Below are 72,089 nucleotides of genomic sequence, written 5' to 3'. Positions count from 1 at the left end.
ACAATTCCAGTGGGTCAGAAGTGTACATACATTAAGTTGACTGGGTCTTTAAACAGCTTGGAAAATTCCAGAAATTATGTTGTGGCTTTAGAAGCTTCTGATAAGCTAATTGACATAATTTGAGTCAATTGGAGGTGTACCTGTGGATGTATTTCAAGGCCTACCTTCAAACTCAGTGCCTCTTTGCTTGACAACATGGGAAAATCAAAAGAAATCAGCCAAGACCTCAGAAAAAAATTATACACCTCCACAAGTCTGGTTCATCCTTGGAAGCAATTTCCAAATGCATGAAGGTACCACGTTCATCTGTACAAACAATAGTACGCAAGTATAAACACCATCAAATCAAATCAAATCTAATTTTATTTGTCACATACACATGGTTAGCAGATGTTAATGCGAGTGTAGCGAAATGCTTGTGCTTCTAGTTCCAACAATGCAGTGATAACCAACAAGTAATCTAACTAACAATTCCAAAACTACTGTCTTATACACAGTGTAAGGGGATAAGGAATATGTACATAAGGATATATGAATGAGTGATGGTACAGAGCAGCATACAGTAGATGGTATCGAGTACAGTATTTACACATATGAGACGAGTGTGTAGACAAAGTAAACAAAGTGACATAGTTAAAGTGGCTAGTGATACATGTATTACATAAGGATGCAGTCGATGATGTAGAGTACAGTATATACGTATGCATATGAGATGAATAATGTAGGGTAAGTAACATTATATAAGGTAGCATTGTTTAAAGTGGCTAGTGATATATTTACATCAATTCCCATTATTAAAGTGGCTGGAGTTGGGTCAATGTCAGTGTGTTGGCAGCAGCCACTCAATGTTAGTGGTGGCTGTTTAACAGTCTGATGGCCTTGAGATAGAAGCTGTTTTTCAGTCTCTCGGTCCCAGCTTTGATGCACCTGTACTGACCTCGCCTTCTGGATGATAGCGGGGTGAACAGGCAGCGGTTCGGGTGGTTGATGTCCTTGATGATCTTTATGGCCTTCCTGTAACATCGGGTGGTGTAGGTGTCCTGGAGGGCAGGTAGTTTGCCCCCGGTGATGCGTTGTGCAGTCCTCACTACCCTCTGGAGAGCCTTACGGTTGAGGCGGAGCAGTTGCCGTACCAGGCGGTGATACAGCCCGCCAGGATGCTCTCGATTGTGCATCTGTAGAAGTTTGTGAGTGCTTTTGGTGACAAGCCGAATTTCTTCAGCCTCCTGAGGTTGAAGAGGCGCTGCTGTGCCTTCTTCACGACGCTGTCAGTGTGAGTGGACCAATTCAGTTTGTCTGTGATGTGTATGCCGAGGAACTTAAAACTTGCTACCCTCTCCACTACTGTTCCATCGATGTGGATAGGGGGGTGTTCCCTCTGCTGTTTCCTGAAGTCCACAATCATCTCCTTAGTTTTGTTGACGTTGAGTGTGAGGTTATTTTCCTGACACCACACTCCGAGGGTGGGTCAGGAAAATGGGACCATGGGACCACGCAGCCGTCATACCGATCAGGAAGGAGAGTTCTGTCTCCTAGAGAGTTCTGTCTCCTAGAGATGAACTTACTTTGGAGTGAAAAGTGCAAATCATTCCCAGTACAATAGCAAAGGACCTTGTGAAGATGCTGGAGGAAACATGTATCTATATCCACAGTAGAACGAGTCCTATATTGACAGAACCTGAAAGGCCTCTCACAAGGAAGAATCCACTGCTCCAAACAGCCATAAAAACGCCAGACTACAGGTTGCAACTGCACATGGGGACAAAGATCGTACTTTTTGGAGAAATGCCCTCTGGTCTGATGAAACAAAAATAGAACCGTTTGGCCATAATGACCATCGTTATGTTTGGAGGAAAAAGGGGGAGGCTTGCAAGCCAAAGAACACCATCCCAACCGTGAAGCATGGGGTTGGCAGCATCATGTTGTGGGGGTGCTTTGCTGCAGGAGGGACTGGTGCACTTCACACAAAAGATGGCATCATGAGGTACGAAAATTACGTGGATATATTGAACAACATCTCAAGCCATCAGTCAGGAAGTTAAAGCTTGGTCGCAAATGGGTCTTCCAAATGGACAATGACCCCGAGCATACTTCCAAAGTTGTGGAAAAATGGCTTAAGGACAACAAAGTCAAGGTATTGGAGTGGCCATCACAAAACCCTGACCTCAATCCTATAAAAAATGTGTGGGCAGAACTGAAAAAGTGTGTGCGAGCAAGGAGACCTACAAACCTGACTCAGTTACACCAGCTCTGTCAGGAGGAATGAGCCAAAATTCACCCAACTTATTGTGGGAAGCTTGTGGAGGCAACCCGAAACATTTGACCCAAGTTAAACAATTTAAATAAAGGCAATGCTACCAAATACTAATTGAGTGTATGTCAACTTCTGACCCACTGGGAATGTGATGAAAGAAATAAAAGCTTAAATAAATAATTCTCTCTACACATATTTCACATTTTTAAATTAAAGTGGTGATCCGAACTGACTTAAAACAGTGAATTCTTACTGGGATTAAATGTCAGGAATTGTGAAAAACTGAGTTTAAATGTATTTGTCTAAGGTGTATGTAAACTTCCGACTCTATGTTTAAGAGCAATTTTCCCTCTAATTCTTCTCAGCACTGACCAAATTTCAGGAATTTACTATGAACACTGAGGAAATCAGTGGTCAAGTCGGCTATTGTGGCTATTTGATCATAATGTAGACCTACCAGAGTGGCCTACCATCAAATGCATCACCTAACATTTTAACCTTTCTTGCGCAGGCATTCTGCTAGCGATCCACCTCGACAACATCCTGTGAAATTGCAGGGCGCGAAATTCAAATGACAGAAATAGAAATATTTAACATTCATGAAAATACAAGTGCCAAACATCAAAATTCTTGTTAATCCAGTCACTGGCTTTATGGCGAAAGCACACCATGCGATTATCTGAGGACAGCACCCCGCATACAAAAGCATGAAAAACATTTTTCAACCAGGCAGGTGTGCCACAAATTAGCGATATAATAAATGCCTTACCTTTGAAGATCTTCTTCTGTTGGCAATCCAAAAGGTCCCAGCTACATCACAAATGGTATTTTTGTTCGATAATGTCCTTCTTTATATCTCCAAAAACTCAGTTTAACTAGCGTGCTTCATTGTATAATCCGCCGGTTTCCCTCCTTCAAAATGCATACAAAATGAATCCCAAACATTACCAATAAACTTCTCCAAACAAGTCAAACAACGTTTATAATCAAACCTCAGTTACCCTAATACAAAAATAAACTATAGAATTTAAGACGGAGAATTGTTATTGTCTTTACCGGTGTCACGTTCTTTCAAAATCGAACCCAGAAGCAGACCAGGACAAGGAGAGTAGGAAGAAGGTGAGTATTTATTTACAAGTGAATGTGAATGGGTAGATATATCCAGGTGGCGTAGCGGGCATCGGTGGTGAGTTGATGGGAGTAAATAGGTGGATCCAATGGGGTAGCGGAATCCTCCGACGACCAGGCGGGAATGGGGTAAATGATCCGGGTGAGTAACTGAAGACAAAACAAACGGAGGTAAGTTTAAGGCAAGCAATACGTAAAAAACAACAAAACAAATTCTATCCAACTTGAGGCTGATACTATGGCACAACATACTGTTCATGGCTAACGATCCGGCAGGGAATGGATGTCAGGTCAGAGCTTTTGAAGGGGAGAGGTGATGATCAGGACAGGTGTGCAGATTACTGATGGGATACAGGTGCGGGTGAACATCGATCTCCCAACAAGCTAATTCGCCCGGCAACCAGACAGGGTGCGTTCCAGGACACCGGAAACACACTCCAGGACAGAAACACAGGCAAACACAGACTCAGGAAGCGGGATTCGTGACAGTACCCCCCCTCCGACGAACGCCACCGGGCGGACTACCTGGAGCGCCAGGGTGGAGGCGGTAGAAGTCACGAAGCAGGTCGTCATCAAGGATCTGACGCCGAGGAATCCAACTCCTCTCCTCTGGACCATATCCTTCCCAATCCACAAGATATTGGAAACCTCGACCCCGCCGTCTGGAATCCATTATGCGGCGCACCGTGTAGGCAGGACCACCTCCGATCATCCAAGGAGGAGGAGGACGAGGAGGAGGGGGCAACAGAGGACTGAGGAGAACCGGCTTGAGGCAGGAGACATGAAAGGTGGGGTGTACTCGAAGCGTTGCCGGCAATTTGAGTCGGACCACAACAGGGTTGATGATTCTCTCCACCACAAACGGACCAATGAACTTTGGTGACAGTTTCCTCGACTCAGTCCGTAGAGGAAGATCCCGTGTAGCCAACCAAACCTTATCTCCGATGGTATAAGCGGGAGCAGGAATACGGCAACGATTCACCTGGATCTGATACCGGTCAGAAACTCTAAGGAGGACCTTCCTGGCCCGATGCCAGGTCTGGTGGCAATGACGAATGTGGGCCTGGACAGAAGGAACCGAAAGATCCCTCTCCTGAGAAGGAAACAAGGGAGGTTGGTATCCGTACAGGCATTGGAAGGGGGACATCCCAGTGGCAGATGAAGGAAGGGTATTATGGGCATACTCGACCCAGGGTAATTGAGATGACCAAGAGGTGGGATCAGAGGAGACAAGAAAACGCAGTGTGGACTCCATCTTCTGGTTGGCTCTCTCCGCCTGACCATTAGATTGTGGGTGAAATCCAGAAGTGAGACTGACTGTAGCTCCAATGGCCAAACAGAAGGATCTCCAGACAGCAGAGGTAAACTGAGGACCACGGTCAGAAACAATGTCACTGGGCAATCCGTGGACCCTGAAAACCTCCCTAACCAGGATCTCGGACGTCTCCGTGGCAGATGGAAGCTTGGAGAGAGGGACAAAATGAGCAAACTTGCTGAATCTGTCCACAATGGTCAGAATGACCGTGTTCCCAACAGAAGGGGGCAATCCCGTGACAAAATCCAGGGCCGGATGCGACCAAGGTCGCCGAGGAATAGGTAGGGGGTGAAGAAGCCCAGAGCTGGGCCGATTGGTACTTTTGTTCTGAGCACAAACAGGACATGCGGCAACAAACCTCCGGGTATCTTCTCCCATGGCAGGCCACCAAAATCGTCTGCGCACTAGCGCCATAGTCCGAGCAACGCCAGGGTGACAAGCTATCTTGCTGGCATGGGACCACTGAAAAACAGCAGAACGGACCGACTCAGGCACGAACAACCGACCGGGTGGACCGTTACCGGGGCCGGGCTGCGTCCGAAGGGCCGCCATCACATCCTCCTCAATCTTCCATGTAACGGCTCCCACGACAAGGTTCTGGGGAAGAATCGTCTCAGTCTTGGCCCCACTCTCATCCGTCTTGGAGAACATCCGGGACTAGGCGTCCGCTTTGCCGTTCTTCGACCCAGGTCGGAACGTCAGGGAAAAATTGAAGCGTCCAAAAAACAAAGCCCACCTGGCCTGACGGGAGTTGAGACGTTTAGCCGATTGCACGTAAGCCAGATTCTTGTGGTCAGTCCAGACCACAAACGGTTGCTCCGCTCCCTCCAACCAGTGACGCCACTCCTCCAAGGCAAGCTTCACAGCGAGAAGCTCCCGGTTACCCACATCGTAGTTTCTCTCAGCTGGTGAAAGACGACAAGAGTAGAAGGCGCAGGGATGGAGTTTACCGTCAGTGGAGCTACGCTGGGACAGGATGGCGCCCACCCCCACATCAGACGCGTCCACCTCAATAACAAACTGACGGGAAGTGTCAGGTTGAGAGAGAATCGGTGCGTTGGTGAATCGGCTCTTCAAGTTCAGAAATGCTCGGTCTGCCTCAGGAGTCCAACAGGAAATTCTGGTGCAAGACGTCAGAGCAGTTAAAGGGGCGGCCACCCGGCTGTGATCACGGATAAACCTCCGATAGAAGTTCGCAAATCCCAGGAATCTCTGGAGCTGCAATCTCGTACCGGGCCGGGCCCAATCCCAAACCGCCCGAACCTTCTCTTGGTCCATCTTGATCTCACTGCAGACTCACTGACCCGACTGGGGACAGCATGAGAACAGGCAGTCCTGAGGCAGTTAGCATGGCACTCAATGCTCCAACTCGTTACCTTACCAGTCACCCAATCGAACGAAGGATTGTGTTCTCTTAGCCAGGGGTATCCAAGAACCAGAGGAACATGGGGGGGAAGGCAAAATGAAAAAAGAAATAACCTCTGAATGATTCCCCGACAACAACATCTTAACCGGTTCAGTCCTCATCGTGATCCGTGCCAGACTACTGCCGTTCAGAGTGGTTGCTTCAATGGCTTCCGGTAATTGCTCCTTGGAAAGCCCCAGCTGTTCCACTAAGTCGGCATCAATGAAGCTGTCATCGGCACCTGAATCGATGAAAGCGTTAATCGCTAAACTCTGATTCTTATTTATGAGGGTAGCAGGAAAACTAGGTCTGACAGGGCTCTTGAGAGGTTGAAACTGGCTCGCTAACAAACCTCCCAAACTTAACGAGCCGAGCAGTTTAACGGGCGCAGAGGACAAACGGAGATGTAATGTCCCGAGCTACCATAGTAGAGGCAGCTGTTGGTCTCACGTCTACGTTGGCGCTCGTCCTTAGTTAACCTGTGCCGCCCCACTTGCATAGGTTCAGGATCTGGCGGCAGGACTCCTCCACTAATCCCGTGTGAAGGGAAAATGATCAACCCGTTCTGGTCCACTTCCTGACCCGAATGGTAACCGAGTCTCAGATTGATTAGATGGACCCCACTGCTTCTCCCTCCTTCTCTCTCGGACTCTATTATCTACCCGAATAGCTAAGGTGACCAAACTATCTAAGTCACTAGGCTCTGGATAGGAGATCAGCTCGTCCTTGAGTTGCTCCGACAACCCCTGGTAAAAAGCCGCTTGTAGTGACTCCTCATTCCAACCACTCTCCACAGACAACATCCTGAACTCGATCATAAAGTCTGCCACACTGCGAGCTCCTTGGCAAAGAGTGAACAAACGTTTAGCTGCGTCCTTACCTCGGACTGGATGGTCAAAAAGCTTTCTCATCTCTCCCGTGAACTCCTGGTATGAAGCCATGCAGGTCTCCTGTCGTTCCCAAACGGCTGAAGCCCATTCCAGAGCTCTTCCACGCAGCAGTTCAATAACAAAGGCTATCCTAGCCTTGTCAGTGGCGTAGGAATGGGGCTGCAGATCAAACACTAACCCACACTGCATAAGAAAAGAACGGCATCTTCCCAAATCCCCTTCATATTTATCAGACGTCGGTACCTTGGGTTCACGGAAGGAAACCGCACCAGACACGGCAGGTGAGATGGGTGAAACAGGTGGTGAATGAATCGCCGGCAAACTGAGCTGATCCTGGATTTGTGTCAAGCTGGCAGATAAGTTCTGGATTGAACCCGCTATCTCCTGTAGCGCCGTCTTGTGTTGTCCCAATGTCTTCCCCTGCTGGGTAATGGCATGGCAAACGGAGTCCAGGTCCGCTGGGTTCATCCTTGGCCGGATCGTTCTGTCACGTTCTTTCAGAATCGAACCCAGAAGCAGACCAGGACAAGGAGAGTTGGAAGAAGGTGAGTATTTATTTACAAGTGAATGTGAATGGGTAGATATATCCAGGTGGCGTAGCGGGCAGCGGTGGTGAGTTGATGGGAGTAAATAGGTGGATCCAATGGGGTAGCGGAATCCTCCGACGACCAGGCGGGAATGGGGTAAATGATCCGGGTGAGTAACTGAAGACAGAACAAACGGAGGTAAGCTTAAGGCAAGCAATACGTAAAAAACAACAAAACAAATTCTATCCAACTTGAGGCTGATACTATGGCACAACATACTGTTCATGGCTAACGATCCGGCAGGGAATGGATGTCAGGTCAGAGCTTTTGAAGGGGAGAGGTGATGGTCAGGACAGGTGTGCAGATTACTGATGGGATACAGGTGCGGGTGTACATCGATCTCCCAACAAGCTAATTCGACCGGCAACCAGACAGGTTGCGTTCCAGGACACAGGAAACACACTCCAGGACAGAAACACAGGCAAACAGAGGCTCAGGAAGCGGGATTCGTGACAACCGGAGATAAACAACAAAGAACGCGCTCTCATCCATGCACATGAAAACACTACAGCCAAAATGGGAGCCACTACAAATTCTAGCTCATTTTTCCAAAACCAAGACTGCAACTCTTTCTAAACACTGTTGACATATATTGGAAGTCCTAGGAACTGCAATCTGGTAGGTTTTCATCTCATAATAAACATGACAGACATTGGAAACAGTGGTAGGCTATACATTGTTTTTGGCGGGGGGATGGTTTGTCCTCGGGTTTTTGCCTGCCATATCAGTTCATATCAGTGTTTTCTATCCAAATCTACCAATTATATGCATATCCTACTTTGGGCATGCTTTTCATCCAGACGTCAAAATACTGCCCCCTAGCCCAAAGAGGTTTTACCAGAGAAATAGCTGTTCTATCATTCAGCCTACAATAGCTGCCAATGTGTGGTGTTCAATGTAGGCCTACATTACATGAGACTTGATAGAGTTAACTAACAGGGAAAACTCTAGAAAGTTGAGTGAAGTTCAATCTCGTGACAGTATTTATTCTGTACGGCAGGCTAGGGGCTATTGCGCTCATGCACACGCACAGTTAAAGGGGAACATGGTTTTTGAGTGTTTGAGTGGGGGATAGAAAAAACTGAAATGACAGAGTGCCAGATTATTCAAGCTTGCAAGCTCTTCAATAAACCAGATGAGTCACTCTGAGTGTTGAGTTGCCTGATCAGAAATGATACTGACAAGTTGCCTGATCAGAAATGATACTGACAAGTTGCCTGATCTGAAATGATACTGACAAGTTGCCTTATCAGAAATGATACTGACAAGTTGCCTGATCAGAAATGATACTGACAAGTTGCCTGATCAGAAATGATACTGACAAGTTGCCAAATGTATCAGATGACAAATTGTTAGGTTTTTGTTCAAGGAAAGAGTTCTGCTTGTGAAGGGCAGCGAAAATCCATTTCAATTTAATCTGCAACTTTCTCTTTTTTCAGCACGTAAACATAACAGAGGAAGACGCCAGTAAAAGAGCCAACTCACATGACAACTCCCTTCTCTCTCCTTGTCCCCATCGCGCCCTACAGACCAGGTGAGGAACAGCTACCAGCTGTGTAACAACGGCACCCTGCGGGTGATGTATGCCAATGGGATGGGCATCAGCTTCCACACTGAGCCCCACATCCTGGCCGGATCGGTCAGTCCTACTATTGGCCGTAGGAACATCACACTACCCACAGACAACGGACTCAACTCCATTGAGTGGCGGCTCCGCAAGGAACAGACCAAAGGGAAGGTCACTGTGTTTGGCAGGAAGCTGAGGGTGAGCTGAGATGACCTCGCTGTCATTTAATCATTAGCGATGACATCACATACTCTACAGTATGTGTATAGATGACATCAGTTACTTTGTGTAAAGATGACATCACTTACTCTGTGTGTAGAGATGACATCACTGACTCTGGCTACAGAGATGACATCACTGACTGGCTACAGAGATGACATCACTGAGTCTGGCTACAGAGATGACATCACTGAGTCTGGCTACAGAGATGACATCTCTGACTATGGCTACAGAGATGACATCACTGACTCTGGCTACAGAGATGACATCACTGAGTCTGGCTACAGAGATGACATCACTGATTCTGGCTACAGAGATGACATCACTGAGTCTGGCTACAGAGATGACATCACTGACTCTGGCTACAGAGATGACATCACTGAGTCTGGCTACAGAGATGACATCACTGACTGCCTACAGAGATGACATCACTGACTCTGGCTACAGAGATTACATACATAAGGGCACTCTTCGACATTTGCAGTATGATTGATGAGGATCTCCATATTGCAAATGTACGGTCCCTTACTAGACGTCCGCGAATGCTTTTAAAATAGGCTGACGGCCTCGGTCCGTGCACCATGGCCAGATCTTCCGAGAAGCTCCTGAATGAAGTCTCTCGGACATTTGGTTTCCGTTTTATTTATTTTTTCATTTTGGTCATTTTTCCACTGTTCGGTAATATTCCACCAGATGGCGAGTGGCTGCTTATCGCAAATGGACAAAACATCACCAGTGACATGGCCATTTCTCCTAGACGGAAAAGACTTTGAAGATGAAACTCTGTGAGCACAGGTTTGTCCAATTGGGCTGTTAGCCCAGAAACAAGATGGCGTCGAGGCCTCAACACTTTTTGAGTTAAGGCCCATTTTCTGGGATTAAAGGTCAAAAACGGTCATAGAGTGCTAATTTGACCGCTAATTTGACAGCTTCACGTCAAAGTATGTGAACCTACAGTGTCAGGGGAAAAAAACAGCCATTTATCTATCGTAATTTACAAGAAATCATACAATGTCAATTCAGCTTCCTGTGCCAACCGGAAGTGCCTTAAATTGGGGTCATAGGGGCTGTTTTAAAGGGTTAAAAATGTAATATCTTTCTAAAACAGCATATGTGTGATTAGGCAATGCTCATGAACTGTAAATCAGTCATTTCTCCCATCAGATGTCCAAGAAAAACTCTCTCTCACACACACACACACACACACACACACACACACACACACACACACACACACACACACACACACACACACACACACACACACACACACACACACACACACACACACACAGCAAGGATGGAGTAACACAACAAGCGATGGAGAGGAACCACTTTCACTGCCCAGCCATCCCAAGTTCAATGGGCCAGTCAATTGGGCATTTCTGCAGTATACTAGAGCATGCCAAATTCGTGATGGTAAATGCCCATTGGAAACACATTGCAAACAGACAGTACATTTGCAATAAGTTTAAACAGTGATAAACCATCACCAAATTGACACTCTGAAATCAACACCAACGAGCGATGGAGAGAAACCACTATCACTGCCCTGCCATCCCGAGTTCAACAGGCCAGTCAATTGGGTATTTTTGCAGTATATTAGAGCATGTCAAATTCATGATGGTAAATGCCCATTGTAAGACATTGTAAATGGACAGCCGTACACCTGGTAAATGGTTTTTAATAACTTTAGGGGGTGCAATGGGTCCATGGCCAAGAAAGGAGCAACCCACCCGTGCCCAACCAATAGAGGGCACCCCTGGTGATTTTGGACGTTTTTCCAAAAATCGTTTAAAAAACGACAAAGTCCCACTTCTCTCTCATAAAACATGACAAATAGACCTTCTATGTTGATTCAGGGCTTAACATAGTGATATATATCATTTGGTCAGTATAAATGCCATTTGGACATGGTTCACTGACTTTTGAGTTCGGAAACTGACTTCCTATGATCATATATGGCAAATGGACATAACATCCTGATTTGGCACTTCCAATACTTATATATGGCATTTGGACATTCCTTATGCCATTTGGCCATGGTTCACTGACATTTGACCTCCTATGATAGTGTATTACAAATGGACAAAACATATAACTCAATAAAATAAGATAAAGGTATGTTCATATGGTTGTTATATATGTATTATTGACAAAAAAAATCTAAAAGATTTCGAAAAACGGTCCAGAAAGCACTTTTTTAGAAGAAGTTGTACTTTTTGAAAAAAAAATAATAATAATTTACCCTTGGGTCTTGGCTTTATGTTCATTTGCAATATGAAAATTTACGGTGGAGCACGCTCTCACTCTTTGGGATTTTTGCTGTATGACACTTGGCATTTGCCATAAGCTTTGAATGAACTGCGGTCCATTTGAGTGGTATTTGCAATCATGTATGTGTTTCGTCTAAAGGCAATATATATATATTATGGCAATATGTTGCCATTCATTTTTGTCCATTTCATGGGGGCTTTCCCTTTCATAACTATCTATCTTCCTCCAGGCACATGGTCGTAACCTCCTCTCCATCGACTTCGACCGCAACACTCGGACAGAGAAGATCTACGACGACCACCGCAAGTTCACGCTCCGCATCATGTACGACACGCAGGGCCGTCCCGCCATGTGGTTGCCTAGCAGCAGCCTAGCGGTGGTGAATGTGTCATACTCAACCACGGGTCAGCTGGTGGGGCTGCAGAGGGGCAGTATGAGCGAGAGGACAGAGTTTGACCCTCAGGGACGTATTCTGTCACGGTCATTCATAGATGGCAAGGTGTGGAGCTATAGTTATCTGGATAAGGTGAGGACATAGCACTGTCTGGTACTTTTACTGGTACTGGTACTGTTACCGGTACTGTTACTTTTACTGATACTGTTACTGTTACAGGTACTGGTATTGGTACTTTTATTGATACTGTTACTGGTACAGGTACTGTTACTGTTATTGGTAATTTTACTGATACTGTTACTGGTACTGTTATTGGTACTTTTACTGATACTGTTACTGGTACTGATACTGTTATTGGTACTTTTACTGATACTGTTACTGGTACTGGTACTGGTACTTTTACTGATACTGTTACTGGTACTGTTACTGGTACTGTTACTGTTATTGGTACTTTTACTGATACTGTTACTGGTACTATTATTGGTACTTTTACTGATACTGTTACTGTTACTGGTACTGATACTGTTATTGGTACTTTTACTGATACTGTTACTGGTACTGTTACTGGTACTGTTGTTATCATCTGTGTGGAGCTACAGCCACCTGGATAGGGTGAGTGCATCATAGCACCTGTGGCAGGGATAGTAAAAACAGGCTGGTTGAGAGAAGTGAAAAGTTCATAAAATGATGTTATTGGTGATGATGATGATGACTTATGTTCCCTCTCCCTCCTTCTCTCCCTCATTCGCTTTCTCCTCTGTCCCTCCTTCGCTCTCTCCAGTCCATGGTCCTTCTCCTGCAGAGCCAGAGACAGTACATATTTGAGTTTGATGCCTCGGGGCGAGTCACGGCCGTCACCATGCCTAGTGTAGCTCGCCACACCATGTCCACCCACGTCTCTATCGGTTACATCCGCAACACCTACAACCCTCCGGAGAGCAACGCCTCCATCATCCACGACTTCAGCGAAGACGGCCGCCCCCAGGCCACCCACTACCTCGGCACCGGCCGACGTGTCCTCTACAAGTACGGCAAGCTGGTCAAGCTAGCTGAGATCCTCTACGACAGCACCGTGGTGACGTTCGGTTATGACGAGACAGCTGGGGTGCTGAAGATGGTGAACTTACAGAGCGGTGGGTTCTCCTGTACGATACGTTACCGTAAGATGGGTCCGTTGATTGACAAGCAGATCTACCGGTTCAGTGAGGAGGGGATGGTGAATGCTAGGTTTGACTACACTTACCATGACAACAGCTTCCGTATCGCTAGTATGAAGCCAGTCATCAGTGAGACTCCTCTGCCTGTGGACCTCTACCGCTATGACGAGATCTCTGGAAAGGTGGGTAGAAAACTATACTACTAACCCTAATTCTAGTTCCAACCACAACCCTAACCCTAGCTTCAACCCCAACCCTCAACACTAACCCTAAACCTAGCTTCATGTCCACATCCTGGTTCAACCCTAACCCTTAACCCTAGCCCTCAACTCCAGCCACAATCCAAACTAACCATAGCTCCACGCACAACTGTAAACCTAGCTCCAGCCACAATCCTAAACCTAGCTCCAGCCACAACCCTAACCCTAGCCCTCAACCCTAGCTCCAGCCACAACCCTAACCCTATCTCCAGCCACAACCCTAGCTCCAGCCACAACCCTAACCATAGTTCCAGCTCCAGCAACAACCCTAACCCTAGCTCCAGCTCCAACCACAACCCTATCCCTAACCCTAGCTCCAGCCACAACCCTAACCCTAGCTCCAGCTCTAGCCACAACCCTAAACATAGCTCCAGCTCCAGCTCCAGCCACAACCCGAACCCTAAACCCTAGCTCCAGCAACAACTCAAACCCAAACCTAACTCCAGCCACAACCCAAACCCTAAACCCTAGCTCCAGCAACAACTCAAACCCAAACCTAACTCCAGCCACAACCCAAACCCTAAACCCTAGCTCCAGCAACAACTCAAACCCAAACCTAACTCCAGCCACAACCCAAACCCTAAACCCTAGCTCCAGCAACAACTCAAACCCAAACCTAACTCCAGCCACAACCCAAACCCTAAACCCTAGCTCCAGCAACAACTCAAACCCAAACCTAACTCCAGCCACAACCCAAGCCCTAAACCCTAGCTCCAGCAACAACTCAAACCCAAACCTAACTCCAGCCACAACCCAAAACCTAAACCCTAGCTCCAGCCACAACCCAAACCCTAAACCCTAGCTCCAGCAACAACTCAAACCCAAATCTAACTCCAGCCACAACCCAAACCCTAAACCCTAGCTCCAGCAACAACTCAAACCCTAAACCCTAGCTCCAGCAACAACTCAAACCCAAACCTATCTCCAGCCACAACCCAAACCCTAAACCCTAGCTCCAGCAACAACTCAAACCCTAAACCCTAACTCCAGCAACAACTCAAACCCTAAACCCTAGCTCCAGCAACAACTCAAACCCTAAACCCTAGCTCCAGCAACAACTCAAACCCTAAACCCTAGCTCCAGCAACAACTCAAACCCTAAACCCTAGCTCCAGCAACAACCCAATCCAACCCATTGCAGGATGTCAGTTACAGTTGATAGACTAAGCATAAATCATCTATACTGGACTATCTAGTTCAAGTGGGACCTAGACCCTCTGTACAATATTTGACTTAACTCTTGACTATTGTCTTGACTACAGGTTGAACACTTTGGGAAGTTTGGTGTGATCTACTATGACATCAACCAGATCATAACCACAGCTGTGATGACCCTCAGCAAGCACTTCGACACCCACGGGCGCATCAAGGAGGTGCAGTACGAGATCTTCAGGTCCCTGATGTACTGGATGACGGTGCAGTACGACAGTATGGGACGGGTGGTGAAGCGAGAGCTGAAGATTGGACCATACGCCAACACAACACAGTATCGCTATGAGTATGACGGGGACGGACAGCTCAGCGGGGTGAAGGTAGGAGATCTGACTTGTCCAGTGTGATACTAGTCCTGCAGTAGTTGAGCACCAAATCACAATCCTAGAAGATTACTATAGACCCCTTCCTGAAACATTGGTCTTCATTAAATATTGATTTTCTTTGCAAATACAGAGAATGTTTTTCCTTTTCACTTTAAACTTCAGTTTTAGATTCTCCTACGTTCAATTAGCTGATTTAAGCTGTCAAAAGCTTTGACTATCATTAAATGTGAAGACTGTATATTATCAAATCAATTCTCTGTGTGTAATTTAATTACGCGATTAAACTAATCATGTAACTTTAATTAACTAGGAAGTCGGGACACCACAGGAAAAAATTGTTTATAGAGTGTGAATTTCCAGAATATAACTCTTCAGATATTTTCATATATTATCAATTACAGTCACTTATTAATGTATTATTACCTCATCAGTCATATTCTGAATATCACAAACCTTAGCCTAGATCATGAATCAGCGACATACAAATTGGCTTAATTATTTATTTCTTTAATCTTAATCAATCACAGAATTACATAAACACACACACATTGGTTACTGACATGATAGAAAAGTTCCTAGTGGGCTAAGCCGATATGATGGCTTGGTAGACAAAGGGAAGGGGTGCGTTCCCCAGGAGTCCCAAGGTATTTTTCGTGGTTGTAGTTGTTATAATGGATACTTCTGAGTACCATTCGGAAATGTTCTTAGAATGGATCTGGTTACCAGACTAAAGTATTTAAACAGCTGCAGCCTGAATAATTGTTCTTTAGTTTGTAGATTAGCCATTTCATATTAGCCATTTCAACATCTAGCGACAGCTCCGTATTTTCTGGTCTAATGTACATTTTGTTGGAAGTGGATTTTATACTAGAGTAGAAAATGGGGCATTTCCATGACGCAGATGTAAATGTCTGTACTCACGGGGTGTGGCCACTGACTAGTTAAAACTTCATATCTAAACAAGTATCTCATTTAGAAGGCCATCACATTACATCTTCTCACAAATAGTTTCATATTTAATCATATACGTTCCACAACATGTAGATGTACATCTGATATATACATTGTGAAAGCTCTTAAAGTTACAATGTTTCCGTTATAACATCTTTAATGATATTACCACACAGTAAAGGTTGGACATGATCATCGTTTAAATACCCACAAACCATTCCAAATGGTTGGAATACAGAAATATTGTTACATTAGAATACGTTTTGAGGTTACCGTACTGCTTTCTCTGTAGTAACAAAGTGATTCTCAACTTTCATCTTGGCAGAGTGGGGAAAGGAGTTTCTGTATTTACAACCGTCATAAAACAGCAGACTTCCCGCTCTCCCCCTCTACGAGAGAAAGCAGTACGGTAACCGTACAGTGAGAGGACCCACTGTAACCTGATCCTTCAGATTGTCACAGGAGAGTCATGACAAAGCCCTTGGTTCCTATAAGGAGCATAGGCAGTTGATTTGTCTACTCACCATTGGTATGAAAGAGATGACTTCAGGTTTGATTTTAAAGAGATGATTTCGGCCTCCCGAGTGGCGCATTGGTCTAAGGCACTGTATCGCAGTGTTAGCTGTGCCACTAGAGATCATGCGACCGAGAGACCCATTGGGCAGCGCACAATTGGCACAGCGTCATCTGGGTTAGGGGAGGGTTTGGCAAGCAGGGACGTTCTTGTCCCTTCGCGCACTAGTGACTCCTATGACGGGCAGGGCGCAATGCACGCTGACACGGTAGCAAGGTGTACGATGATTCCTCCGACACATTGGTGCAGCTGGCCAGCCGGGTTAACTTCTTTGGGGTAGGGGGCAGTATTGGGTAGCTTGGATGAAAAACGTGCCCAAATTAAGCTGCCTGCTACTCAGCCTTAAAAGATAAATAGACATATGATTAGTGAATTTGGATAGAAAACACTCTGAAGTTTCTAAAACTGTTTGAATGATGTCTGTGAGTATAACAGAACTGATATGGCAGGCAAAAACCTGAGAATAATCCAACCAGGAAGTGGGAAATCTGAGGTTTGTAGTTTTTCAACTCAGCCCCCATTGAAGATACATTGGGATATTAGTTATGTTTCACTTCCCAAGGCTTCCACTAGATGTCAACGGTATTTACAAACTGTTTTGAGGATTCTACTCTAAAGGAGGGGCTCATAAGAGCTCTTTGAGTGAGTGGTCTGGCAGAGTGCCACAGCCTCGGTCTGGTGCGCTTACGTGAAAGATAGTAACATTCCACTTAATTTGTACAGACAAAGGAATTGTCCAGTTGGAACATTAGTTTTATGTTAAAAACATCCTAAAGATTGATTCCATACTTAGTTTGGCATGTTTCTATGGCCTGTAACGGAACTTTTAAAAATTTTCGTCCGACGTTCAGCGCGACCTGAACGCGCTTTTGGATTTGTTTACCAAACACCCTAACAAAAGAAGATATTTGGACATAACTGATGGACATTATCGAACAAATCAAACATTTATGGCGGAACTGGGATTCCTGGGAGTGCATTCTGATGAAGATCATCAACGGTAAGTGAATATTTAAAATGCTATTTCTGAGTAATGTTAACTACCCAATATGGCGGGTATCTTTTTGGCTTTTTGTCTAAAGGCTGTTCTCAGATTATTGCATGGTTTGCTTTCTCCGTAAAGTTTTTTAAAAATCTGGAACAGTGGTTGCATTACGGACAAGTTTATCTAAAGTTCCATGTATAATAGTCGTATATTTATAGATGTTTATTATGAATATTTCTGTAATTTGATGTGGCTCTCTGCACAATCACCGCATGTTTTAAAACTACTGAATGTAACGCGCCAAAGTAAACTCAGATTTTTTTATAAACTTTATCAAACAAAACATACATGTATTGTGTAACATGAAGTCATGTGAGTGTCATCAATGGTTAGTGATGAATTTTATCTCTATTTCTGCTTTTTGTGACTCCTCTCTTTGGCTGGAAAAATGTGTTTTACTGTGGCTTGGTGGTGACATAACATAATCGTTTGTGGTGCTTTTGCTGTAAATCCTTTTTGAAATCAGACACTGGCTGGATTAACGAGAATTGTATCTTTAAAATGGTGTAAAATACTTGTATGCTTGAGGAATTTTAATTATTAGTTGTTTTGAATTTGGCGCCCTGCACTTTCACTGGCTGTTGCAGGGGGGGTTCCACTAGTGGAACGGGGTTGCCCAGTTTTAGACAGGTTAAGCGGGCATTGTGTCTAGAAGCAGTGTGGCTTGGCTGGGTTTGTGTTTCGGGGGACGCACGGCTCTCGACCTTTGCCTCTCCTGAGTCCGTACGGGAGTTGCAGCGATGGGACAAGACTGTAACTACCAATTGGATACCACAAAATTGGGGAGGAAAAGGGTATACATTTTTTTAATAGAAAATATACAAAAAAAATAAAGAGATGACTTCAGGTTTGGTATTAAAGAGATGACTTCAGGTGTGTCAAAGTTCTTTTCATTCTCTATGCCTCCAGGTGAACGACTGGTCCACGTGGCGCTACAGCTACGACCTGAACGGTAACCTGCACCTCCTCAACCCCGGGAACAGCGCCCGTCTCACGCCGCTCCGCTACGACCTCCGAGACCGCATCACACGCCTGGGTGACGTTCAGTACCGTCTGGATGAGGACGGCTTCCTGAGCCAGCGAGGCTCGGATGTCTTTGACTACAACTCCAAGGGCCAGCTCCTTAGAGCATATAACAAGCTACCGGGAGGCTGGAGCGTCCAGTACCGCTATGACGGACTGGGCAGGAGAGTGTCCACTCGGACCAGTCTGGGACAACACCTCCAGTTCTTCTACGCTGATCTGAACCACCCGGCAAGAGTCACACATATATTCAACCACTCCAGCTCAGATATTGCTTCACTGTACTATGACTTGCAGGTAGGCTACCAGATTATTAGAGAAACGTGTGTTCATCAACGGGCTACATGTGCTAACTACTGTTCATTGTGATTGTCTTATGACCTTGTTATCGTTGTCATATAACCAAGTTGTTGTGGTTGTCATATAACCAAGTTGTTGTGATGCTATCATTACAGAGTATATTGCATAACTATTATCACACATTAATGGTGATGTCACCATCTGTGACTTATTGTGATATAGCCTAACAGAGTCAGGGACACTATCATTACTTTAATCTCATAACTATTATCACCCAGTTATGGTGATGTGTCTGTCTGTGCGTTATGGTGAAGTGACTGTCTGTAAGTTATGGTGAAGTGACTGTCTGTGAGTTATGGTGAAGTGACTGTCTGTGAGTTATGGTGAAGTGACTGTCTGTAAGTTATGGTGAAGTGACTGTCTGTGAGTTATGGTGAAGTGACTGTCTGTAAGTTATGGTGAAGTGACTGTCTGTGAGTTATGGTGAAGTGACTGTCTGTGAGTTATGGTGAAGTGACTGTCTGTGAGTTATGGTGAAGTGACTGTCTGTGAGTTATGGTGACGTGACTGTCTGAGTTATGGTGACGTGACTGTCTGTGAGTTATGGTGAAGTGACTGTCTGTGAGTTATGGTGAAGTGACTGTCTGTGAGTTATGGTGAAGTGACTGTCTGTGAGTTATGGTGACGTGACTGTCTGAGTTATGGTGACGTGACTGTCTGTGAGTTATGGTGAAGTGACTGTCTGTGAGTTATGGTGAAGTGACTGTCTGTGAGTTATGGTGACGTGACTGTCTGTGAGTTATGATGTAAAGCCCGTACTGCTTCCCTCAGGGTCATCTGTTTGCTATGGAGGTGAGTAGTGGAGAGGAGTATTACATCGCCTCAGACAACACCGGAACACCACTGGCTGTCTTCAGCAGCAACGGACAGATGATCAAACAGGTAATCATGATGACAGTAATAATAATACTATTAATGATTGTTAAATATCTCAAGGCCCATCATCCGCATTTTAATAAGATAAGCCAAGATAAGATAAGTTAGTACTTGATGTCCAGAGAGGTCAATTTTATTATTCAAATAAAAAATACAAAAATGGACAAATAAACCAACTTTGTCTTTCCTAATTTCTCCAGAGGGGATAAAGTTTTAGTGAATTGAAGTGAAACATGTGTCTGTGTTTGTTGTGACCTCCAGGTCCAGTACACAGCGTACGGGGAGGTGTACCTGGACTCTAACCCAGAGTTCCAGCTGGTGGTTGGGTTCCATGGGGGTCTCTATGACACCCTGACCAAGCTGGTCCACTTCACCCAGAGGGACTATGACGTCCTGGCAGGCCGCTGGACCTCACCAGACTATGCCAGCTGGCCCAAGATCGGCAAGGACCCTGCACCCTTCAACCTGTATATGTTCAAGAACAACAACCCCCTCAGCGACGTGTTGGACATCAAGAACTACGTCACAGGTAGAGCGTCTTTGGATCCTTGAAAAGAGCTTTATAAAACCCATGCATTATTGTTACTGAAGGTAAAGGAGAGAGCTGAGTGGGGGGCGTTGTGTTATCATTGTTAATGGGTAGTTCTCTTTCTTTATTTTTCATTTTCATTCATTCTGTTGTCTTTGCTCCCCAGACGTGAAGAGTTGGTTGGTGATGTTTGGTTTCCAGCTCAGTAACATCATTCCAGGGTTCCCCCGTCACACCCTCTACTTCGTAGAGCCTCCCTACGAGCTGCAGGCCAGCCAGGACTGTGAAAATGGACAGGTGAGAAGGCCTGGGACAGCCTACAGCTCCATTGCACCATATTGATTAAATTGAGCCAAATGCGGCCTGCTATTATAGATAAACAGTCCTCTCTCTTTCTCTCAGAGTCGGATGCCAATTAGATGCGACACTGAATACAGAATCAGTAATATGAACCTTCAATGATTACAGTGAAATCTGGACATGAATAGATGAGAGTAGCTGTAAACCAGACAGTATAAGTGTTTCCTCATCTGCATTCTTCTGGTTGACCAGTGACCTTTAACCTCTCTCCTACCCCTATCTCTCCTGTAGCTGATAACGGGGGTGCAGCAGGCAGCGGAGCGCCACAACAAGGCCTTCATGGCCCTGGAGGGACGGCTCCTTAACAAGGACCTCCGCGACCGCCGCGACAAGCCCGGACACTGGTTTGGCACATCAACGCCCATCATCGGCCGGGGAGTGATGCTAGCATTGAAGGAAGGACGTGTGGTGGCGGCAGTTAGCTCCATGGCAACTGACGACAGCCGAAAGCTGTCCCTGGTCCTCAACGGCGCCACCTACCTGGACGGAACGCACTACACGCAGGATGGATGTGACTGTCACTACTTCGTTAAAGTCGGTTCGGCCGATAATGATCTACTGATGCTGGGGCTGACCAGTGGACGCATGGCGCTGGAGAGCGGGATCAACGTGACTGTGAGCGGGAGGTCGCGGCGTGGCGCCACAGTGGAGTTTGCGGTGCCGTCGTTAGCCCTCAGCGTGCGGTATGGGCTAGCGCTGGACGTGGTGGACGAGGAGAGGGTGAGGCTGCTGGAACTAGCCCGGCAGAGGGCCCTGGCTGGGGCCTGGCTGAGGGAGCAGCAGAGGGCCAAGGATGGGAAGGAGGGGAGCCGGCTGTGGACGGAGGGAGAGAAGCAACAGCTGCTGACCGCGGGGAGGGTACAGGGGTACGACGGGTATTATGTTCTACCTGTGGAACAGTACCCAGAACTGGCTGACAGCAGCACCAACATCCAGTTCCTGAGACAGAACGAGATGGGCAAGAGGTAACAGCCCACCTGGACTGGGATGGAGGACTGGCTGACTCTCTCTCTCTCTCTCTCTCTCACTGACTCTCCTCCTCCCCTTCTCCTCCTCCTCCCTTTCATTCCCTCGTCCTAGTTACTAGTTCCTTCCTCTCTTCGCACCCACTCCTCCCTGCCTTCTCCTTCTTTCCCCTCCAACCCCGCAGAAAATTTAAAAAACAAATGGGGTTTCTCACTGAACGCTGCAGGGACTTTTGAAAAGAAGAATATACTAGAAAACTTTTTTTTTTTTACTTTTTCTGCCAAGGGCAAAAAAATCTAACATTTAGACAGAAGTTTATTTTATTTTTTATTTTTTGTTGATGTTGAAAACAGACTGTGGAGAAAGGCACTCATGAACCTTGAAAAACAAACTGTTGCTTAATAACTAAGATTCCCCTTTTAAAAAAATAAATCAATATTTTCACCCATATTTTTAGGGTCACTATGAGGGCGTAATGACAGACTCTGAACTGATGGTGGCGCTGTGTTGTGCTGGGTGCTCTGATAAGGGCCTGCCTCTGAAATGAACTTGTAGAGTAAAGGGACCAATAGGGATACAGAGCCACCACAGGGCCCAGCCAATCACAACACTGATCGGAAGAGAAAATCACCAACGACATCAAGCACTGCAGCATAGGGACGTAAAATGGAGTAAAACGATGAGTCATCTCACTGTCTCAGGCCTCCCATTCTCCACCACAGAACTGTTCTTAGCTACTGCAGCAACATATCCTAGCTACCAACACTCACACCACTGAGATCCTTTAAAAGACTTCAAACTAAAGAAAACAAAAACATTTTAGACACACATAAATTGGAGAATTTTTTTGTTGTATATTTGCGGATATCATAAATAGTATCACAAGGTTTTATTTTGAAATTGGTGAGATTATCATACTACTGTAATAGCTCCACATGTGTAAGACTATTACACAACAGTACAGAGTATTACAGTTCAGAGTATTATACTACAGATCAGACTACTACAATACTGCTCAGAATACTACACAACAGTTCAGAGTATTACACTACAGTTCAGGCTACTATACTACAGTTCAGACTAATAAACTATAATTCAGACTACTATACTACAGCTCAGACTACAAAACTACAGATCAGACTAATATACTACAGATCAGACAACGACACTACAGTTCAGACTTTACTACAGCTCAGACTACCACAGTACAGATCAGACTACTACACTACAGTTCAGACTACACTAATACAGTTCAGACTAATGTACTACAGTTCAAACAACTATACTACAGTACAGATCAGACTACTATACTACATTTCAGACTACTATACTACAGTTCAGACTACTAATCTACAGTTCAGACTAATATACTAAAGTTCAGACTACTACACAAAAGTTCAGACTACCTCAGTTCAGAATACTACACTACATTTCAGACTACGAATCTACAGTTCAGACTAATATACTACAGTTCAAACTAATGCACTACAGGTCAGACTACCCCAGTTCAGACTACTACACTACATTTCATCCTACTATACTGCAGATCAGACTAATATATACTACAGTTCAGACTACTACACTACAGTTCAGAATACTATACTGCAGTTCAGACTAATACACTACAGTTCAGACTACTATACTACAGTTCAGACTAATAAACTATAATTCAGACTACTATACTACAGCTCAGACTACAAAACTACAGATCAGACTAATATACTACAGATCAGACAACGACACTACAGTTCAGACTTTACTACAGCTCAGACTACCACAGTACAGATCAGACTACTACACTACATATCAGACTACTACACTACAGTTCAGACTACTCTAATACAGTTCAGACTAATGTACTACAGTTCAAACAACTATACTACAGTACAGATCAGACTACTATACTACATTTCAGACTACTATACTACAGTTCAGACTACTAATCTACAGTTCAGACTAATATACTAAAAGTTCAGACTACTACACAAAAGTTCAGACTACCTCAGTTCAGAATACTACACTACATTTCAGACTACGAATCTACAGTTCAGACTAATATACTACAGTCCAGACTAATACACTACAGGTCAGACTACCCCAGTTCAGACTACTACACTACATTTCATCCTACTATACTGCAGATCAGACTAATATATACTACAGTTCAGACTACTATACTACAGTTCAGACTACTATACTACAGTTCAGACTACTATACTACAGTTCAGAATACTTTACTACAGTTCAGACTACTACAGTACAGATCAGACTACTACACATCAGACTACTACACTACAGTTCAGACTACTCTAATACAGTTCAGACTAATGTACTACAGTTCAAACTACTATACTACAGTACAGACTACTACAGTACAGATCAGACTACTACACTACTGTTCAGACTACTCTAATACAGTTCAGACTAATGTACTACAGTTAAAATTACTATACTACAGTACAGACTACTACAGTACAGATCAGACTACTACACTACTGTTCAGACTACTATACTACAGTTCAGACTGCTATACTACAGTTCAGACTACTAGACTAAAGTTCAGACTACTATACTACAGTTCAGTCTATAGTACAGTTCAGACTACTACGCTACAGTTCAGACTACTATACTAAAGTTCAGACTACTACACAACAGTTCAGAACACTTTACTACAGTTCAGACTACTGTACTACAGTTCAGACAACTACACTACAGTTCAGACTACTATACTACAGTTCAGACTACTACACTACATTTCGGAGTACTACACAACAGGTCAGACTACTATACTGAAGTTCCTACTCATACACTACAGTTCAGACTAATATACTACAGTTCAAAATACTATACTACAATTCAGACTACTATACTGCAGCTCAGACTACTATACTGCAGCTCAGACTACTAAACAATAGTTCAGACTACTAAACGACAGTTCAGTCTACTAAACTACAGTTCAGACTACTATACTACAGTTCAGACTACTATTCTACAGTTCAGACTACTACACTACAGTTCAGACTACTACACTACAGTTCAGACTACTATACTACAGTTCAGATTACTATACTACAGTTCAGACTACTATACTACAGTTCAGACAACTACACTACAGTTCAGATTATACTACAGTTCAGACTACTACACTACAGTTCAGATTATACTACAGTTCAGACTACTACACTACAGTTCAGACTACTATACTACAGTTCAGATTATACTACAGTTCAGACTACTACACTACAGTTCAGACTACTACACTACAGTTCAGACTACTACACTACAGTTCAGATTATACTACAGTTCAGACTACTATACTATAGTTCAGACAACTACACTACAGTTCAGATTATACTACAGTTCAGACTACTATACTACAGTTCAGACAACTACACTACAGTTCAGATTATACTACAGTTCAGACTACTATACTACAGTTCAGACAACTACACTACAGTTCAGATTATACTACAGTTCAGACTACTATACTACAGTTCAGACTAATATACTACAGTTCAAAATACTATACTACAATTCAGACTACTATACTGCAGCTCAGACTACTATACTGCAGCTCAGACTACTAAACAATAGTTCAGACTACTAAACGACAGTTCAGTCTACTAAACTACAGCTCAGACTACTACACTACAGTTCAGACTATTATACTACAGTTCAGACTACTACACTACAGTTCAGACTACTATACTACAGTTCAGACTGCTATACTACAGTTCAGACTACTATACTACAGTTCAGACTGTTATACTACAGTTCAGACTATTACAGTACAGTTCAGACTACTATACCACAGTTCAGGCTACTATACTACAGTTCAGACTACTATACTACAGTTCAGGGTGTTACGTATAGTAACGGTAGAAGCAGTAGTTGTGTATGTTTCAGTCGCAGTAGAATCGTGAAACTTGCACCAAGGCACTTCTGTACAGAAACTAAAAACACCTACCGTACACTAAGTCCAGAATACATACGGAACTAGTATTATCAAACCTATTTATTTTATTTTATTATTTTTACATGTATTTATTATTTGTAGTACTAAATGACAATCATGAAGGGAGTCACTAGTTTTATCTATGAGGACATTACGTTTATTTTATTTGCTCAATTTGTTTTTTTTGTTTGTTATATTAATTAAAACATTTGCTCCCAGAGCAAATAATAGTCACACTCCAAAATAATATTTTATGTAATAAAATGGTTTAAAAAATGTTTTTTCCTTTAAATAAAGTCATTCAACTGTGAAACTTGTTTTTTTAAATATATCTGGATGTACAGTGTATAGACTTACCTTTATGCAGCAGCACAGTAGAATATTGTTCAGAATATCCAGTTTTATATTTCTATTGAGGAAGTGGCTTGTAACGTGCTAACCTTTAGCTGGTATTACCTACTCTAGAGTGTGACTCTAATCATATCTATTATCCCAATATCTACAATATCAATCCCCAGTTCTAGATCCCAAAAAGCGTAGAAGTGGATTGATTCATGTCACTGTGAAGAGGCTCGTTCAGTACTGGATGTCATAATGTACCAAATCAGTATTATTGATTAATAATAATAATAGTAAGGAAGGAATGACAATGTTTCTTATACACTGAAAAGAGACTCTTCTGAGAACCTTATCAATAAAAAGTAATTGTTTACTTCATTCATTGGCGTCAAGTTTTATTTTCCTCTTTACTGGGGGCTCATACTTGCGAACATTAGAATAAATTAACATTTTTCTCAGTCTCTCAGCCAATTAAAATCATTGACGTAGTTGCACGTGATCAAACGCTGCATATTAGCTTTTCTCATCAAATAACCTGCCACATGCTATTTTAAACTGATCCAGCTGGCAGTGATTATTTCCTGAAACAAATTCCGCATCAGCCTATCAAAGATCTTAAACTTTATAACCACCAAGCAGAGAGATATTTTAAACCTCCAAATTCAAGGTTTCCTTTCGTTCTTCTTGGTCGGTCTCAAGGGTAGAGTGCGGTAATCATCACATTTTCTCTGTGCATTCAAATTGCCATCAATAAAATGAAATTGGGTTTGTTGTCTGTAGCTTATGCCTGCCGATACCATAACCCCACCGCCTCCATGGGGCACTCTGTTCACAACGTTGACATCAGCAAACCACTCATCCACACAATGCCATACACGCTGTCTGCCATCTTCCCTGTACAGTTGAAACTAGGATTCCTCTGTGAAGAGCACACTTCTCCAGCATGCCAGTGGCCATCGAAGCTGAGCGTTTGCCTAGTGAAGACGGTTACGATGCTGAACTGCAGTCAGGTCAAGACTCTGGTGAGGAACATGAACATGCAGATGAGCTTCCCTGAGACGGTTTCTGACAGTTTGTGCAGAAGTTCTTTGGTTGTGCAAACCCACAGTTTCATCAGCTGTCCGAGTGGCTGGTCTCAGATGATTCCGCAGGTGAAGAAGCCAGATATGGAGGTCCTGGTTACACGTGGTCTGCGGTTATGAGGCTGTACTTTCAAATTCCCTAAAACAACATTGGAGGCGGCTTATGGTAGAGAAATTAGCATTACATTATCTGGCAACAGCTCTGGTGGAACATTCCTGCAGTCAACATGCTAATTGCACGCTCCCTCAAAACTTGAGACATCTGTGGCATTATGTTGTGGGACAAAACTGCACATTTTAGATTGGCATTTTATTGTCCCCAGCACAAGGTGCACCTGTGTAATGATCCTGCTGTTTAATCAGCTTCTTGGTATGCATCACCTGTCAGGTGGGTGGATTATCTTGGCAAAGGAGAAATGATCACTAACAGGAATGTAGACTAATTTGTGCACAACATTTGAGAGAAATAAGCTTTTTGTGCTTTTGGAACATTTTCTGTGATCTTTTATTTCAGCTCATGAAACATGGAACCAACACTTTACATGTTGCGTTTATATTTTTGTTCAGTATAATAGCCTATACTAATGACAATTATTTATGTAACAGTGCCAGAAGCCTATGTGTTGTCTGCAAGAGAGACTCTCAACAAGAAGCTCCTCATTATGTATTCGTAATCTTCATTTACAAGGTTTTGCCTGCACTTCTCTTCTCAAAACACTAACACAATAAACGTAATTCTACATTTCACAGGGGGGTTAAAACTTGTGAGATTTGAACCGTTGTCACAATCTGCAGCAATTACGTGGAGTTCGACACACTACACAAAAAACAATTTGACTAGACGGTCAAACAGTTGCTTAGATTATCAAAATGTGGGGTTGGAGATTATCGAGTGATGTACTCGGAAGCGGTGGATGGTGTGCACGCCTCCTGAGTCGGACTAGAAGTCCACTTCAAATATCTCTTCTCTGCCGGCGGCGTCTTGGAGAAACCTCTGGGATGAGTTCAATTGCCCTGGAGGGTACGAACAAAGTATCCAATTCGGGAAAGCTGTATTCCTGGTCGCAATAATGATGCTCTTATATTCAAAAGGTATTTCCGGCTGTATGTAATAACACATAACACGCTCTGGGCTAATAATGTAAGAAATATCCACCAAAAAAAGAAAAATACTGCAAAGTTTCTTAGGAGCTAGAGGCAGAGCTGCCGCGTTTGTTTGCGTCATCTTACTTACGTAATGTTCAGTCTCTGGACAATAAAGTAGACAAGCTCAGGGCGAGGATCTCCTTCTAGAGAGACATCAGGGACTGTAACATACTCTATTTCACAGAATCATGGTTCTCTCTGTATATAGTGTCCCCATCCATACAGCCAGCTGGGTTCTCAGTTCATTACGCAGACAGGAATAAAGAACTTTCCGGGAAGAAGAAAGGGAGTGGTGTATGTTTCATGATTAACTACTCATGGTGTGATTGTGATAACATACAGAAACTCAAGTCCTTTTGATCACCCGACCTAGACAACCTTACAATCAAACCTTAACCATATTATCTCCCAAGAAAATTATCTTCGGGTTATAGTCACAGCCACGTATATTCCCCCAAGCCGATACCACGACGGCCCTCAAGGAACTACACTGTAAACGACAAATCCTGAGGCCGCATTTATTGTAGCTGATGATTTTAACAAAGCAAATTTGAGGAAAACGCTACCAAAGTTGTATCAACATATTGATTGTAGTACTCGCTCTTGAAAAAACACAAGACCACTGCTCCTCGCCCTTTCAAGATACCTACAAGGCCCTCCCCCGTCCTCCCTTTAGCAAATCAGATCACGACTCCATTTTGCTCCTCCCTTCCTATAGGCAGAAACTCAAACAGGAAGTACCCGTGCTAAGGTCTATTCAACGCTGGTCTGACAAATGATCATGCAGACTGGGATATGTTCCAGGTAGCCTCTAAGAATAACATTGACGTATACACGGACATGGTGACTAATCAAACCTAATCAAACCAGAAACCGTGGATAGATGGCAGAATTCGCACAAAACCGAAAGTGCGAACCACCACATTTAACCATGGCAAGATGACTGGGAATATGGTTGAATACCAACAGTGTAGTTATTCCCTCTGTTAGGCAATCAAACAGGCAAAACTTCAGTACAGAGACAAAGTGGGGTGGCAAATTAACAGCTCAGACACGAGACGTACGTGGCAGGGTTTAGATTACAAAGGGAAAATCAGCCATATCGCAGACACTGACGTCCTGCTTCCAGACAAGCTAAACACCTTCACCCGCTTTGAGGATAACATAGTGCCACCAACGCTGCTCACTCCCAAGGACTGTGGGTTCTCGTTCTCCTTGGACAATGTAAGTAAGACATTTAAGCGTGTTAACCCTCACAAGGCTGTTCCCGGCCCAGATGGCATCCTTAGCCGTGTCCTCAGAGCATGTGCAGACCAGCTGGCTGGAGTGTTTATGGACATATTCAATCTCTCCCCGCTTGCTTCAAGATGTCCACCATTGTTCCTATACCCAGGAAAGCAAAGGTAACTGAACTAAATTACTAGCACTCACTTCTGTCATCATTAAGTACTTTGAGAGGCAACTTAAAGTTCATGTCACCTCTACCTTACCTGACACCTTAGAACCACTTTGCTTACCGCCCCAATAGGTCCACAGATGATGCAATCGCCATTGTACTGCACACTGCCTTATCCCATCTGGACAAGAGGAATACCTACCTATAGCTCAGCCTTCAACACCATACTAACTTCCAAGCTCATCATTAAGCTCGGGGCCCTGGGGCTGATTCCAGCCCAGTGCAACTAGGCCCTGGACTTCCTGACGGGCCGCCCCCAGGCGGTGAAGGTAGGAAACAACACCTCCACTTCGCTGATCCTCAACACAGGGGCCCCACAAGAGTGCAGCCCTCCCTGTACACCCTGTTCACCCATGACTATATGCCCCCGCACGCCTCCAACTCAATCATCAAGTTTGCAGATAACATAACAGTAGTAGGCCTGATTACCAACAATGACGAGACAGCCTACAGGAAGGAGGTGAGGGCCCTGGCAGAGTGGTGCCAGGAAAATAACCTCTCCCTCAATGTCAACAAAACAAAGGAGCTGATCGTGGACTTCAGGAAACAGCAAAGGGAGTACGCCCCTATCCACATTGACGGGACCACGGTGGGGAAGGTGAAAAGCTTCAAGTTCTTTGGTGTACACATCACTGACAAACTGAAATGTTCCGCCCACACAGACAATGTGATGAAGAAGGCGCATTAGTGCCTCTTCAACCTCAGGAGACCCTAAGACCCTCACATACTTTTACAGATGCACAATTGAGAGCATCTTATCAGGCTGTATCACCGCCTGGTACTGCAACTGCACCTCCCACAACTGCAGGGCTCTCCAGAGGGTGGTGCGGTCTGCCCAACGCATCACCGGGGGCAAACCACCTGCCTTCCAGGACACCTACAGCACCCGATGTCACAGGAAGGCCAAAAAGATCATCAAGGACATCAACCACCCAAGCCACTGCCTGTTCATCCCGCTATCATCCAGAAGGCGAGGTCAGTCCAGGTGCATCAAAGCTGGGACCGAGAAACTGAAAAACAGCTTCTATCTCAAGGCCATCTCTAGCTGGCTACCACCCGGTTACTCAACCCTGCATCTTAGAGGCTGCTGCCCTATATACATAGACATGGAATCACTGTTCACTTTAATAATGGAACACCAATGACTTTAATAATGTTTACATAGTTCTTTACCCATCTCATATGTATATACTGTGTTCTATTCTACTGTATTTTAGTCAATACCACACCAATATTTCTCATCCCAATATTTATACATTTCTTAATTCCATTTGTGTATTGTTGTGAATTGGTAGATACTACTGCACTGTTGGAGCTAGGAACACAAGCATTTCACTACACCTTCAATACCATCTGTAAAATATGTGTATGTGACCAATAAAATCTGATTTGATTGATTTAACTGATTTAATTTAAAGGACGCTTTCATGAACAAGTGTTGGATTGCGTCGAACTACGTCTACGATTTCAATTGTCTAATACGAAACTTGAGCCGAATATAATCACAGCGAGTTGTACAGGTTAGCATCGGGCTAGGTCTGCCAGATCATCTGATGGGAACAGCTAACATAAGGGAGAATTCCGACACGAGTTAACATCCTGTAAATAGAACGGAATTCTCTTTTTATGCACCTTTCTCTCTATGCGTATTCTGACCTTCAATTAATTAAACGCATGATATTCACCCGCTATACTTTGGGTGTGGCGATCAAATGAAGGGAGGTTTCTCTGTCTACAGATACCCTGTATTCTGACCTTGACTTAATTCACTCATAATTCCAACACTTTTACACGCAATACAACAATGAATAAGGTTGAGCAACCTGTTGGTTCCAAGTGGAAAAACGTTTCTAATAGAAATAACACCCTTCTCCATACACTGTCATTTACAAATTGATAAGAGCTATTGATAAGAGTGAATGAGAGTAAATGTAAATGATTAAGCCGTTTGGATGAGGGGATTATAAATATAACTGACAATTTGTCACGGTCTGACCTTAGTTCTGTTATTATATCTTTGTTTTAGTATGGTCGGGGCGTGAGTTGGGTGGGCAGTCTATGTTGGTTTTTCTATGTTGGTTTTTGAGTTCGGCCTAGTATGGTTCTCAATCAGAGGCAGCTGTCAATTGTTGTCCCTGATTGAGAATCATACTTAGGTAGCCTGGGTTTCACTTTTGGGTTGTGGGTGTTTGTTTTCCATGTGAGTGTTTGGTCCACACGGTACTGTTTTCGGTTTTGTATATTCACGTCATCGTTTGCTGTTTTGTTCGAGTGTTCCATTGTCGTTATTAAAAAAACATTATAGACACTTACCACGCTGCGCATTGGTCCTCCGATCCTTCTCGCTACTCCTCCTCAGAAGAGGAGGACGAGAACCCTTACACAATTGCTTTAGATCTATTTTACCTTCCGATCGCTGGAGACAAATGTGAAGCCAGTCACAAGCCAGTCACATGGCATAAAACTGAAGCACGTTAAAAATATCACATTTTCCACAGCTTCTATAGCTGTGGCGGCAGGGTAGCCTAGTGGTTAGAGCGTTGGACTCACCTTCCAATATTTCATGGATGGAACAATTGAATATGGAAACACCCAGGATTAATCGAACCACTGTATTTTTGATTCACCTATATATTTTGTGCATAAAGGCTCTCCAACCTTTAATTATTATAAAATGTTTTGCAAACCTTAAATAATATACAAGATCAGAGTATTTTAAAATTGACCAATTGGTGCTGAAAATCTGACGAATTGTCCTTTGTGTATATTTACATGGCTTTCATACATTTATCCCAAATATTCTGAACCGTTCTCTCTGTCGAAAAAAATCAAATGAAAAGGTACACCACATTTAAAGGGATGGCTTTAGATAAATGTAGTGAAAACACTATTGAATGAAAACTCCACGAGAAAATGTTGCCAGCAAGTGGGAGGGTTTTCAGCAGAGAAGTGAGTATGAAAGGCTTAACATTCCTAAATCTGAACGCTATACAGCATTTGATCATGTGCATCTACGACTATGTTATTTGGCTGACACATTTCGAGACCAAGAAAAATAGTTCAATCCCTGCTATCACCTGTCTGCCTCCCCACTGTGGTTCAATCCCTGCTATCACCTGTCTGCCTCCCCACTGGGGTTCAATCCCTGCTATCACCTGTCTGCCTCCCCACTGGAGTTCAATCCCTGCTATCACCTGTCTGCCTCCCCACTGGGGTTCAATCCCTGCTATCACCTGTCTGCCTCCCCACTGGAGTTCAATCCCTGCTATCACCTGTCTGCCTCCCCACTGGGGTTCAATCCCTGCTATCACCTGTCTGCCTCCCCACTGTGGTTCAATCCCTGCTATCACCTGTCTGCCTCCCCACTGTGGTTCAATCCCTGCTATCACCTGTCTGCCTCCCCACTGGAGTTCAATCCCTGCTATCACCTGTCTGCCTCCCCACTGGGGTTCAATCCCTGCTATCACCTGTCTGCCTCCCCACTGGAGTTCAATCCCTGCTATCACCTGTCTGCCTCCCCACTGTGGTTCAATCCCTGCTATCACCTGTCTGCCTCCCCACTGTGGTTCAATCCCTGCTATCACCTGTCTGCCTCCCCACTGGGGTTCAATCCCTGCTATCACCTGTCTGCCTCCCCACTGGAGTTCAATCCCTGCTATCACCTGTCTGCCTCCCCACTGGGGTTCAATCCCTGCTATCACCTGTCTGCCTCCCCACTGGAGTTCAATCCCTGCTATCACCTGTCTGCCTCCCCACTGGGGTTCAATCCCTGCTATCACCTGTCTGCCTCCCCACTGGAGTTCAATCCCTGCTATCACCTGTCTGCCTCCCCACTGGGGTTCGATCCCTGCTATCACCTGTCTGCCTCCCCACTGGGGTTCAATCCCTGCTATCACCTGTCTGCCTCCCCACTGGAGTTCAATCCCTGTGTCCACCTCCTGTCTGCCTCCCCACTGGGGTTCAATCCCTGCTATCACCTGTCTGCCTCCCCACTGGGGTTCAATCCCTGTGTCCACCGCCTGTCTGCCTCCCCACTGGAGTTCAATCCCTGCGTCCACCTCCTGTCTGCCTCCCCACTGGAGTTCAATCCCTGCGTCCACCTCCTGTCTGCCTCCCCACTGGGGTTCAATCCCTGTGTCCACCACCCCACTCCCCAGCCAAGGTCACGGCAGTCCAACGTGACTCGCCAGCCAAGGTCACTTCAGTCCAACTTGACTCCCCAGCCAAGCTCATGGCAGTTCAGCAGTATAAAAAGACTTGGATCTATCCTGGAACCAATAACTAACGATCAAAATCTATAAACACACTCACAACCTCAACTACAGTAAAACATGTTCCAGATACTACCTCCACTGTAAAACACACACCAGATACTACCTCTACTGTAAAACACACACCAGATACTACCTCTACTGTAAAACACACACCAGATACTACCTCTCCAGTAAAACACACACCAGATACTACACGTACAGTAAAACACACACACACCAGATACTACCTCTACTGTAAAACACACACCAGATACTACCTCTCCAGTAAAACACACACCAGATACTACACGTACAGTAAAACACACACACACCAGATACTACCTCTACTGTAAAACACACACACCAGATACAACCTCTACTACAGTAAAACAGACACCAGATACTACACATACAGTAAAACACACACCAGATACTACCTCTCCAGTAAAACACACACCAGATACTACCTCTCCAGTAAAACACACACCAGATACAACCTCTCCAGTAAAACACACACCAGATACAACCTCTCCAGTAAAACACACACCAGATACTACCTCTCCAGTAAAACGCACACCAGATACTACCTCTACTATAAAACACACACACCAGATACTACCTCTACTGTAAAACACACACCAGATAACACACATACAGTAACACACACCAGATACTACACATACAGTAAAACACACACCAGATACTACCTCCACTGTAAAACACATACCAGATACTACCTCTACTGTAAAACGCACACCAGATACTACCTCTCCAGTAAAACACACACCAGATACTACATCTACTGTAAAACACACACCAGATACTACCTCCACTGTAAAACACATACCAGATACTACCTCCACTGTAAAACACACACCAGATACTACCTCTACTGTAAAACACACACCAGATACTACCTCTCCAGTAAAACACACACCAGATACTACACGTACAGTAAAACACACACACACCAGATACTACCTCTACTGTAAAACACACACACCAGATACAACCTCTACTACAGTAAAACAGACACCAGATACTACACATACAGTAAAACACACACCAGATACTACCTCTCCAGTAAAACACACACCAGATACAACCTCTCCAGTAAAACACACACCAGATACTACCTCTCCAGTAAAACACACACCAGATACTAACTCTCCAGTAAAACGCACACCAGATACTACCTCTACTATAAAACACACACACCAGATACTACCTCTACTGTAAAACACACACCAGATAATACACATACAGTAACACACACCAGATACTACACCTACAGTAAAACACACACCAGATACTACCTCCACTGTAAAACACATAACAGATACTACCTCTACTGTAAAACGCACACCAGATACTACCTCTCCAGTAAAACACACACCAGATACTACGTCTACTGTAAAACACACACCAGATACTACCTCCACTGTAAAACACATACCAGATACTACCTCCACTGTAAAACACACACCAGATACTACCTCTACTGTAAAACACACACCAGATACTACCTCTCCAGTAAAACACACACTAGATACTACCTCTACTGTAAAAAGCACACCAGATACTACTACCTCTCCAGTAAAACACACACCGGGTACTACCTCTCCAGTAAAACACACACCAGATACTACCTCTACTGTAAAACACATACCAGATACTACCTCTCCAGTAAAACACACACCAGATACTACCTCTACTGTAAAACACATACCAGATACTACCTCTCCAGTAAAACGCACACCAGATACTACACATACAGTAAAACACACACCAGATACTACCTCCACTGTAAAACGCACACCAGATACTACCTCTACTGTAAAACACACACACCAGATACTACCTCTACTGTAAAACACACACTAGCTACTACACATACAGTAAAACACACACCAGATACTACCTCTCCAGTAAAACACACACCAGATACTACCTCTACTGTAAAACACATACCAGATACTACCTCTCCAGTAAAACACACACCAGATACTACACATACAGTAAAACACATACCAGATACTACCTCTCCAGTAAAACACACACCAGATACTACCTCTCCAGTAAAACACACACCAGATACTACCTCTACTATAAAACACATACCAGATACTACCTCTACTGTAAAACACATACCAGATACTACCTCTCCAGTAAAACACACACCAGATACTACCTCTACTGTAAAACACACACCGGATACTACACATACAGTAAAACACACACCAGATACTACCTCTCCAGTAAAACACACACCAGATACTACCTCTCCAGTAAAACACACACCAGATACAACCTCTCCAGTAAAACACACACCAGATACTACCTCTCCAGTAAAACACACACCAGATACTACCTCTCCAGTAAAACACACACCAGATACTACCTCTCCAGTAAAACACACACCAGATACTACCTCTCCAGTAAAACACACACCAGATACTACCTCTCCAGTAAAACACATACCAGATACTACCTCTACTGTAAACACACACCAGATACTACACATACAGTAACGCACACCAGATACTACACATACAGTAACACACACCAGATACTACACATACAGTAACACACACCACATACTACACATACAGTAAAACACACACCAGATACTACCTCCACTGTAAAACGCACACCAGATACTACCTCTACTGTAAAACACACACACCAGATACTACCTCTACTGTAAAACACACACTAGCTACTACACATACAGTAAAACACACACCAGATACTACCTCCACTGTAAAACACATACCAGATACTACCTCTCCAGTAAAACACACACCAGATACTACTTCTACTGTAAAACACACACCAGATACTACCTCTCCAGTAAAACACATACCAGATACTACATCTACTGTAAAACACATACCAGATACTACCTCTCCAGTAAAACACACACCAGATACTACATCTACTGTAAAACACATACCAGATACTACCTCTCCAGTAAAACACATACCAGATACTACCTCTCCAGTAAAACACACACCAGATACTACCTCTCCAGTAAAACACATACCAGATACTACCTCTCCAGTAAAACACACACCAGATACTACCTCCACTGTAAAACACACACCAGATACTACCTCTCCAGTAAAACACATACCAGATACTACCTCTCCAGTAAAACACACACCAGATACTACCTCTACTGTAAAACACACACTAGCTACTACACATACAGTAAAACACACACCAGATACTACCTCTACAGTAAAACACATACCAGATACTACCTCTCCAGTAAAACACACACCAGATACTACCTCTCCAGTAAAACACATACCAGATACTACCTCTACTGTAAAACACATACCAGATACTACCTCCACTGTAAAACACACACCAGATACTACCTCTACTGTAAAACACACACCAGATACTACCTCTCCAGTAAAACACACACCAGATACTACCTCTCCAGTAAAACACATACCAGATACTACCTCTACTGTAAAACACACACCAGATACTACCTCTCCAGTAAAACACATACCAGATACTACCTCTACTGTAAAACACATACCAGATACTACCTCCACTGTAAAACACATACCAGATACTACCTCTCCAGTAAAACACACACCAGATACTACACATACAGTAAAACACATACCAGATACTACCTCTCCAGTAAAACACACACCAGATACTACCTCTCCAGTAAAACACACACCAGATACTACCTCTACTGTAAAACACATACCAGATACTACCTCTACTGTAAAACACATACCAGATACTACCTCTCCAGTAAAACACACACCAGATACTACCTCTACTGTAAAACACACACCGGATACTACACATACAGTAAAACACACACCAGATACTACCTCTCCAGTAAAACACACACCAGATACTACCTCTCCAGTAAAACACACACCAGATACAACCTCTCCTATAAAACACACACACCAGATACTACCTCTACTGTAAACACACACCAGATACTACACATACAGTAACACACACCAGATACTACACATACAGTAACACACACCAGATACTACACATACAGTAACACACACCACATACTACACATACAGTAAAACACACACCAGATACTACCTCCACTGTAAAACGCACACCAGATACTACCTCTACTGTAAAACACACACACCAGATACTACCTCTACTGTAAAACACACACTAGCTACTACACATACAGTAAAACACACACCAGATACTACCTCCACTGTAAAACACATACCAGATACCTCTCCAGTAAATCACACACCAGATACTACATCTACTGTAAAACACACACCAGATACTACCTCTCCAGTAAAACACATACCAGATACTACATCTACTGTAAAACACATACCAGATACTACCTCTCCAGTAAAACACACACCAGATACTACATCTACTGTAAAACACATACCAGATACTACCTCTCCAGTAAAACACACACCAGATACTACCTCTACTGTAAAACACACACTAGCTACTACACATACAGTAAAACACACACCAGATACTACCTCTACTGTAAAAATGGCATATATTAAAACACACACCAGATACTACCTCTCCAGTAAAACACACACCAGATACTACCTCTCCAGTAAAACACATACCAGATACTACCTCTCCAGTAAAACACACACCAGATACTACCTCTCCAGTAAAACACATACCAGATACTACCTCTACTGTAAAACACACACCAGATACTACCTCCACTGTAAAACACATACCGGATACTACCTCTCCAGTAAAACACACACCAGATACTACCTCTACTGTAAAACACACACCAGATACTACCTCTACTGTAAAACACACACCAGATACTACCTCTACTGTAAAACACACACCAGATACTACCTCTCCAGTAAAACACACACCAGATACTACCTCTACTGTAAAACACACACCAGATACTACCTCTACTGTAAAACACACACCAGATACTACCTCTACTGTAAAACACACACCAGATACTACCTCTCCAGTAAAACACATACCAGATACTACCTCTACTGTAAAACACACACCAGATACTACCTCCACTGTAAAACACATACCAGATACTACCTCTCCAGTAAAACACACACCAGATACTACCTCTACTGTAAAACACACACCAGATACTACCTCTCCAGTAAAACACATACCAGATACTACCTCTCCAGTAAAACACACACCAGATACTACCTCTCCAGTAAAACACATACCAGATACTACCTCTACTGTAAAACACACACCAGATACTACCTCCACTGTAAAACACATACCGGATACTACCTCTCCAGTAAAACACACACCAGATACTACCTCTACTGTAAAACACACACCAGATACTACCTCTACTGTAAAACACACACCAGATACTACCTCTACTGTAAAACACACACCAGATACTACCTCTACTGTAAAACACACACCAGATACTACCTCTACTGTAAAACACATACCAGATACTACCTCCACTGTAAAACACATACCAGATACTACCTCTCCAGTAAAACACACACCAGATACTACCTCTACTGTAAAACACACACCAGATACTACCTCTACTGTAAAACACACACCAGATACTACCTCTACTGTAAAACACACACCAGATACTACCTCTCCAGTAAAACACATACCAGATACTACCTCTACTGTAAAACACACACCAGATACTACCTCCACTGTAAAACACATACCAGATACTACCTCCACTGTAAAACACATACCAGATACTACCTCTCCAGTAAAACACACACCAGATACTACCTCTACTGTAAAACACACACCAGATACTACCTCTACTGTAAAACACATACCAGATACTACCTCCACTGTAAAACACATACCAGATACTACCTCTCCAGTAAACACACCAGATACTACATCTACTGTAAAACACATACCAGATACTACCTCTCCAGTAAAACAGATACCAGATACTACCTCTACTGTAAAACACACACCAGATACTACCTCCACTGTAAAACACACACCAGATACTACCTCCACTGTAAAACACATACCAGATACTACCTCTCCAGTAAAACAGATACCAGATACTACCTCTACTGTAAAACACACACCAGATACTACCTCCACTGTAAAACACACACCAGATACTACCTCCACTGTAAAACACATACCAGATACTACCTCTCCAGTAAAACACACACCAGATACTACCTCTACTGACTAAGACCACCAGACAATGAAAGACACCAGACAATGTTGACTGTTTTGGGAATAATTTATTCTTTACGCAAGATTCTCATGTAAGGCAAAGTCATCTACATAAACATTCACCATTTAAAAAATGTTTCATGTTCTCTCCTTCAAGGAATGAGGGTATTAAAAAGAAAATAGCAATCAAATCATATTCATTCAGGATTAAAAAATGTTTCATGTTCTCTCCTTCAAGGAATGAGGGTATTAAAAAGAAAATAGCAATCAAATCATATTAATTCAGGATTAAAAAATTCAAACAGGGAAAAATGTTGCAAGCATAGGAACCAATATTACATGAAATTAAACATGACATTTTCATTGTCATGGTCTTTCAAAATGCATTCAATTTGTTATCATAGGATTCATCCTAAGAAAAACAGGCAGTAGCTGTTTGCACAACAGCAGCTGTTTGCAAACATAACAGAGAGGACGGTTCAAACTTCAGCATGGTACAGTGGGGGGTTGACAGGGGGGTGGGGGACACTGTAGCTTACTGGCTTCCATTGGTCTAGGTAGCCATGACTGATATGGCGTAGATAGAGGGCCATTTGATATGGTGTTTTAGGATTTATGGTGTAGGGAATAAGGGGTGGTTTGACTAGAGGTTTGTTCGAGAGGAGGGATGGAGGGAGGCAGGAGAAGTACCTTTCAGAGGTAAGAGGTTAAAGTGCCCAGGAGAGAGAGCGTGTAGGCATGTGTGTGTGTGTTCGTTCGTGCATGTGTGTCATCTACAGCAGAACGCCTGAGATCTGAGTGCATATTCTGTGTGTCGTCTTTGAGCAGGAGTTTGTGTTCCACAAGAAGCATTATCTACAGTACAGCGCCTGAGATTTAGAGAACATACACCGGCTACAGGGCAGAGCACAGCCCTGGGAGGGGCTTAGGTCAGGTGTGGGAGCACAAAAAGATAGAGGTTATCATATAATGCTACCATGGGTCAGGAGGTACGGGGGTTGGGGCTGGACAGCAGGAGTGCAAAGGTTAAGGAGAGAGAGAAGGATTAAGGTGGTAAGGGCAGATGGAGGGATAGTGTGTTAGGTGAGACTGGGACAGTGGTTTAGACTCAGGGGTCAAAGGTTAGGTTAAGATGAAAGGGACTTTGCGTTAAGGGTTAGGAGGCCATGGGTAAGGGTCAAAGCAGGTAAGGGTCAAAGGTAAATGTCAGGGGTCAGACGTTATGTGAGCATGTCCCACAAGCAGCAGCAGCAGAGAGCCGTCCAACAGGCAGTCAGACACGTGTCGCCTGAATCATCTCTTCTCCTCTCCTCCACCACGTACACTAGAGAGAGGAGAAAGAGAGGTAGACATTCACTTAAAGTTAAACCTTTACAACTGCCAGCAAAACATGTTTTATTGTCACAAACACCGGAAAAGTGCAGTAAAATGTGTTATTTTACAGGGTCAGCCATATAGTATGATTAATAGACCTGCTCAAGTGTACAGACAGATTTTTCACCTTGTTGGCTTGGGAATTCAGACCAACGACCTTTAAGTTACTGGCCCAACTCTAACCGCTAGGTTACCTGCCACCCTTGGAATACACACGTGACAGACACGTCGGCCTAACAGCCTACTCTTCTTGTTATCTTTGGTACATTTGCTGTTAGTCATGAATGTGTACACACACACACAAAACTTCTGAAGGCTGCCATCTTGAATGAGTGAGGTAAGCTATGTGTTACCTGAGTGACAAGGTACTGCTGCAGTAGAAAGGGACTGCTCTCTAGCAACAGTTGCCAGGCAGTGAGTTATGCTGCATTAATAACCAAGTGGGAAGGTAGTATTTACCAAGAACAACTAGAAACAAATCAATTTGAATGGCCCTCCAACTGGTAATTACTAATCTATCATCCTGAACTCCCACTTCTCCAACATGCTGACCTCTGACGTCATCTATTAAGGAAATTACCTTGATAAACAGCAGTTCTCGGCAGTTAGTGCAACAAACATTTATTTATAAAAAGCAATCTATTAATGTTTTTTTAACACTATAATTTGTTTACATGCGTGATAACTGTACTTTAGTTTATGGCTTGGTCAAATTGTTGGCCATTAGCCAATCAGTGTTTCTTAAGTTCAAAGCACATAAATGCATCCAACTCGTATTTACGACTTCACAACTAGTACATTTCCACCTCCCACTTGGTTTGAATGCAGCATTAACCTCCCATTGCCTGGTTTCTTAAAGGGGCAGTCCACTATTCACCGCTGAGAGGGTCTTATACAGATAAACAAACAAAGGGCAGTCTGGAATGTTCACTTCCTGCTTTAACTCCTTTAAAACAATGCCCCTTTATTCATGGCATGACCAGGACAAAATAGTTGATTCAAGCAGAAACTGATCTGGCTATCATGTGATTAGCTTCAACATAAAAAAAACCTTCCACTTTAAGAACACACACCAGGATACTGATATAAAAAGGACAATATAAAACAGCCTCGTTAATCTTTTACTTTCGACGCTGATAGTGTTCTATCAAAAGAAATTACCTTGATGTAGGGAAATTGACCTTTGAATAGCCTAATACTTGCCAATCCTAATCCTTGCCAATCCAAATCCTTGCCAATCCTAATCATTGCCAATCCAAATACTTGCCAATCCTAATCCTTGCCAATCCAAATCCTTGCCAATCCAAATACTTGCCAATCCAAATCCTTGCCAATCCAAATCATTGCCAATCCTAATACTTGCCAATCCAAATCCTTGCCAATCCTAATCCTTGCCAATCCAAATCATTGCCAATCCTAATCCTTGCCAATCCTAATCCTTGCCAATCCTAATCATTGCCAATCCAAATCCTTGCCAATCCAAATACTTGCCAATCCTAATCCTTGCCAATCCAAATCCTTGCCAATCCTAATCATTGCCAATCCAAATACTTGCCAATCCTAATCATTGCCAATCCAAATCCTTGCCAATCCTAGCAGAGGTAATGGAAACGTACTGAATGAAAAAGGATTGTGTTAGAATTAGGGTTTGCAAAAGGAGGGTGTATTACTGGAAACATTCAGATTTTACCAGCAAACTACCAGAATTTTGGTATCTTTCAAAGATGTTATGTAATCACAAGACATCTATCTAGTGACCCTTTTGGGTACTTATCTGTAATTATCTCTGGCCCTCTGTGAGGGTTTATCACACGTAAAATATATGAAATCATTAAATACGAGGATTTAAAAATAAATTGAATGACAAAAGCTGTAAAACATTACCCTACATTTAACCAACGTGGCTCAATTCGAGCTTATGTAGGAACATTTGAAATTGTGTTTTTCACGTGAAATAAATAGCTAGAAAATTGTATATCATACACTACAGTTGAGGAACATTGGGAAAGTAATTCTGTTTTGAAAGTTGATAAACTTGTAACCTCACTTTTGAGAAAATGGCCTTTGAATGTTTTGGTACTACTACTGGAGAGCTCTTTGTCTGCACCCATTCAGCATCGTTCACACCTTCTTAAGCTTTATCCCTGCCCAGCTCTTTAAGGATTTACATGTGAGGCCATGTACTAAACAACCAAAGATTTCAAGACTAAAGGCTGGTTTATACTAGGGGTGTGTTCGTAAATCCAATCTGGAGTGCCAACGTTTGCTCAGAGTGCGCTCCAGGCGTTCGTAACTCAGAGCGTTTTGCTCTCGGAGCATTCAGAATGCACACTGGACGCTCTGGCCAAGAGGTAGGGTTGATCTAAGCGTTCTAACCTAACAACAACAGTCAAGCACCCAAGCTAACGTTGGCTAGCTACTTCCAGACACAAATGAAGGAACAGCTCACTCTGCCCATTTTACTCGCCTTAGCAGAGCTGATTGGGCTGTTTTTATGTTATCCAGAGCATTGGTGACTGCAACTGTGCTGCTGGCAACAATTTAATCATGCTTTTTTACTGACACCAGACATATTCAGCGGGTGTTAAGCGTTTGTAAATTCGTCAGTTATTCTGCGCTCTGGAATCGGAGTACATAGCCAGAGCGAATTTACCAGCTACATCTATCGACAGTTTTCGCAGCGACATCGTTAACATTCTATTGAAATTGGTACTTGCATAGTGGAGTCTTTTGTTTAGACATGTAGCTAGCTATGAACCATAATCCCATCTCATGACATTACTACCCTGCATGAATCTGCAGGTAGCTAACTAACCAGGTTCAATGTTAGCTAGCTAGCTATAACTAGCAATGCAAATGGCTCTGAGACACAAATAATATTACTAGCTAGCGAGCCAGCCAGGTAACTTTAGCTAAATATCTAGCAGTACGCTTTAACTGAAATGAAAACGACTTTGACCAAATTAGAAACGTGTAATATCTGAAAATGTAGCTAGCGAGACTATCTTACCCATATATATGGATGGACACTTCTCCCTCTCTGTCACGGTTGCCATGGTTTGAAGATGTAATCAGGAGACAGGTGGTTTACACAACAGCCTTCTGTGCGTTCTCTTTTCAACTCAGTCTGCATATTTGCAATCAAAAGCCTGAATTTTCTCAATCTCCTTCGCTATCCGTCTCTAATTCCACCCAGCATTCAACTGATTTCAAAACCCAGTCCTCCAGAAAGTGGAGACCAACATGTTTGCAGTTCTACTACATGATGAAAGCTGCGTTAGAAAGGATTACCTACACATATTGACCAACTCATGTTATAGACAGAAGCGTGCTACATGGCAGACCAATCCGAACTCATATCTTGGAATGTCCAGCCCAACCATTATCTCAGCCAATCATGGCTAGCTGGAAGGTCTTTTTCAGTGGCTAAACCAACTAGGCTCGTAATTTAACAATTGTATTCATATTTACAGATGACATACAAGTTTGTTATTAAGGCACATGAAAGTTCACATGTTCCAGAAGTAATTTCTGCCCCAAAAATTTTTTTTTAAAGAGTTTATAATTAAACACCTGGTTTCCTGAAAGGAGTCGCAAATATTAACTATCAACTTAGTTAATACCATATGTGTTAAGTATGAGGGTTTCAGCATGAAATATCCTTTATCTGTTTACACACCTATTGATTTCACGACGTCAGTATGTCATCAATGCTTTGGCGTCAAACTGGTGTATACAAATGTATAAAAACCTGTTTTTGCTTTGTCATTATGTGGTATTGTGTGTAGATTGAGGGGGAAAATTTAAATATTTTTTAGAATAAGGCTGTAAAGTAACAAAATGTGGAAAAAAGTCAAGGGGTCTGAATACTTTCCGAAGGCACTATATGAATACATTTTTTGAAAACGTATTCAAGTATAAATTACCAAATCGATGATAGATTGCCATAGATGTTATGTTAATTACCTAAATTACTGAAGATTCTGGTAAATTACTGGTAGCTTTGCAGCCCTAGTCAGAACTGTCTGAACCACTGGTTCCCAGTGAATGTACTGGATTCACCAAGTCAAGGGCCTGAAGTACCTCATCTGATTCACCTAGTCAATGGCTTGATGATTAGTTGAATCAGGTGTGCTAGCTATAGAAAATATCAAATACCTGGAACGGCTTGGGGTCCCCAAGGAGAGGTTTGAGAACCACTGGTATAAACAACATTGTTCCCAAAGCACATCCAGTCTCTTTGCATACCAAGTAGTCAAGGCAAACAATATCCTATCCTACCCTCTCTACCCCTCCCTTTCTCTCTCTCCTCTTCCTCCCCTCACCTTCTCGTGCTTATCTTCCTCCCCTCCCTTCCTCACCCCTCTTCTCCCCTCTCTTCAATTCCTCCCCTCCTTCCCCCTCTTTCTCACCTGTGTTTTTGGGTGCCTCTCCATACATGGGTCCTGGGGGTGGTCCTCCCTGCCATCCAAACTGGGGCTGTCCTGGGTACGCCCCCTGGTAGGGGCCTGCTTGTCCCTGGCCAGGGTAGGGTCCAGGAGGGCCCCCGGGGCCAGCAGGGTAGGCCGGGTAGGCCGGGTTTTGAGGAGGGAATCCACCAGGCTGCTCCATGTTGACGGGGTAGCCCTGGGGAGGGTATCCCTGCTGAGGATAGCCCTGCGCAGGGTAACTGGGGGCCGTGGGGCCTGGGCCCTGGTACGGAGGAGGCTGCTCAAAATTCATCTGCTAGACAACAGAGACACCTGGAGAAAGAGAGGGGAAAGGAGGAGGGGGAGAGCTAATTTGAATGTAACTGAACTGAGAAAGAATGAGGAAGGACCATTTATGAAAGTAAATGGGAAAAAAAGGAGAGAGATTGAAGGAGGAGAGGGACAAACAAAAGTATTGTTGCAGTTTCACAGCCCTGCAAAGTCAACACAGGACGGAGATAAGAGTCCCAGTAGTCAGTGGTTGTCATGGCCAGGAGTCCCTAGAAGTCCCATTAGCCAGTGGTTGTCATGGCACGGAGGCCTTAGGAGTCCCATTAGCCAGCGATTGGCCAGGAGTCCATAGTTAAAGACATTCTGAAAAGAGGCCCTTGGTGATTTAACTGTTGCCACGACAACACACGTTTCTAGAACATAAAGGTTCCCCCCACAGTGAGCTATGAACTAGGTCAGGGGTGGTCAACCCTACTCCTGAAAAGCTACAGGCAGTGCAGGCTTTTGTGCCAAAAGGTCTGGAGCAAAGCTCTCCAGTAGTAGAGGTTTAGTCCATGTCCAGGTTAATAACCTTAGTATCACTGGTGTATCACCGGTTTCCCTGTGTCAGTCATCCGCATGGCCAGGGGCCATTGTCCCTCCAAGTTGTATTATTGGAATGTGACAAGGCAACGGTGGGCTTTAGGACCATACAAAGCCTGAGTGCATCGTGACTCACACCCCTGAACCTGAAATGGAGTGGCCGAGCCTCTCTGCTCTCTACCCAGCTAACAACACACACACACACACACACAGAGAGTAAGGAGACACTAAAACACAGTAAATAATACACACTGTAAAACAATGAAGTAGCTACTGGCTGTGACGACTAGCTGTGTGTGCGCGAGCGGACTCAAGAAATAAAAAGTCTATGTAACAAGGTAGACGTACATGTAAAACATTCTGCTGGTTTAGATTGTCGGCCTAGAAGACCATAAAGCCCTACGCTGGGTCTGTTGAGTAGTGAAACACTGCCTCTCCCCCATCAGCTGGGAATGTCACAGCACAACAAACTGCAGGACAGAAAGGAAGTGGGCCAGTACTGTCCCTCCATCCCTCGCTGGGCTATTTTCACACACACAGTGTTTGCTGTAAATACCTAAAGCAGAGCGTCAGTCAGTCCCTCCCTTCCTCACTCCCTCCCCCACTCCCTCCCACTCACAACCTGGAGAACATCACCTGACCAGATCATCATATGTTTTTTACGATATTCCTATCTCAAGAAAGTTTTCATTTAACAGAGGGTCTAACATTTCTCCTGTCCGTCTGCCTCTTCAGTCCAGGGTGCATTGCATGGTGCAGTTGCCAAGGTCAAACTCCACTCTGTGAGGCACATCAATCTGCAGGTTGAACATTGTGAGATTGTAGACTCATAAATGTTTTACAGCTAACTAGCTTCTTTACATGCTGACAGTCTTCGGTATTATTGTGTGTAGTTACTACCTAACAAGCTAGTGACAGAGGACGCATGGACCTCCTATTAGAGACAGGCCTGTTGTTAAGTAAATCAGGTGATAAATGAGGTTCTAGGGAGGCTGGAGTGGGTCAGATGATTATCCAAAACACAGGGCCCTTCTACTAAGAACATGATAGAAAATCACAAGTTCCAAATTGAGACCGGTCAGATCAAGAGGAATATTTTCTTTACATTTTTAACCTGGCATAATTTGACTTCCTCTAATCTGTATGTTGTGAGTAGTCCTAATATTCCTGTAATCTGTATGTTGTGAGTAGTCCTAATATTCCTGTAATCTGTATGTTGTGAGTAGTCATACTATTTCTCTAATCTGTGTGTTTTGAGTAGTCCCAATATTCCTGTAATCTGTGTGTTTTGAGTAGTCCCAATATTCCTGTAATCTGTGTGTTTTGAGTAGTCCTAATCTTCGCCTGCTGAAAATATGAATAATCACCACACATTCTGTGTGTGTGCCTTGATGTGACCTGAAGGGTTATCAAACCCGACAGGTAGCCTAGTGGTTAGAGCGTTGGGCCAGTAACCGAAAGGTTGCTAGATCTAAATCTGTCATTCTGCCCCTGAACAAGGCAGTTAACCCACTGTTGCTAGGCCGTCATTAACTGACTTAAATAAAGTTAAATAAAAACATCACCTGTACACACTGTTAACAGATGGTAAGTAGTCGAGTTGTGTGTGTAACAGAGGTTGACCACACACACACACACACACACACACAGTAGGATTGTCAGACAAAGGTATTCTACTGAATTCAAAACTCAGGAGACAGGTAACATCACTAAAACTACAGCTGATCTGGGAGCCTAGCTAACTCAGGAGACAGGTAACATCACTAAAACTACAGCTGATCTGGAAGCCTAGCTAACTCAGGAGACAGGTAACATCAGTAAAACTACAGCTGATCTGGGAGCCTAGCTAACTCAGGAGACAGGTAACATCACTAAAACTACAGCTGATCTGGGAGCCTAGCTAACTCAGGAGACAGGTAACATCACTAAAACTACAGCTGATCTGGAAGCCTAGCTAACTCAGGAGACAGGTAACATCACTAAAACTACAGCTGATCTGGAAGCATAGCTAACTCAGGAGACAGGTAACATCACTAAAACTACAGCTGATCTGGGAGCCTAGCTAACTCAGGAGACAGGTAACATCACTAAAACTACAGCTGATCTGGGAGCCTAGCTAACTCAGGAGACAGGTAACATCACTAAAACTACAGCTGATCTGGAAGCCTAGCTAACTCAGGAGACAGGTAACATCACTAAAACTACAGCTGATCTGGGAGCCTAGCTAACTCAGGAGACAGGTAACATCACTAAAACTACAGCTGAACTGTAGGTAGATGTATTGTATTATCTACCTGACTATTCCCCATGTGAGCTCATTAGCTAACACAACACACTCGCATATACATTACCGTTCAAAAGTTTGGGGTCACTTAGAAATGTCAACAGTGAAGAGGCAATCCAGTGTGTGTTCTTAAACCAATCTGTTATTTTCATTGGCCAGTCTGAGACATGGCTTTTTCTTTGCAACTCTGCCTAGAAGTCCAGCATCCCAGAGTCGCCTCTTCACTGTTGACGTTGAGACTGGTGTTTTGCGGGTACTATTTAATGAAGCTGTCAGTTGAGGACTTGTGAGGTGTCTGTTTCTCAAACTAGACACACTAATGTCCTCTTGCTCAGTTGTGCACCGGGGCCTCCCACTCCTCTTTCTATTCTGGTTAGAGCCAGTTTGCGCTGTTCTGTGAAGGGAGTAGTACACAGCCTTGTAGGAGATCTTCAATTTCTTGGCAATTTCTCGCATGGAATAGACTTCATTTCTCAAAACAAAAATAGACTGACGTGTTTCAGAAGAAAGGTCTTTGGCCATTTTGTGCCTGTAATCGAACCCAGAGATTCTGATGCTCCAGATACTCAACTAGTCTAAAGAAGGCCAGTTTTATTGCTTCTTTAATCAGTAAAACAGTTTTCAGCTTTGCTAACATAATTGCAAAAGGGTTTTATAATGATCAATTAGCCTTTTAAAATGATAAACTTGGATTAGCTAACACAATGTGCCATTGGAACACAGGAGTGATGGTTTCTGATAATGGGCCTCTGTGCCCCTATGTAGATATTCCATAAAAAATCTGCCGTTTACAGCTACAATAGTCATTTACAACATTAACAATGTCTACACTGTATTTCTGATCAATTTGATGTTATTTTAATGGACAGAAAATGTTGTTTTCTTTCAAAAACAAGGACATTTCTAAGTGACCCCAAACCTTTGAACGGTAGTGTAAACTCACAGAAACTGGCATCTAAAACAACACCACATGACCCCTCTAACCTCCTTCTCCCTGATCCATATTATAGTCATCAGGCAAAACGGACCTCACCTGTTCCTGGCTCATTCAAACAGGTCACCTGGCAAACCCTGCACCACATTGACTCATTTTCCCCAGTGAAAAGCTAGAGTTTGCCTCTCTTATCTCTCCATTTAACCCACCCTTTACATAAATATAATTGAATGACTTGGTAGTGGTACAAACAGCTAGGTCTTCAGTTGCACAGTTTTAGGTTGAACCAAGTAAAAGTCACGGACGATTAGTAAAACTCAAACCAAGTTTATTCACTCAAAGGATCAAACAGCTGAACAGACAAAAAGATTGTTTCAACGGTATTGAAAACATTTCCAAATATCCCAAATACCCCAAATACCGAATACCATACAGTTTTATAGAGAGTGATCTCAGTATAAAACTGAAATCTGAAAAACAAAAGACCCAACTGTGGGAGAGAGACTCCTGACTGTACAACTGAAGACCCTTTTTCAATATCGTTGAATCTATTTCTTGGAAGTTTTTCAACACTTTTGAATATGCGTAGCTACTTAAGTAAATACCTGCAGTCAACTTGTACTATACGTTAAGCAGATGACATTATGAAGATTCCCCAGAACAGTTGAGCCAGTCATGTGTTTGTTTGTAAATAGCACAACAGGATTAAGTGGGAGCAGGTGTGTCCAGCTGTGTGTTGACAGAAGTCATGTTTTCTATTGTAAGTCAGCAGGGTTTTTTTGCTTCAATATTTCGAGAATAAACTTAAAATGTCATTTCGAAAATAAAGTCAAAATTTGTAGAATGAAGTCAACATTTTGTAAATGAAGTCACAGGTATATTTGAAGATTAAAGTATGGGGTAACTGCATGTCTCCTGTCCCGTTCTGTCTGCTCCCCACCGTTGAAATGCCTGAGTTAGAAGACTGGTGAATCTATACTTTAGAATTGGCTTTAGTAAGAAGGAACTCCTTGCTGTTTTAGCACATAATAACCATATTCTTGTAATTATTAGGACCTGGAAAAGGTTGTGCCACAGATTATTTTCAGAAGGAGAAACCATGGTTACATATGCAGGTGTGTGTGTATTCAGGTTGTGTGTATGTATTCAGGTTGTGCGTATGCAGGTGTGTGTATGTATTCAGGTTGTGTGTATGCAGGTGTGTGTATGTATTCAGGTTGTGCCTATGCAGGTGTGTGTGTATTCAGGTTGTGTGTGTGGGTGGTTAAAAGTAGGGGCAAAACCAGCAAATGGCCATTAATCTAATACACTTGTTCAAACAGGCGTCACTGTGCACTAATTCTTATCAATCTAATAATCTACTAACTCATTCAAACAGGCATCACTGCTCACTCACGCATATCAATCTAATAATCTACTAACTCATTCAAACAGGCATCACTGCTCACTCACGCATATCAATCTAATAATCTACTAACTCATTCAAACAGGCATCACTGCTCACTCACGCTTATCAATCTAATAATCTACTAACTCATTCAAACAGGCATCACTGCTCACTCACGCTTATCAATCTAATATTCTACTAACTCATTCAAACAGGCATCACTGCTCACTCACGCTTATCAATCTAATAACTCATTCAAACAGGCATCACTGCTCACTCACGCTTATCAATCTAATATTCTACTAACTCATTCAAACAGGCATCACTGCTCACTCACGCTTATCAATCTAATAACTCATTCAAACAGGCTACACTGCTCACTCACGCATATCAATCTAATAATCTACTAACTCATTCAAACAGGCATCACTGCTCACTCACGCTTATCAATCTAATATTCTACTAACTCATTCAAACAGGCGTCACTGCTCACTCACGCTTATCAATCTAATAATCTACTAACTCATTCAAACAGGCTACACTGCTCACTCACGCTTATCAATCTAATATTCTACTAACTCATTCAAACAGGCATCACTGCTCACTCACGCATATCAATCTAATAATCTACTAACTCATTCAAACAGGCATCACTGCTCACTCACGCTTATCAATCTAATAATCTACTAACTCATTCAAACAGGCATCACTGCTCACTCACGCTTATCAATCTAATAACTCATTCAAACAGGCATCACTGCTCACTCACGCTTATCAATCTAATAATCTACTAACTCATTCAAACAGGCTACACTGCTCACTCACGCTTATCAATCTAATAATCTACTAACTCATTCAAACAGGCTACACTGCTCACTCACGCTTATCAATCTAATAACTCATTCAAACAGGCATCACTGCTCACTCACGCTTATCAATCTAATAATCTACTAACTCATTCAAACAGGCATCACTGCTCACTCACGCTTATCAATCTAATAATCTACTAACTCATTCAAACAGGCTACACTGCTCACTCACGCTTATCAATCTAATAATCTACTAACTCATTCAAACAGGCTACACTGCTCACTCACGCTTATCAATCTAATAACTCATTCAAACAGGCATCACTGCTCACTCACGCTTATCAATCTAATAATCTACTAACTCATTCAAACAGGCTACACTGCTCACTCACGCTTATCAATCTAATAATCTACTAACTCATTCAAACAGGCATCACTGCTCACTCACGCTTATCAATCTAATATTCTACTAACTCATTCAAACAGGCATCACTGCTCACTCACGCTTATCAATCTAATAACTCATTCAAACAGGCTACACTGCTCACTCACGCATATCAATCTAATAATCTACTAACTCATTCAAACAGGCATCACTGCTCACTCACGCTTATCAATCTAATAATCTACTAACTCATTCAAACAGGCATCACTGCTCACTCACGCTTATCAATCTAATAATCTACTAACTCATTCAAACAGGCATCACTGCTCACTCACGCTTATCAATCTAATAATCTACTAACTCATTCAAACAGGCATCACTGCTCACTCACGCATATCAATCTAATAATCTACTAACTCATTCAAACAGGCATCACTGCTCACTCACGCTTATCAATCTAATAATCTACTAACTCATTCAAACAGGCATCACTGCTCACTCACGCTTATCAATCTAATATTCTACTAACTCATTCAAACAGGCATCACTGCTCACTCACGCTTATCAATCTAATAATCTACTAACTCATTCAAACAGGCATCACTGCTCACTCACGCTTATCAATCTAATAATCTACTAACTCATTCAAACAGGCATCACTGCTCACTCACGCTTATCAATCTAATAATCTACTAACTCATTCAAACAGGCATCACTGCTCACTCACGCTTATCAATCTAATAATCTACTTACTCATTCAAACAGGCTACACTGCTCACTCACGCTTATCAATCTAATATTCTACTAACTCATTCAAACAGGCATCACTGCTCACTCACGCTTATCAATCTAATAACTCTCATTCAAACAGGCTACACTGCTCACTCACGCATATCAATCTAATAATCTACTAACTCATTCAAACAGGCATCACTGCTCACTCACGCTTATCAATCTAATATTCTACTAACTCATTCAAACAGGCATCACTGCTCACTCACGCTTATCAATCTAATATTCTACTAACTCATTCAAACAGGCGTCACTGCTCACTCACGCTTATCAATCTAATAATCTACTAACTCATTCAAACAGGCATCACTGCACACTCACGTTTATCAATCTAATAATCTACTAACTCATTCAAACAGGCATCACTGCTCACTCACGCTTATCAATCTAATAATCTACTAACTCATTCAAACAGGCATCACTGCTCACTCACGCATATCAATCTAATAATCTACTAACTCATTCAAACAGGCATCACTGCTCACTCACGCATATCAATCTAATAACTCATTCAAACAGGCATCACTGCTCACTCACGCTTATCAATCTAATAATCTACTAACTCATTCAAACAGGCATCACTGCTCACTCACGCATATCAATCTAATAACTCATTCAAACAGGCATCACTGCTCACTCACGCTTATCAATCTAATAATCTACTAACTCATTCAAACAGGCATCACTGCTCACTCACGCTTATCAATCTAATAATCTACTAACTCATTCAAACAGGCATCACTGCTCACTCACGCTTATCAATCTAATAATCTACTAACTCATTCAAACAGGCTACACTGCTCACTCACGCTTATCAATCTAATAATCTACTAACTCATTCAAACAGGCATCACTGCTCACTCACGCTTATCAATCTAATATTCTACTAACTCATTCAAACAGGCGTCACTGCTCACTCACGCTTATCAATCTAATAATCTACTAAATCATTCAAACAGGCATCACTGCTCACTCACGCTTATCAATCTAATAATCTACTAACTCATTCAAACAGGCGTCACTGCTCACTCACGCATATCAATCTAATAATCTACTAACTCATTCAAACAGGCATCACTGCTCACTCACGCATATCAATCTAATAATCTACTAACTCATTCAAACAGGCATCACTGCTCACTCACGCTTATCAATCTAATAATCTACTAACTCATTCAAACAGGCATCACTGCTCACTCACGCATATCAATCTAATAATCTACTAACTCATTCAAACAGGCGTCACTGCTCACTCACGCTTATCAATCTAATAATCTACTAACTCATTCAAACAGGCTACACTGCTCACTCACGCTTATCAATCTAATATTCTACTTACTCATTCAAACAGGCTACACTGCTCACTCACGCTTATCAATCTAATATTCTACTAACTCATTCAAACAGGCGTCACTGCTCACTCACGCTTATCAATCTAATAACTCATTCAAACAGGCTACACTGCTCACTCACGCATATCAATCTAATAATCTACTAACTCATTCAAACAGGCTACACTGCTCACTCACGCATATCAATCTAATAATCTACTAACTCATTCAAACAGGCATCACTGCTCACTCACGCTTATCAATCTAATATTCTACTAACTCATTCAAACAGGCGTCACTGCTCACTCACGCTTATCAATCTAATAACTCATTCAAACAGGCTACACTGCTCACTCACGCATATCAATCTAATAATCTACTAACTCATTCAAACAGGCATCACTGCTCACTCACGCATATCAATCTAATAACTCATTCAAACAGGCATCACTGCTCACTCACGCTTATCAATCTAATAATCTACTAACTCATTCAAACAGGCATCACTGCTCACTCACGCTTATCAATCTAATAATCTACTAACTCATTCAAACAGGCATCACTGCTCACTCACGCTTATCAATCTAATAATCTACTAACTCATTCAAACAGGCATCACTGCTCACTCACGCATATCAATCTAATAACTCATTCAAACAGGCATCACTGCTCACTCACGCTTATCAATCTAATAATCTACTAACTCATTCAAACAGGCATCACTGCTCACTCACGCATATCAATCTAATAACTCATTCAAACAGGCATCACTGCTCACTCACGCTTATCAATCTAATAATCTACTAACTCATTCAAACAGGCATCACTGCTCACTCACGCTTATCAATCTAATAATCTACTAACTCATTCAAACAGGCATCACTGCTCACTCACGCTTATCAATCTAATAATCTACTAACTCATTCAAACAGGCTACACTGCTCACTCACGCTTATCAATCTAATAATCTACTAACTCATTCAAACAGGCATCACTGCTCACTCACGCTTATCAATCTAATATTCTACTAACTCATTCAAACAGGCGTCACTGCTCACTCACGCTTATCAATCTAATAATCTACTAAATCATTCAAACAGGCATCACTGCTCACTCACGCTTATCAATCTAATAATCTACTAACTCATTCAAACAGGCGTCACTGCTCACTCACGCATATCAATCTAATAATCTACTAACTCATTCAAACAGGCATCACTGCTCACTCACGCATATCAATCTAATAATCTACTAACTCATTCAAACAGGCGTCACTGCTCACTCACGCTTATCAATCTAATAATCTACTAACTCATTCAAACAGGCTACACTGCTCACTCACGCTTATCAATCTAATATTCTACTAACTCATTCAAACAGGCTACACTGCTCACTCACGCTTATCAATCTAATATTCTACTAACTCATTCAAACAGGCGTCACTGCTCACTCACGCTTATCAATCTAATAACTCATTCAAACAGGCTACACTGCTCACTCACGCATATCAATCTAATAATCTACTAACTCATTCAAACAGGCTACACTGCTCACTCACGCATATCAATCTAATAATCTACTAACTCATTCAAACAGGCATCACTGCTCACTCACGCTTATCAATCTAATATTCTACTAACTCATTCAAACAGGCGTCACTGCTCACTCACGCTTATCAATCTAATAACTCATTCAAACAGGCTACACTGCTCACTCACGCATATCAATCTAATAATCTACTAACTCATTCAAACAGGCATCACTGCTCACTCACGCTTATCAATCTAATATTCTACTAACTCATTCAAACAGGCGTCACTGCTCACTCACGCTTATCAATCTAATAACTCATTCAAACAGGCTACACTGCTCACTCACGCTTATCAATCTAATAATCTACTAACTCATTCAAACAGGCGTCACTGCTCACTCACGCTTATCAATCTAATAACTCATTCAAACAGGCATCACTGCTCACTCACGCATATCAATCTAATAATCTACTAACTCATTCAAACAGGCATCACTGCTCACTCACGCTTATCAATCTAATAATCTACTAACTCATTCAAACAGGCATCACTGCTCACTCACGCATATCAATCTAATAATCTACTAACTCATTCAAACAGGCATCACTGTGCACTAATTCTTATCAATCTAATAATCTACTAACTCATTCAAACAGGCATCACTGCTCACTCACGCTTATCAATCTAATATTCTACTAACTCATTCAAACAGGCGTCACTGCTCACTCACGCTTATCAATCTAATAATCTACTAACTCATTCAAACAGGCATCACTGCTCACTCACGCTTATCAATCTAATATTCTACTAACTCATTCAAACAGGCATCACTGCTCACTCACGCTTATCAATCTAATAATCTACTAACTCATTCAAACAGGCATCACTGCTCACTCACGCTTATCAATCTAATAATCTACTAACTCATTCAAACAGGCATCACTGTGCACTAATTCTTATCAATCTAATAATCTACTAACTCATTCAAACAGGCATCACTGCTCACTCACGCTTATCAATCTAATAATCTACTAACTCATTCAAACAGGCATCACTGCTCACTCACGCATATCAATCTAATAATCTACTAACTCATTCAAACAGGCATCACTGCTCACTCACGCATATCAATCTAATAATCTACTAACTCATTCAAACAGGCATCACTGTGCACTAATTCTTATCAATCTAATAATCTACTAACTCATTCAAACAGGCATCACTGCTCACTCACGCTTATCAATCTAATATTCTACTAACTCATTCAAACAGGCGTCACTGCTCACTCACGCTTATCAATCTAATAATCTACTAACTCATTCAAACAGGCATCACTGCTCACTCACGCTTATCAATCTAATATTCTACTAACTCATTCAAACAGGCATCACTGCTCACTCACGCTTATCAATCTAATAATCTACTAACTCATTCAAACAGGCATCACTGCTCACTCACGCTTATCAATCTAATAATCTACTAACTCATTCAAACAGGCATCACTGTGCACTAATTCTTATCAATCTAATAATCTACTAACTCATTCAAACAGGCATCACTGTGCACTAATTCTTATCAATCTAATAATCTACTAACTCATTCAAACAGGCATCACTGCTCACTCACGCTTATCAATCTAATAATCTACTAACTCATTCAAACAGGCATCACTGCTCACTCACGCTTATCAATCTAATAACTCATTCAAACAGGCATCACTGCTCACTCACGCATATCAATCTAATAATCTACTAACTCATTCAAACAGGCATCACTGCTCACTCACGCTTATCAATCTAATAATCTACTAACTCATTCAAACAGGCATCACTGCTCACTCACGCTTATCAATCTAATAATCTACTAACTCATTCAAACAGGCATCACTGCTCACTCACGCTTATCAATCTAATAATCTACTAACTCACACCAAGTTTCCCCCTGTCAATTTCAGACTATAGGCAAACACTCTAACGACTTTAGGAGCACAAACAAACAATGTTCTTGTCACTGTGTTTCAGACACAAGGAAGTGGATGGCGGAAAATGTTCTACTTTTAAACTCAGACAAAACAGAGATGCTTGTTCTAGGTCCCAAGAAACAAAGAGATCTTCTGTTGAATCTGACAATTCATCTTGATGGTTGTACAGTCGTCTCAAATAAAACTGTGAAGGATCTTGGCGTTACTCTGGACCCTGATCTCTCTTTTGACAAACATATCAAGACTGTTTCAAGGAGAGCTTTTTTCCCATCTTCATAACATTGCAAACATCAGAAACTTTATGTCCAAAAATGATGCAGAAAAATGTATGCATGCTTTTGTTACTTCTAGGTTAGACAACTGCAATGCTCTACTTTCCGGCTACCCGGATAAAGCACTAAATAAACTTCAGTTAGGGCTAAACAAGGCTGCTAGAATCCTGACTAGAACTAAAAAATGTGATCATATTACTCTACACTGGCTTCCTGTTAAGGCTAGAGCTGATATCAAGGTTTTACTGCTAACCAACAAAGCATTACATGGGCTATGTTTCCGATATTGTTCCTAGAATTTCTAAGCAAACAGCTGAAGGCAGAGCTTTCTCCTATAGAGCTCCATTTTTATGGAGTGGTCTGCCTATTCATGTGAAAGACGCAGACTCGGTCTCAACCTTTCATCTCTTCAGTAGGTCCTATGATTGAGTGTAGTCTGGCTCAAACCCTATTACAGACTCAGCGTCACTGGCTTACTGGTGCTCTTCCATGCCGTCCCTAGGAGGGGTGCGCCACTTGAGTGGGTTGAGTCACTGACTTGATCTTCCTGTCCGGGTTGGCGCCCCCCCTTGGGTTGTGCCGTGGGAGAGATCTCTGTGGGCTATACTCTGTCTCAGGATAGTAAGTTGGTGATTGAAGATATCCCTCTAGTGGTGTGGGGGATGTGCTTTGGCAAAGTGGGTGGAGTTATATCCTGCCTGGTTGGCCCTCTCCAGGGGTATCGCCGGACGGGGCCACAGTGTCTCTTGATCCCTCCTGTCTCAGCCTCCAGTATTTATGCTGCAATAGTTTGTGTCGGGGGCTAGGGTCAGTCTGTTATATCTGGAGTATTTCACCTGTCTTATCCGGTGTCCTGTGTGAATTTAAGTATGTACACTCTCTCGCTCACTCCCCCTCTCCCTCGATGACTCCTTGTTTTCCCCAGTCCAACTGGTCGTGCTGCTGCTCCAGTTTCAACTGTTCTGCTTGCGCCTATGGAACCCTGACCTGTTCACAGGACGTGCTACCTGTCCCAGGCCTGCTGTTTTCAACTCTCTAGAAACAACAGGAGCGGTAGAGATACTCTGAATGATCGGCTATGAAAAGCCAACTGACATTTACTCCTGAGGTGCTGACTTGTTGCACCCTCTACAACCACTGTGATTATTGTTATTTGACTGCTGGTCATCTATGAACATTTGAACATCTTGGCCATGTTATGTTATAATCTCCACCCGGCACAGCCAGAAGAGGACTGGCCACCCCTCATAGCCTGGTTCCTCTCTAGGTTAGGGTGGCAGGGTAGCCTAATGGTTAGAGCATTTAGCTAGGAACCAAAAGGTTGCAAGTTCAAACCCCCGAGCTGACAAGGTACAAATCTGTAATTTTGCCCCTGAACAGGCAGTTAACCCACTGTTCCTAGGCCATCATTGAATATAAGAATTTGTTCTTAACTGACTTGCCTAGTTAAATAAGGGTAATACAAATAAAAAAGGTTTCTTCCTAGGTTCTGGCCTTTCTAGGGAGTTTTTCCTACGCCTGCATTGCTTGGGGTTTTAGGCTGGCTTTCTGTGACATCAGCTGATGTAAGAAGGGCTTTATAAATACATTTGATTGATTGACTGAAAGAATGAGATGAGACCTGGGGTTGAGTCCCTGTCAGTCACTGAATGAGAAGAGATCCGGGGTTGAATCCCTGTCAGTCACTGAATGAGAAGAGACCTGGGGTTGAGTCCCTGTCAGTCACTGAATGAGAAGAGATCCGGGGTTGAGTCCCTGTCAGTCACTGAATGAGAAGAGACCTGGGGTTGAGTCCCTGTCAGTCACTGAATGAGAAGAGATCCGGGGTTGAGTCCCTGTCAGCCACTGAATGAGAAGAGACCTGGGGTTGAGTCCCTGTCAGTCACTGAATGAGAAGAGACCTGGGGTTGAGTCCCTGTCAGTCACTGAATGAGAAGAGACCTGGGGTTGAGTCCCTGTCAGCCACTGAATGAGAAGAGATCCGGGGTTGAGTCCCTGTCATTCACTGAATGAGAAGAGACCTGGGGTTGAGTCCCTGTCAGCCACTGAATGAGATGAGACCTGGGGTTGAGTCCCTGTCAGCCACTGAATGAGATGAGACCTGGGGTTGAGTCCCTGTCAGTCACTGAACGAGAAGAGACCTGGGGTTGAGTCCCTGTCAGTCACTGAATGAGAAGAGATCCGGGGTTGAGTCCCTGTCAGCCACTGAATGAGAAGAGACCTGGGGTTGAGTCCCTGTCAGCCACTGAATGAGAAGAGATCCGGGGTTGAGTCCCTGTCAGTCACTGAATGAGAAGAGACCTGGGGTTGAGTCCCTGTCAGCCACTGAATGAGATGAGACCTGGGGTTGAGTCCCTGTCAGCCACTGAATGAGATGAGACCTGGGGTTGAGTCCCTGTCAGTCACTGAACGAGAAGAGACCTGGGGTTGAGTCCCTGTCAGCCACTGAATGAGATGAGACCTGGGGTTGAGTCCCTGTCAGTCACTGAACGAGAAGAGACCTGGGGTTGAGTCCCTGTCAGTCACTGAACGAGAAGAGACCTGGGGTTGAGTCCCTGTCAGTCACTGAATGAGAAGAGATCCGGGGTTGAGTCCCTGTCAGTCACTGAACGAGAAGCGACCTGGGGTTGAGTCCCTGTCAGTCACTGAATGAGAAGAGACCTGGGGTTGAGTCCCTGACAGCCACTGAACGAGAAGAGACCTGGGGTTGAGTCCCTGTCAGTCACTGAATGACAAGAGACCTGGGGTTGAGTCCCTGTCAGTCACTGAATGAGAAGAGACCTGGGGTTGAGTCCCTGTCAGTCACTGAATGAGAAGAGACCTGGGGTTGAGTCCCTTGCAGCTACTGAACGAGAAGAGACCTGGGGTTGAGTCCCTGTCAGTCTGCCCTGTGAATTTGCTACAACATTCTGCTGAGTAGCCTCGGCAAAATTGGTGCATAATGGCAACTATTAATGACTTTACCCATGGTGCTTTACTAGGGGTAGTATTTCCCCCTCATGGCCTCCTAACAACTACAGGCTATGTGAGCACACTAAATAAAACAAATGAACGTGGGATCCTGGGGACCGGGAGCTGTGTGTGTATGTCCTATGTCAAGCTGATGTCCCATGTCACTGATCTGGGTTTAATCTGATCGTCACGGGTCTCAGGTATGTGTAATTTTAACTGACTTGTCCGGAATGGCCCGTGCATTTCCGAACGTCACTGCTGCAGTAGAGAGAGAGAGAGAATAATTTATAGTGCTGCTGCTGCTCTTGCTTTGAAGAGGAGCGTAGGACGTGTAGCTTGCTGCTGGCCAATCACGAGTCATCAAGGCGGCAATAGGCTACAGACATAGATCCTTGCTCCTTGTGTGGCAAGAGTTAGGAGATATCTAATCAATGGAAGAAGGGTTTAAAATGATGGAATTAAAAGTTAAAAGGAAAAGGATAGTCTACAATGCACAAGAGCCAACAGGGAGGCTGCTACTTAATATTCTGAATGGAGTTGTTGTTATTTGTAACTGTAGGATGTGAAAGCACATGCATTTCAGCCTCAATTAGCCTAGCTAGCTAACGTTAGCTAACTTAACTAGCTTCTCGTTCCGGTTTCATGCAGTCAAGACAGGTACTACATAATCATATTTGATGATAAATAACTTAGCTATGGCAGTTATTAGTCTACTATAGCGTGAGTCGGCTTGGTGCCTCTCCCTCCCTCCTCTCTGCTCCCCATGTCACTCGCTCAGAGTACGATCCCTCCCATCGCCTGCTAGAGTGGCACCTCTCTCCCTCCTCTCTGCTCCCCATGTCACTCGCTCAGAGTACGATCCCTCCCATCGCCTGCTAGTGGTCCCTCTCCCTCCTCTCTGCTCCCCATGTCACTCGCTCAGAGTACGATCCCTCCCATCGCCTGCTAGTGGCACCTCTCTCCCTCCTCTCTGCTCCCCATGTCACTCGCTCAGAGTACGATCCCTCCCATCGCCTGCTAGTGGCACCTCTCTCCCTCCTCTCTGCTCCCCATGTCACTCGCTCAGAGTACGATCCCTCCCATCGCCTGCTAGTGGCACCTCTCTCCCTCCTCTCTGCTCCCCATGTCACTCGCTCAGAGTACGATCCCTCCCATCGCCTGCTAGTGGCACCTCTCTCCCTCCTCTCTGCTCCCCATGTCACTCGCTCAGAGTACGATCCCTCCCATCGCCTGCTAGTGGCACCTCTCTCCCTCCTCTCTGCTCCCCATGTCACTCGCTCAGAGTACGATCCCTCCCATCGCCTGCTAGTGGCACCTCTCTCCCTCCTCCCTGCTCCCCATGTCACTCGCTCAGAGTACGATCCCTCCCATCGCCTGCTCGTGGTCCCTCTCCCTCCTCTCATGCTTTATCAGCTCTGGTTAATAAAGTAGTTTCAAAAAAATAATTTTCTGCTGCTTCCCTCACTGGGATCGGATCGGTTCTGGATCCGACCAGGTTTATTCACAACGTGTCTAGTGGCCCTCGTGTCCGTTCGGAACGGGTCTCTATATTTAAAAAAATGTTTTATGCATATCGGGTCCGGGTGGGAAAGCCCCAGGTCCATTTCAGATCGTGGCCAACTTTTTTGACCCATGAAGATCTCTATTACATAGGCTATAAATAAATAATCACTGATCTGACGTGACTTGGTTGGTAGCCTAGCATAATATCTCCTTGCTATCGCCTATGTCTTCAAGGATGGGAGGAATGAAGAATATATAGGTTATCCCACAACAGGGCATCATCTCAGTTATGGTGCTAATTTAGGCAGCCGCTGGTGGACCTTATAGAGGCTTGTGGCTAGACCTGTTAGGTTAGAATAATGGACCGTATTATTGCGGTTTCAGACGGGGCTTTAGCCAAACCCCTGTCCCCCTGCCCCCGGCTATGCAAAGTACATGACAAGGGTTTAGAGGGAGCCCATGAAGCGATATTCTTCTCCACGCAATCCATAGCTTACATTCACAAGATAATACACGTAAGGCCTATGAGGTTACTGCACTGGAATGGTACATAAAACACCATACCATCACACACAGAGTTAACCTTTCATTCTGACATGTAGGCTGCTGGCCTCGCTGTTCTCTCTAAAATACTATACAAGGTGTTGGCATACGCAGGAGATTACGCAGGAGATTGAGGATATTAGCATATTCAAAAGGGCACCATGACAGGGACTGATGACAGGGTCTCTTCACATTCTGACAATGCACCATGGCCAATAAAACGGTATTGATTTGGGGATACCGTGTGTGTGTGTATGTGCGCGCAGTGCAGTGACCCATGTGTGAACGATAGAGACACCCCCCTTCTACCACACACACACACACATCTCTACCTATGTATGTAGCCACACTTACTTGGATGAAATACCTCATCCAGTCTGTGTGATTCCTCCCGAAAAGACCCCATCTGTGGCACAACCTTTTCCAGGTCCTAATAATTATAAGAATATGGTTATTATGTGCTAAAACAGCAAGGAGTTCCTTCTTACTAAAGCCAATTCTAAAGTATAGATTCACCAGTCTTCTAACTCAGGCATTTCAACGGTGGGGAGCAGACAGAACGGGACAGGAGACATGCAGTTACCCCATACTTTAATCTTCAAATATACCTGTGACTTCATTTAAAAATGTTGACTTTATTCTACAAATATTCCCTACAGTAGAATGATTTTTGTTCAAAATGTGTGGTTAAGAACCAAAACACAATGACATTATATATGCAGTGCTGCTCTTTGTTTCTATTCAATAAATTAGGCCGACACACAGGGGCGTCATGCACAATCTGAGGGGCCACAAAGTACATGAGGGGCACAAAGTACATGAGGATGGCTGGTAGGTGGTCCAGAGGGGGTTATGCCCAGTCTGTAAATTGGAGAGTTTTGAATTTTTCAAACACTTGAAACAGCCTTATCCTGTAATCTAGAGCCATAGTCATTATACTTAGTTATATGTAAGTTATATGTAAAAAATGTAAATAAAAAAATATATGTTTATTTTTCGGACTATCTAAACATATCTCTTGAGCTCTCAGTAATAATACTGGGACGTCTAGTTTTCCTTCACAGAAAATAATGCAACACATTCAGCAGAAAATAGCTTTGCTTTCATCAGATGACAACAGAAGTGCAACTCTATTTGGCTGGCAGACACAAGTAAATGAGCTTACAATGAAAAAAGCCATGTCTTTTCTGCAAAAACGATGCATGGCCATCATATTTATGTTTATCACAGAAAGAATGTAGCTAGCGACATTTCCTAATGTTTTGTTTAAAGTTAATCTTACATTATACCAGAGAAAAGGAGGTTGGTTACGCAGAGAAAAGTACCAGAGAAAATAGGCTACACATCAGTCGGAGCGCTGTCTGCTGACAGAATGCCAGTTCCTGAATTCTCATCCGTGTAGGTGGAAGAAGGTGAGGACCAATGTGCAGCGTGGTACGTGTTCATCTTTTTAATAAAGTAAACTGAACACTGAATAACAAAACAAAAGGAACAGTTCTGTATGGTGTAGACACACAAAGACTGAAAACAACCACCCACAAAACACAATGGAAAACAGGCTACCTAAATATGGTTCTCAATCAGGGAAAATGATTGACAGCTGCCTCTGATTGAGAACCATACCAGGCCAAACACAGAAATAGAAAATCATAGAAAAACTAACATAGACAACCCACCCAGCTCATGCCCTGACCATACTAAAACAAAAGACAAAACAAAGGAACTAAGGTCAGAACATGACAATTAGTCTGATGCCAAGCTAAAATTACAATAAGAAGCATTTTACATCTGTGTTTACAAAACACAGCAACATATTTCTTATGCGTTTAATCTTTTTTTCCTGCATTAATGAGACCCCTGAGTTTAACTTGCTAAGTGGCTGAACTAATCTGAATTAATATGGTGACTTGATATTGTGTTAGCTTTGTGCCATGTTGGCAAAGTCAAAGCTCTTTAGATGAGTTATTTGTACAGCTGCCACCATCTTGATTTCCTTGCATTTTTTCCCCCCTCCCCTCATCTCCGAGCAGAGCACAGGCCCGTTGCCCTAGCGACTACACACAGACAGTGTATAGCCTACACATGCTGCTCCTGTCCTCATGCTGCTCCTGTCCTCATGCTGTTCTTCCTTCAGACAAGCATGTTCATTTGCACAATGTCTCTCGTTCACATTCGCTTGTAAATGTCCAAACTCACCAAAAATGACATTCAGTAGCTCCTACCTATACATGTAAACTCAGCAAAAAAAGAAACGTAATCTCACTGTCAACTGCGTTTAGTTTCAGCAAATTTAACATGTGGAAATATTTGTATGAACATAAGATTCAACAACAGACATAAACTGAACAAGTTCCACAGACATGTGATTAACAGAAATGGAATAATGTCTCCCTGAACAAAGGGGGGTCAAAATTAAAAGTAGCAGTCAGTATCTGGTGTGGCCACCAGCTGCATTAAGTACTGCAGTGCATCTCCTCCTGCACTAGATTTGCCAGTTCTTTCTGTGAGATGTTACCCCACTCTTCCACCAAGGCACATGCAAGTTCCCAGACATTTCTGGGGGGAATGGCCTTAGCCCTCACCCTCCGATTCAACAGGTCTCAGACGTGCTCAATGGAATTGAGATCCGGGCTCTTCACTGGCCACGGCAGAACACTGACATTCCTGTCTTGCGGGAAATCACGCACAGAACGAGCAGTATGGCTGGTGGCATTGTCATGCTGGAGGGTCATGTCAGGATGAGCCTGCAGGAAAGGTACTACATGAGGGAGGATATCTTCCCTGTAACGCACAGCGTTGAGATTGCCTGCAATGACAACAACCTCAGTCCGATGATGCTGTGACACACCGCCCCAGACCATGACGGACCTTACACCTTCAAATCGATCCCGCTCCAGAGTACAGGCCTTGGTTTAACGCTCATTCTTTCGACGATAAACGCTAATTCGACCATCACCCCTGGTGAGACAAAACTGCATCTCGTGAGTGAAGATCACTCTTTGCCAGTCCTGTATGGTCCAGCAATGGTGGGTTTGTGCTCATTGTTGCCGGTTATTTCTGGTGAGGACCTGCCTTACAGTAGGCCTACAGGCCCTCAGTCCAGCCTCTCTCAGCCTATTGCGGACAGTCTGAGCACTGATGGAGGGATTGTGCATTCCTGGTGTAACTCGGCAGTTGTTGTTGCCATCCTGTACATGTCCCGTAGGTGTGATGTTCGGATGTACCGATCCTGTGCAGTTGTTGTTACACGTGGTCTGTCACTGCGAGGACGATCAGCTGTCCGTCCTGTCTCCCTATAGCGCTGTCTTAGGCATCTCAAAGTACAAACATTGCAATTTATTGCTCTTGCCACATCTGCAGTCCTCATGCCTCCTTGCAGCATGCCTAAGGCACATTCATGCAGATGAGCTGGGACCTCGGGCATCTTTCTTTTGGTGTTTTTCAGAGTCAGTAGAAAGGCCTCTTTAGTGTCCTAAGCTTTCATAACTTTGACCTTAATTGCCTACCGTCTGCAAGCTGTTAGTGTCTTAAAAAACGTTCCACTGGTGCATGTTCATTAACTGTGTATGGTTCATTGAACAAGCATGAGAAACAGTGTTTAAACCCTTTACAATGAAGATCTGTGAAGTTATTTGGATTTGTACTAATTATCTTTGAAAGACAGGGTCCTGAAAAAGGGCCGTTTCTTTTTTTGCTGTTTTTATAACTTTATGAGCTAGATTGCCTGTCTTTGCAATTTGTTCATTTTTGTTTGTGCTCATTAGCATATGTAGTTAGCAGCCTCCGTTGAAATGCGCTATTACTTGTGCTTATTTTATTAGCATTCTGGTAGACACCCAATGCGATTTCTTTCCTCTTTTAGCACCCCCTTGTGTACTAAACCGGTAATAGCATATATCTTGGTATGAGAGAAGGACAGTATGACGACATACTGGATACAGCCCAACCCTAATGTATGGTTCGAGGATTACACTGGGAGTGTAAGGTTCCAGTATATGGTGAGAGAATGGAACATACTTCTCTAACACAATAAGATCCCATTCCTAAATGAGTAAATGTCCAGGGTTATAATAGTGAACTAGGTCTAGTAGAACCACAGCCGGCTGGGGCATAGATCACACTCATCAAGAGATGACTGTTGAAATGGAAAGAACTGGGATGATATTTCAACATTGTGCGGTTGATAGTCTAAAATACGCTCTCAATTAGGTTAATTTTTCCTGCCACGTCCTTTATAGGCTAAATTTATAAGGCTTTGCTGTGTCATAGTCTATTATCAGGCGTCTCTACAGCGTTGTTGGAGGGTCTCATGTTAGCCTACAGTGTTGTTGCATTGATGACATTTAATGGAACAAAACACTTTACTCGCATCTTCGGCTTTATAAACAACTAACTGCTTGGTACCATTTGTTTCTACAGCGTCGTATATAGATGTACCTATTGTTGATTTGCTATGATAGCTTAACATTTTTAAAGTGGCCTAAATAAAAAGAAGTCATTGTATCACGAATTATATCATAGCTAACGATATGTCCGACACGACTTTCTCCCTTTCACATTCAATAGTGGCAATTTATATAAAAAAGTATTGTTGGATACAATGCTTCCGGAGTAACAGACCACTGCGTGCTCGCTACAACAAGACAATGATGGAATAATACAACACCTGCACAGGGCCACAGCCCAAGAACAACGATGTCGGGTTGCAATTGTCCAACAGTCCGCAACTTCGAGTTAGGCAATGTTCACAGACATATGGTGCTCAATAAAATAATATCACCTACCTTAAGAGAAATGATATCCCTTATCAACAGACAGTCAAGCTCCTCTTCAAAAAAAACTATTCGGCGTGATCTATATTGCTAATTTCTTGTCCTTTTTTTACCGCACTGAACGACCACCTCGTCTTAAAACTCAGTGCGTATCTCTCCGTTGTGTGGGAACCGTGACGTCATCCCGATGGTGGTGCGAGGGGTTTGCGTAGGGAAAGCACATTTCACTGGTTGACTGTGGTGAATTGTCGTTGTTTCACAGACCAATCAGGGCGAAGAGCGGTGAGAGTTTCGTGAATGGGACTCATGTAAAGTGGTGACCACTGATCATCTGACTTGCTTGGTCATTCATTATACATCACAGAAAGATGTGACGAAATACACAGAAATAACACAGTGAATGTGTCTTATAAATTGAGCAAGCCATACTTATCCTTATCTAGCTTCTTTGATTGATTCATATTTATATATTTGTAACTGTATAAAAATTTCAATTTAACTAATACAGAGTCAACAAAACTTATACAACTCTACAAAAAAAACAGACGTGAAATTGTGTTTATACAGCATAAATAGACTGAAGATAAAACTAGTGCTTTTTAGGCTTCCACGTCATAGGTCATGGCCCCTCACACACATAATACTGTATCCATTAATGACATGATATCATGATTGTGTGAATGGGTTTGATATAATGAACAACAGAGTGGCCTTATTCCCTGGTGTGGGACACAGAACATTTCCATGACAGATGCAACTCCTTCTTCCACCAGCAGAGGTCAGTCTTCACTCACTTACTCTCCTCAGCTCCTGTACCAGTATTTTCTCTTGTGCCTAGCCCCTAGCACAATCTCTACTCTAGCTCCATAACCCCTAGCATTATATTTACTCTAGTTCCTAGCCCCTACCACTATCTCTACTCTAGCTCCTAACCCCCAGCACTATCTCTACTCTAGCTCCTATCCCCCAGCACTATATCTACTCTAGCCCCTAACCGTTTGCACTATCTCTACTCTAGCCCCTAGCACTGTCTACTCTAGTTCCTAACCCCTCACACTATCTCTACTCTAGCTCCTAGTCCCTAGCACTATTTCTACTCTAGCTACTAACCCCTAGGTTCCTAACCCCTAGCACTATAATTACTCTAGCTCCTAGCAGTACTGTATCTATACTCTAGTTCCTAGTCCCTAGCACTATCTCTACTCTAGCACTGTCTCTACTCTAGCTCAAATCAAATCAAATGTATTTATATAGCCCTTCGTACATCAGCTGATATCTCAAAGTGCTGTACAGAAACCCAGCCTAAAACCCCAAACAGCAAGCAATGCAGGTGTAGAAGCATGGTGGCTAGGAAAAACTCCCTAGAAAGGCCAAAACCTAGGAAGAAACCTAGAGAGGAACCAGGCTATGTGGGGTGGCCAGTCCTCTTCTGGCTGTGCCGGGTGGAGATTATAACAGAACATGGCCAAGATGTTCAAATGTTCATAAATGACCAGCATGGTCGAATAATAATAAGGCAGAACAGTTGAAACTGGAGCAGCAGCACGGCCAGGTGGACTGGGGACAGCAAGGAGTCATCATGTCAGGTAGTCCTGGGGCATGGTCCTAGGGCTCAGGTCCTCCGAGAGAGAGAAAGAAAGAGATAATTAGAGAGAGTACATGTGGGGTGGCCAGTCCTCTTCTGGCTGTGCCGGGTGGAGATTATAACAGAACATGGCCAAGATGTTCAAATGTTCATAAATGACCAGCATGGTCGAATAATAATGAGGCAGAAGAGTTGAAACTGGAGCAGCAGCACGGCCAGGTGGACTGGGGACAGCAAGGAGTCATCATGTCAGGTAGTCCTGGGGCATGGTCCTAGGGCTCAGGTCCTCCGAGAGAGAGAAAGAAAGAGAGAAGGAGAGAATTAGAGAACGCAAACATAGATTCACACAGGACACCGAATAGGACAGGAGAAGTACTCCAGATATAACAAACTGACCCTAGCCCCCCGACACATAAACTACTGCAGCATAAATACTGGAGGCTGAGACAGGAGGGGTCAGCTCCTAGCACTATCTCTACTCTAACTCCTAGGCCCTAGCTCACTCTCTACTCTAGCTCCTAGCCTCTAGCACTATCTCTACTCTAGCTCCTAGCCTCTAGCACTATCTCTACTCTAGCTACTAGCCTCTAGCACAATCTCCACTCTAGCCCCTCAAAATATTACTATTCTAGCCCCAAGCGTTACACTCAAGCCCCTAACCCCTAGCTCTGTCTCTATTCTAGCCCTGAGCACTATCTCTACTCTAGTGCCAACCCCTAGCACTATCTCTACTCTAGCTCCTAACCCCTAGCACTATCTCTACTCTATCTCCTAGCCCCTAGAACTCTCTACTCTAGCTACTAGCAATACCTCTACTCTAGCCCCTAACCCCAAGCACTATCTCTACACTAGCTCCTAACCCCCAGCACTATGTCTACTCTAGCTCCTAACCCCCAACACTATTTCGACACTAGCTCCTAACCCCCAGCACTATCTCTACTCTAGCTCCTAACCCCAAGCAATATCTCTACTCTAGCTCCTAACCCCTAGCACTATGTCTACTCTAGCTCCTACACTATCTCTACACTAGCTCCTAGCACTATCTCTACACTAGCTCCTAGCCCCTATCCCTATCTCTACTCTAGGTCCTAGCTCATATCCCTATCTCTACTCTAGCACCTATCCCTATCTCTACTCTAGCTCCTATCCCTATCTCTACTCTAGCACCTATCCCTATCTCTACTCTGGCTCCTATCCCTATCTCTACTCTAGGCCCTAGCTCCTATCCCTATCTCTACTCTAGCTCCTATCCCTATCTCCTATCCCTATCTCTACTCTAGGCCCTAGCTCCTATCCCTATCTCTACTCTAGGCCCTAGCTCCTATCCCTATCTCTACTCTAGCTCCTATCCCTATCTCTACTCTAGCTCCTATCCATATCTCTACTCTAGCTCCTATCCCTATCTCTACTCTAGCACCTATCCCTATCTCTACTCTGGCTCCTATCCCTATCTCTACTCTAGGCCCTAGCTCCTATCCCTATCTCTACTCTAGGCCCGAGCTCCTATCCCTATCTCTACTCTAGCTCTATCCCTCTCTACTCTAGCTCCTATCCCTATCTCTACTCTAGCTCCTATCCCTATCTCTACTCTAGGCTCTATCCCTATCTCTACTCTAGCTCCTATCCCTATCTCTATCCTCTATCTCTATCCCTCTAGGCCCTAGCTCCTATCCCTATCTCTACTCTAGCTCCTATCCCTATCTCTACTCTAGCTCCTATCCCTATCTCTACTCTAGCTCCTATCCTCCTATATCTCTACTCTAGCTCCTATCCCTATCCCTCTAGCTCCTATCCCTATCTCTACTCTAGCTCCTATCCTATCTCTACTATCTCCTATCCCTATCTCCTACCTGGCTATCTCTACTCTGGCTCCTATCTATCCCTATCTCTACTCTAGCCCTAGCTCCTATCCCTATCTCTACTCTAGCTCTACTATCCCTATCTCTACTCTAGCTCCTATCCCTATCTCTACTCTAGCTCCTATCCCTATCTCTACTCTAGCTCCTATCCCTATCTCTACTCTAGCTCCTATCCCTATCTCTACTCTAGCTCCTATCCTATCTCTACTCTGGCTCCTATCCCTATCTCTACTCTAGGCCCTAGCTCCTATCCCTATCTCTACTCTAGCTCCTATCCCTATCTCTACTCTAGCTCCTATCCCTATCTCTACTCTAGCTCCTATCCCTATCTCTACTCTAGCTCCTATCCCTATCTCTACTCTAGCTCCTATCCCTATCTCTACTCTAGCTCCTATCCCTATCTCTACTCTAGGCTCCTATCCCTATC

General features: G+C 43.4%; 2 protein-coding genes across 2 annotated transcripts in view; one reads left to right on the top strand and one right to left on the bottom strand.

The window, feature by feature from the left end:
* Positions 1 to 24,962, top strand: part of LOC118374651 (teneurin-2-like) — a 450,055-nt gene extending 425,093 nt beyond the window's left edge. The window contains exons 27-35 of the mRNA XM_052487936.1: positions 9,109 to 9,344; positions 11,872 to 12,168; positions 12,818 to 13,375; positions 14,715 to 14,984; positions 18,470 to 18,880; positions 19,715 to 19,825; positions 20,081 to 20,348; positions 20,515 to 20,645; positions 20,940 to 24,962. Coding sequence (XP_052343896.1) covers positions 9,109 to 9,344; positions 11,872 to 12,168; positions 12,818 to 13,375; positions 14,715 to 14,984; positions 18,470 to 18,880; positions 19,715 to 19,825; positions 20,081 to 20,348; positions 20,515 to 20,645; positions 20,940 to 21,677 — 3,020 coding nt within the window. The 3' untranslated portion in view covers positions 21,678 to 24,962. The remainder of the gene's footprint in view (positions 1 to 9,108; positions 9,345 to 11,871; positions 12,169 to 12,817; positions 13,376 to 14,714; positions 14,985 to 18,469; positions 18,881 to 19,714; positions 19,826 to 20,080; positions 20,349 to 20,514; positions 20,646 to 20,939) is intronic.
* A 15,171-nt stretch (positions 24,963 to 40,133) lies between these two features.
* Positions 40,134 to 68,416, bottom strand: LOC118374649 (cysteine-rich and transmembrane domain-containing protein 1-like). The gene is made up of 3 exons (XM_035761110.1): positions 68,231 to 68,416; positions 45,872 to 46,201; positions 40,134 to 41,409 (listed from the first exon to the last, which is right to left on the bottom strand). The coding sequence occupies exons 2-3, from the start codon at positions 46,179 to 46,181 to the stop codon at positions 41,306 to 41,308; spliced, it is 414 nt and encodes a 137-aa protein (XP_035617003.1). The 5' UTR covers positions 46,182 to 46,201; positions 68,231 to 68,416; the 3' UTR covers positions 40,134 to 41,305.
* Positions 68,417 to 72,089: the final 3,673 nt, after the last annotated feature.

The sequence above is a fragment of the Oncorhynchus keta genome, chromosome 30 (assembly GCF_023373465.1).
Source record: "Oncorhynchus keta strain PuntledgeMale-10-30-2019 chromosome 30, Oket_V2, whole genome shotgun sequence".
Lineage (NCBI taxonomy): Eukaryota > Metazoa > Chordata > Actinopteri > Salmoniformes > Salmonidae > Oncorhynchus > Oncorhynchus keta.
This window is presented reverse-complemented; position numbering and strand designations above follow the sequence as displayed.

What these genes read in the sequence shown, in the direction of transcription:
- LOC118374649 (XM_035761110.1), bottom strand. Translation starts at nt 46,181, where the DNA reads ATGAATTTTGAGCAGCCTCCTCCGTACCAGGGCCCAGGCCCCACGGCC. An exon ending in AGAGGCACCCAAAAACACAG is followed by an intron (nt 41,410 to 45,871) that starts GTGAGAAAGAGG and finishes TCCTCTCTCTAG; the next exon opens with TGTACGTGGTGGAGGAGAGG.